Below are 71,303 nucleotides of genomic sequence, written 5' to 3' on the forward strand. Positions count from 1 at the left end.
GTTCAGAAAGGACAGGCGGGGCAGAAAAGATTGGGGAGTTGCATTGTATGTAAGAGAGCAGTATGACTGCTCAGAGCTCCAGTATGAAACTGCAGAAAAACCTGAGAGTCTCTGGATTAAGTTTAGAAGTGTGAGCAACAAGGATGATGTGGTGGGAGTCTGCTATAGACCACCACACCAGGGGGATGAGGTGGACGAGGCTTTCTTCCAGCAACTAACAGAAGTTACTAGATCACAGGCCCTGGTTCTCATGGGGGACTTCAATCACCACGATATCAGCTGGGAGAGCAATACAGCAGTGCACAGACAATCTAGGAAGCTTTTGGAAAGTGTAGGGGACAATTTCCTGGCTTAAGTGCTGGAGGAACCAACTAGGGGCAGAGTTCTTCTTGACCTGCTGCTTACAAACAGGGAAGAATTAGTAGGGGAAGCGAAAGTGGATGGGAACCTGGGAGGCAGTGACCGTGAGATGGTGGAGTTCAGGATCCTGACACAAGGAAGAAAGGAGAGCAGCAGAATACGGACCCTGGACTTCAGAAAAGCAGACTTTGACTCCCTCAGGGAACTGATGGGCAGGATCCCCTGGGAGAAGGGAAGGAGGAGGATCCAGGGAACTACAGGCCAGTCAGCCTCACCTCAGTCCCTGGAAAAATCATGGAGCAGGTCCTCAAGGAATCAATTTTGAAGCACTTAGAGGAGAGGAAAGTGATCAGGAACAGTCAGCATGGATTCACCAAGGGCAAGTCATGCCTGACTAACCTAATTGGCGTCTATGACGAGATAACTGGCTCTGTGGATGAGGGAAAAGCAGTGGATGTGTTATTTCTGGACTTTAGCAAAGCTTTTGATACAGTCTCCCACAGTATTCTTGCCAGCAAGTTAAAGAAGTATGGGCTGGATGAATGGACTAGAAGGTGGATAGAAAGCTGGCTAGATCACCAGGCTCAACAGGTAGTGATCAATGGCTCCATGTCTAGTTGGCAACTGGTATCAAGCGGAGTGCCCCAGGGTTGGTCCTGAGGCTGGTTTTGTTCAATATCTTCATTAACAATCTGGAGGATGGCATGGATTGCACTCTCAGCAAGTTTGCAGATGACACTAAACTGCAAGGAGTGGTAGATACGCTGGAAGGTAGGAATAAGATACAGAGGGACCTAGATAAATTAGAGGATTGGGCCAAAAGAAATCTGATGAGATTCAACAAGGACAAGTGTAGAGTCCTGCACTTAGGAAGGAAGAATCCCATGCACTGCTGCAGAATAGGGACTGAGCGGCTAGGCAGCAGTTCTGCAGAAAAGGACCTAGCGGTTACAGTGGACGAGAAGCTGGATATGAGTCAACAGTGTGCCCTTGTTGCCAAGAAGGCTAATGGCATTTTGGGCTGTATAAGTAGGAGCATTGCCAGTAGATCGAGGGAGGTGATCAGTCCCCTCTATTCAGCATTGGTGAGGCCTCATCTGGAATACTGTGTCCAGTTTTGGGCCCCACACTACAAAAAGGATGTGGAAAAATTGGAAAGAGTCCAGCGGAGGGCAACAAAAATGATTAGGGGGCTGGGACACATGACTTATGAAGAGAGGCTGAGGGAACTGGGATTATTTAGTCTGTGGAAGAGAAGAATGAGGGGGGGTGATTTGATAGCTGCTTTCAACTACCTGAAAGGGGGTTCCAAAGAGGATGGACCTAGACTGTTCTCAGTGGTAGCAGATGACAGAACAAGGAGTAATGGTCTCAAGTTGCAATGGGGGAGGTTTCGGTTGGATATTAGGAAAAACTTTTTCACTAGGAGAGTGGTGAAGCACTGGAATGGTGTAGCCCATAGGATTATTTTGCTAGCTATTATATACTACTAATCCAGCCAGCAGTATCAATTCATATGTTTCTTTTTCTGAAATTAATCCATTTTATTCTTATATTTTATCAGTATTAATTCCTTGGAATTTAGGATGTGTTGAGGCATGTTGTCAAGGCTCCTTCCCCACTCTGAACTTTAGGGTACAGATGTGGGGGCCTGGAAGAAAACTTCTAAGCTTAACTACCAGCTTAGATCTGGTCCGCTGCCACCACTCCCAATGTGCTAATTCCCTTCCCTGGGTAGCCTTGAGAGACTCTTCACCAATTCCCTGGTGAATACAGATCCAAACCCCTTGGATCTTAAAACAAGGAGAAATTAACCATCCCCCCTCCTTTCTCCCACCAACTCCTGGTGGACCAAGATCCAACCCCCTTGGATCTAAAACCAAGGAAAAATCAATCAGGTTCTTAAAAAGAAGGCTTTTAATTAAAGAAAAAGGTAAAAATCATCTCTGTAAAATCAGGATGGAAAATAACTTTACAGGGTAATCAAACTTAAAGAGCCCAGAGGAATCCCCTCTAGCCTTAGGTTCAAAGTTACAGCAAACAGAGGTAAACACCCTAGCAAAAGGTACATTTACAAGTTGAGAAAACAAAGATAAAACTATCACGCCTTGCCTGGCTGTACTTACAAGTTTGAAATATGAGAGACTTGTTCAGAAAGATTTGGAGAGCATGAATTGATGTCTGGTCCCTCTTAGTCCCAAGAGCGAACTCTCCCCAAAACAAAGAGCACAAACAAAAGCCTTCCCCCCATAAAGATTTGAAAGTATCTTGTCCCCTTATTGGTCCTTTGGGTCAGGTGTCAGCCAGGTTACCTGAGCTTCTTAACCCTTTACAGGTAAAAGGATTTTGGAGTCTCTGGCCAGGAGGGATTTTATACTATTGTACACAGGAGGGCTGTTACCCTTCCCTTTATAGTTATGACACATGTGTTTCCTAATAATAAGTTTTGCTGAAATGCAAGAAGCCTACCAGCCTGTCAGGTCTGGTAAGATCTGCTCTATAGCAAAAAGTATAATCAGTTATGAATACATCAGCATAAAAGCTGGCAACCTTTGGCACAGATAAGAATGGTCCCTGAACTTTGGGGAACCAAAGGGAGGAACTATCTACATCATATCACAGGTTTTTCCGGCATCTACAACCGGTTGGTAACCTCAGGGTACACCACCACTTGGAGGTCACCAAGAGAGCCTAGGTTGGTAGTTTTGGAGTGAGATAATCCTTATTAATGTACTTAGAAAGTAAATGTCATAATCCACTAACCTATAGGAGAAGGGTACCCATAAATTTCTTAGGGTATGGAAATAAGATTTGAGTATAGTAGGTTGGGCCTGAATTACATATGTCAGGATCCTATAAAATACCTTGTAAGAGAGCTCTTCTAGGCTCTTCTAAGTTCTAGGCTCTTCTAACTCCTGAAGCTTCAGTTTCTTGGAGTGCTTTTTCCAGTTCTCCTATACTCTAGAAACTATCTTTTCATCTATCTATCTATTCTATCTTCTATCACGCTATCAGCTCAGCTTGTGCAGTATAGTATAACTACTCAAAATTCCTAACCATTGGGGAAGCCAGCACCATTGCGTAATCAGGCATGCCAGGAGTGAGGCTGGTCCTTCACCCCCTATTACTGATATGCTAGGTTAAGGTACTCATAATAGAAATGTTACCACCAGGAGTTTGGGAATTCTTTTACTGTTTTGCAGTTATAAGTTTCATTGCATTTCTTATTTTTATGTTAATTTCAATAAATTAATAAATAAATAAATTTATCAATTTGGTATTGTCCTCAGTGTACGTGTTCTTGCCAAGCACCCCGAGAGTCCTCTCCCGATATAGAACTCTCTGAGTTCTTGAACTCTGTAGTCTGAATTGATAAGAACCTATAAATTTTCTGGTCAGATGCGATCAGTGGCGAGCCATAACAACTAACCCATCAAATTCAGGTCAACAACAGGTCACCTAGGGAGGTGGTGGAATCTCCTTCCTTAGAGGTTTTTAAGGTCAGGCTTGACAAAGCCCTGGCTGGGATGATTTAGTTGGGAATTGGTCCTGCTTTGAGCAGGGGGTTGGACTAGATGACCTCCTGAGGTCCCTTCCAACCTGAGATTCTATGATTCTATGATTCTATGGCATGATCGGAGAGGTACTCCAATCTTCAGAGGCCAAAAAAAAAAAAAAAAAAAGAATGAAGGGAGTGGAGAGAGAGCCTCAAGGAAAAATTTAAAATAGAAAGGCAGGACAGAAAGGAGAGTGAGGAGTGAATTGTAAAGGGCCAGGAGCGGATGATAAAAGTGATGGAGGAACAAACAGAGATGTTGAAGTCCCTAATCACACTCCAAGCTGAACACATGCTTGCCCGCCCCATTCCCCACAGCTGATACAGAACTGCTTTCCATGCACTCCCCAAACTCCTCCCACACATTCCTTGCAACTTCCTCCCTTCGGTACCCCAGTCACTCCACCCCTTCAGACAGCTTCCAAAATGATAGCTGGATTTACACACAGCTATGAGAGCCTACACTGCCCTGCACTCTTATCTCCCTTCCCACCAAGCCTTTTGTGTGTGTTGTTAATAGGTATTTAATAAAAACCAAAAACTCTCTGAAAGATAACCAATCTTTATTTGTCTCCTGCACTTGGTGGTTGCGGGTGGTAGTAACACATAGTGGTGGTTTGATCATTTGCTGATTACAAATCCTGGTCAGGAATCAATCACAATTTTCATGCAAGGTGGTAAGCTAACAAAGCGTGGCAGAGTGCTGTATAAAAATACACATTTCTGGTGCTTATTATCAAAATGTTACCCCAAAGCCTCCCTGATTCAAATGGCCCCCATTGTGTCCCTCAAATAGCCCTGGTATCTGGCTGCTCAAATTCAGCAGCCAGCCGATCCACCTATGAGCTCCACCCCAGGGTAAACTTTTCATCCAAGCCTCACAAATATTATGGAGCATGCAGCAGGCTCCTATGATCATTGGAATGTTTTCCTCATTTAGGTCTAACCTGCCAAAAGGCAGCGCCAGCGCACTTTTAATCTGCCAAAAGCACATTCAATGGTCATTCTGCACCTACTCAGCCTATTGTTGAAGCACTCCTTGCTGCTGTCCACATTTCCCGTGTAAGTCTTCATGAGCCCAGGGAGTAAGGGTTATGCTGGGTCTTTTAATATCACCCACTGGAACCTTCTGGTCTGGAAAGAAAGTCCCTGATTGAAGCTTTCTGTACAGGCCTGTGTTCCTGAAGATGCGTGTCATCCACCTTCCCAGATCACCCTGCACTGATGTCAGTGAAATACCCACAGTGATCCACAAATGCCTGCAATACCATAGAGAAGTACCCCTTTTATTGATGTACGCCATCGCAAGATGGTCCTGGGCCAAAATTGGAGTATGCGTGTCATCTATTGCCCCTCCGCAGTTAGGGAATCCCATTGCTGCAAAGCCATTCACTATTTCCAAGAGTCACAGTCCTTCGTAGCAGGATGCAATTAATGGCCCTGCACACTTGCATTAACGCAGCCTCAACTGTTCACTTCCTGACTCCAAACTGACTCACGACTGACCAGTAGCAGTCCAGCGGCACCAGCTTCCATGCAGTGATCGCCATGCCCTGAGGCACAAAGAGGGAAAGTGACTTGCCCATGGTCCCACAGGGCATTTGTGGCACAACGAGGAGTTGCACTCAGGTGTCCTGAACCCCAGTTTAATGCCATAAATAAACACCATAATGGGAGGAGCTGTTTGATTGTCCTTCCTACACTGCAGTTTGTTGTTACTTCTCTAGGTGTAGAAGGCCTCATAAACTGAATCAGGCCATCAGCTTTTGAATCAAACATTACTTTTCCCTGAGTCACAAAATGAGCCATGCCCTGTTAGAACAACTGGGAACCAGACCCTTCCCCTTCCTCTGGGTCACAGTCAAAGACTCAGCAGTACTTTCTTCCTCCAGCCTCCTTTGTTGCGTCTGAGTACAAGTCAGCATGTCTGGGGACAACACAGGGACGATGACTCTTTCCAAAGGGGCTATACAGACTTGCCCGGAAAGATGCACAAATGTCTTTTTCCAAGGTTTCTTTCTGTTAGTGAGTGGAACCAGTTCTGGTCTAAATCACATTGCACCTTCCCAAACTGGCTTCTCTGCCAAGCCATGTGCTTAGAAAATTCCTCTGTGCAGAGCTGGGTGAAGGTCCTCGGACCAGGCTAGTTACATTTATTGTTGCGATTTGTGAGATCTCTGGGCTGTGGCCCTTCCCTGGGTGCCTTGTTTTAGCTGCTCCTTGCCACTTGCTTAGTGGCTGGGGAATGGGACTCTGGCTGCCTCTGGTTTAGGCCATGAGTAGTTATTCCCTAATTTCTTCATTCTGGGGTTTTCTTACAAGCAACTGGTGCCAGAAGACAGGACACTGGACAAATAGATCTCAGCTCTGATCCAGTCTGGCTATTCCTGAGTTTCCCCAGTGAAGTGAAATCTGTCCCTGCTTATTCATTCTGGAGTTTCCTCTAAAGCAGTTGGTGCCAGAGACAGGAAACTGGGCTAGCTGAGCCTCATCACTGACAGAATCAGGCTCTTCCTAGTTTCTAACATGCAGTGAAATCTGCCCCAGCTCTATCAGCACCTCGGAATGTAACATCCTCTCCATAGACCCTGAGCTCCTGCTGGCCCTGGATCTCCTCGTTTGTATTGGTGAGGAGCACTAAGGACTAGGTCACTTTCTGGTCCCAGAGCAAATCCTAGCTGTCTGAGTGAGCCAGCCGGCGACTTGCCCCAGTGTATGAAACAGCACTGAAGTGTAGGCCAGGAAATGGTCTCCAGCACACTAAGGGTCTGATCCAAAGCCCAGTGGAGTCAATAGGAGTCTTTACTGGGCGCTGGCTCGGACTGTAACTGTTCTGTGTCAGAGACCATGACTCAGAGCAGAGACTCTGGCATGGCCTTGTACAGCACCAACCGCTGGGCAACCGGGCAACCCCCAGCCAGCTCCAGGGTGAAAGACAGCAGGATGGGCACAGCCAGAGAGTGGGTGTAAATCATTAGACCAATGAGCATCCTCTGACCCCTAGAATGGGGAGCTACAGTGCAGATAGCTCAGCAGGAAAATGCAGGGGAGAACAGAGCTCAGTTCTCTATGTGGGTTTGACTGTAGGGCTCACACCCAAAAAGCCATTACACAAGTTACTATGGAAATAACAAAATCAAACGGGTCAGGAGTGAGGAGGGTTGGCAGAGTGGGAAATGGGGAGAGGCAAGGCTGGAATAGCAGTAGGAACTACAGATCAGGAATGAGGGGCGCTGGCAGAAGGTACATCTCTCTCCCGGTGGTGGACTCTGAGTCATTCACTCCATCAAATAGAAAAAAATCACTCAAATGCTCTTATATTCCTTTATTCTACTGGGGGTAAGATTACAGGACAGAGGGTGAGTGTGGGGTGAGGGTCACTAGACCGATACGCGGTGTTGAGGCTCTGGAGAAACAGAGACTCTCCAGGGTCAGTGTTCCATGGCAGTGTCCTAGGGATGGCGCTGTGTTCATGCTACCGAGGCCAGGGCCACCTGGTTGTTGGCCCTGTCGAAGACAACGTAGTACTGGCGGATGAAGACGTCTCCGAGGATCCAGAGCTCTCCAGAGGAGGTGGGGACGTCGATGCTTTGAAAGCCGGAGGTACAAGAGCCTGACTCCTGCACAGGGGAAAAAAGGACATGGTAATTATTGGGCTGGAACTTCAGTGAGTTATCATCCTTAGGGCCTGCAGGTGTCTGTGCCTGTACCATCTCGGGCTGGAATCTCAGAGCTCCCACACTAAAGAGCATTAGGCTGGGTGGGACTTTGATGGGAGACCTCTATAGGCTGCAGGGAGTGGCATAGGTGAGTTGGGCCCCAATTTTTGGTGCTACTTAGATGCCTAACTCCCAGTGAGCTACTTTTGTGGATCTGGGCCTCAGAACAGCCCCAATGCCTAAGCCTGAGCCTAAGGGGTGCAGTCTGTCAACTGGGAAGAGAAGCAAGGTCCTGACCACTTCTGTTCATGACACATCCCTTGGGGAGGCAAAGCATGCTCTCTCCAGGCTCCTGGCCAGATTCCAAAGGGAGCAATTACATTCTGCCACCAGAAATCCTGCTGTGATTATAAGTGGATTTGGGCTTCCCCACTGCCTGCTACCAGCTGGTGTTGCTGTGTGCTGTTAAAGCAGCTTGCCTGTTCCTCCCCAGAGCGGAGCAAACTTTTATCACGGGGGAGGAAAACTCCTTCCTGATGCTAAGATGCCCATGCCCTGGAGCGCAAGGCAGTGATCTCTCTTGATCTAACCTCCTAGCTGGGGTAGCTGCTCATATAATTCTCTCCTAGCCCAGTAAAGCTCCTACCCTGGTGATTTCCTGCAGTGGCGAGTTCTACAGGCTGCCTCTCTGCTCTTCCGGTATGTGATTTTCACTCTGGGCCTGCCTTGATCATGGCCGTCCCTCCCCTTGGATTCCTTTGGGGGAAGAGCTCTCTGCCACCCCACTCTCATACTGGGGACAGACTCTGAGCTGCGTCTCAATGAAGATTCTGCAGGCTCATGCCAGTTGTGCAGGGGCCAGTTGCCAGCACACTCAGTGCAATGGCCTCAGGCACAAGCCCTCGCTAAGGAGCCCCAAGGCGGCTTTCTGAGCAGAACATTCACATCAATGATGTAGGCACTGGCGGGCACAGGGAACTTGATGCCGTTGATGGTGAAGATGATGTTGGGCAGGCTGCTCATGGCACTGCAGCTGATCTGCAGGGAGGAAGGCAACACATGGAGGAAAGGTTAGACACGTCTCGGGCAGTAGGTTCCCCAATGAGAGAGTATCAGAGGGGTAGCCGTGTTAGTCTGAATCTGTAAAAAGCAACAGGACCCTCTGTTGCCAATGAGAGAGATGGAGCGTCACATCCGTGTGTAGCAGACACCTCTAGAAGTATCTGTCCCTTCTCCCTGCCCTTACCGTGCCATTGCTGGCACCGATGTAAGAGTCAATGTTGGAGATGCCAGTAGAGGGCCCAGCCAGCAGAGAAGTACCAGTGTCAATGATAGCCTGGCAGCTATTCGAGCAAGCGATTGTCTCTCCATCGATGGTGATGCTAGAAGAGAGAGTCAGTCAGGGGAACATAGAATCATAGGACTGGAAGGACCTCGAGAGATCATCTAGTCCTGCACTCATGGCAGGAATAAGTATTATCTAGACCATCCCTGACAGGTGTTTGTCTATCCTGCTCTTAAAAATCTCCAATGATGGAGATTCCACAACCTCCCTAGGCAATTTATTCCAATGGGTAACCACCCTGACTGTTAGGAAGTTTTTCTTAATGTCCAACCTAAGCCTCCCTTGCTGCAATTTAAGCCCATTGCTCCTTGTCCTATCCTCAGCGGTAAAGAAAAAAAAATTCTTCCTCCTCCTTGTAACAACCTTTTACATACTTGAAAACTGTTGTTATATCCCCTCTCAGTCTTCTCTTTGCCAGACTAAACCACTCAATTTTTTTCAATTTTCCCTTATAGGTCATGTTTTCTAGACCTTTAATCATTTTTGTTGCTCTTCTCTGGAAGTTCTCCAATTTGTGCACATCTTTTCTCAAATGTGGCACCCAAAACTGGACACAATGCTCCAGTTGAGGCCTAATCAGCATGGAGTAGAGTGGAAGAATTACTTCTCGTGTCTTGCCTACAACCCTCCTGCTAATACATCCCAGAATGATATTTGCTTTTTTGCAACAGTGTTACCCTGTTGACTTATGATCCACTATGACCCCCAGATCCCTTTCCTCAGTACTCCTTCCTAAGCAGTCATTTCCCATTTTGTATGTGTGCAACTGATTGTTCCTTCCTAAGTGGAGTGCTTTGCATTTGTCCTTATTGAATTTCATCCTATTTACTTCAGACCATTTCTCCAGATCATTTTGAATTTTAATCCTATCATCCAAAGCACTTGCAACCCCTCCCAGCTTGGTATCATCTGCAAACTTTATAAGTGTACTCTCTATGCCATTATCTAAATCATTGATGAAGATATTGAAAAGAACCGGACCCAGAGCTGATCCCAGTGGGACGGGACCCCACTCGTTATACCCTTCCAGCTTGACAGTGAACCACTGGAAAACCATTCCCAGACAGTAGTTATCAACCAGTTATGCACCCACCTAATAGTAGTTCCATCTAGGTGGTATTTCCCTAGTTTGTTTATCCCCAGGAACACTCCCGATCTCTTTCCCACTCAGCCCACGAGCCAGCAGTGAGAGGCCTGCAGGGTGGAGCTGCCTCACCACCCGCTTGCTACAACTGCCAAGAATTTTCCCCTGATGTTTCAGCCTAGACCTCTCCTTCCTTGGATATTTCCTGTCGATCCTCATCCTACAACCTTCTGGGACTGTGACTGATCTACCCTGGGGGTCACAAACAGATGTCAAGGGGTCGTGACCACCCTGCCCTTTACTTTATTGCTAAGCAGAGCTGGCCAGATGAGGGTTCTTGGTGTGGATGAGGTGGGGAACGACTGCTCTAACCTCCTCGCTGGTGAGCCCCTTTCCTATAGCTCCAAGGAAGGTGTGATTCCTACTCCTTTGTCTCTCATCTTGTCTAGACTCTGCAAGCTCTCGCACGCATCTTCTTTTGCCTGTCTTCTCAAGGTGGCACGATGAAGGGGAAGGGCCATGGGGTGGGTGATACCTGTCCATGGTGATTTCCCAGTAAGTCTCAGCAGAGAGAGGGATCCAGTTGAGGCTCCCAGAGTGGTAAGATGAGTCGATGCCACCAAACATCACGAAGCTCCCACTCTGCTCATCACTGGAGACGGGAGAGTCAAGGAAGATCCATGAATGGTCGGCTAAGGAGACAATAGCAAATGCTCCATCTGTTAGAGAAGGACCACAGCTGGGCAGTGCTGGGGTAGAGTCAGAGCTGGGCACATCCAGTTGGATGAGAGGAACACCTCTGCCCCTACTTTGCTAAATGTCTCTTGCTAGATCTCAAAAGCTAAGCAGGGCTGGGCCTGCCCTAAAACTGGATGGGAGACTGCCAAGGAAAGGCTCAGGTGTTTAAGGCAGTGTTGTCAGTCACTCAGTAGGTGCTGCTCTTCCCTTGGAGTCAGTACTGAGCAGACGGTTCAGTCTGCTGCTGGAAGATGCTGAGTGAGGGAACCATGTGGGTGATGTATAAGGGGGAATTCTTCCCCCAGGAGTCAGTCTAATATTGATGACCTACCTTGGCACTGGGCAGTGCTTGACAAGGCCCTGATGCTTTTATCTCAGCATTAGAGATACTAGTGTTCATTTCTGCTCCCAAAAATGTACATCACCAGCACAGAACGGCTGCTGCTTTCCACCCCGAGGTGGCTGCTTTTGGGACTTCTGGAGCTAACATCACAGGGATCACTCATTGTGAAAGGCGCTATAAGAACGTGAATCTCACTGCAACAAATGAGCCATTTCCAGCCCTGACTTACGAGCTCAGGTAGACGGAGAAGAGGTTCTGTCACACCAAACCTTCATTCATCATGTTGTCAAAGACAGGTGTGGCTCCAGAAGAGGAGATATTGGGGAAGGCCAGACCTAGGATCCCATCATAGGGGACGTAGTAAAAGGTGGAGCCAGGCTCGGTTTCACTCAGACCAAAGATCTGTTTGGTGTCCGCAATGCCTCCAACCTTGGGGGAGGAATGGGGATAATCAGACACAACCTACACTGTGGGAGAAGCTGCCAAGTCTATCACAGGGTCCTTATGGCCTGGGGAGTTCTCAGAGGCTGCCAAGCCCTGCACTGTGGTCTCGCCCCACCTGCCCCATATGAGAATAGTCTGTGATTGGCCTCATCACCAATTCTCTTCCCTTTCTTTATCTCCCTCTCCCAGTTCACAGCGAGTGGCTTTCCTGCTTTAGCTTCCCAGATGCGTCCTGTCCTTCTAACTCCTAATCTTTCACCATGTCTGATCCAGGGGCTTTGATCCTTTCTTGTAATTTACCTGGACGTTGTCATAGCCCAGGATTCCGGTCATGCTGCCACTGCCATACTGGATGGAGAGCTCTGGCTGGTGGCCTCGTAGGTGGAGGAGTCTGATGGGTTGAATTTGTTGTGATTTGGTGCAAGTATAGACGAGTCAGATGGTCACAGACTGACACTTGTAACTCTCCCCATGCGTTGTATGGAGAGCCTGGGTGACTAGTGAGACTGAATTCCTTGGTGGGGTCAGGGTGCCTAAGAGTCACACATTGCAGTACTCAGCATTGCCACACCTAAGTGCCTTTGTGGAGCTAAATTCTGGTCTTATTAGGGCCCATTCCCCCTCGGACACTGTGCAGAACATGGAGGGACAATGGAGGGAGACCTGCTGCTCTCTGGCTTCCGGGATGGATAAAAATCGATGATTTTTTAAAAATCTGATTTTTTAAAAAAATAAGCCTTTTCAAAATTAACCTTGAAATTATGATAACATATGGTAAGGCCTAAACTTACTAAATCGTTTAATTTAAATACAACAGTTACTGTTAAGCAGTGCATGTTTCCTGGCTTTAAAGAAAGTCAACAGAACTGGAGGATTTCACTGACTCAGTTCCTGGAACTAGAGTTTCTTCCAGTGCTAAATGAGTTTTTGACAGCAGTAGCCTCTTCTGCAAGTTCAGAGAGAATACTTTCTTCAAATCAGTTTATTAACTAGCTCAGTTCACGGACTAGTTCATTCCAACTTAAGAAACCGATTGGGAGTTGAAAAAGTGGGAACACTTGTTTTCCTCTTCCAATCTCTGAATAAAAGCTTGGTGCTAGAGGGTGAGCTCTACAAGTTTTAAAATCTTGAAGGACATTCTGGTCAGAAACAATAGTTCAATTCACTGACTACATATAACACTTCCTTTGTTTCATAAATCTATTAGTTTTAAATGCAAAACATTGTTTTGATAAATTTTTCTTTCTTGTATATACAGCCCATTTAAAGAAGTTTTATTCAACTTTTTTTTTAAAAAAGCTGGATTTTACATTTTAAATTTAATTCCAATTTCTAGCCAAATTGAGTTTGACACAAATCAAAAATTAATCATTATGTAGTAAATAAGAAATTCCTCCTTCATTTTCTAAAATAACTAAAAAACGTATAAATTATGAAACTGAATAAATGTATGTAAAGCTATGTTAATAGCTTAAATAAATGCGTATTGACTTAATCTATACCCCTGATTTGCAACCTGTTTATAGTGGTTACAAACCAGTGAGAATCAACTTCCTTTAGAAAAATAACTAAAAAGTACAAATGCAAAGCAAGATTAAAATCAATTATTTCAATCAAGGTTTCCTCCTTGCTGATTTAAATCTCTTTGATTTCAATCAATCTGTCCTGCTGATGTATCAAGGCAAGAGGCGTTGCAGGTGACTTACTGCAGGCTTCGCTGGAGCAGTACACGGAGGGCACCCACAGGTTGGAGGAACCGGTGTCGAACACGACAGTGAAATCCTGGGCTGGGGTGCCAATGGAGATGGTTCCATAATAATCGACCTGTCAAAGCAGGACAAAAAATTACATAAAGAGAGGAAACCATTGCCATTCAAGGATTAGATCATCAGCTAGAGTAAACCAGCGTATTCTTCCAGATGATTTAAACCAACTGAAGGTCTGGGCTACAGTGTCCTTGCTAAAGGCTCAGCCTGAACTGTGTTTCTTTGCCATCACTTTGTCCAGCATGGCTCCTAGCACCTGCTGGCAACCAATAGCAACAGGTGATCTGATGCACATACTTATTTAGCCTCAGACCCTTGAATCTCAGGATATGTCTACACTACGAAATTAGGTCGAATTTATAGAAGCCGGTTTTATAGAAATCGGTTGTATACAGCCAATTGTGTGTGTCCCCACATAAAATGCTTTAAGTGCATTAAGTCGGTGGACCGCGTCCACAGTACCGAGGCTAGCATCGACTTCCGGAGCATTGCACTATGGGTAGCTATCCCACAGTTCCCGCAGTCTCCGCCGCCCATTGGAATTCTGGGTTGAGATTCTGTTTGCCTAAATGATTCAAAACAGTGTCGCGGGGGGTTCTGGGTACATGTCATCAGGCCCCTCCCCCTCCATCAGAGCAACGGCAGACAATTGATTCGTGCCTTTTTACCTGGGTTACCTGTGCAGACAACATACCACGCCAAGCATAGAGCCCGCTCAGCTCAGCTCAGCTCACCGTCACCATATGTCATCTGGGTGCCGGCAGACGTGGTACTGCATTGCTACACAGCAGCAGCTGCTAATTGCCTTTTGGTAGTAGACAGTGCAGTATGACTGGTAGCCTTCATCAGCAATCTGGGTGCTGGCAGACGTGGGGCTGCATTGCTACACAGCAGCAGCCCCTTGCCTTTTGCCAGTAGATGGTGTATTACGACTGGTTCGATCAGATGATGGCTGAAACTCCGTATGTCCCCCAGTCATATTCTGTTGCCTTCCCAATGATGATGGCGGCGGCTATCAGTCGTAGTACACTATTTTCTGCCAAGCACCCAGTATTTTCTGCCAAGCACCCAGAAGATGCCGAGGGCTATCAGTCATGCTGTACCGTCATCTGCCAGCTTAAGATGTAAAAAATAGATTTGTTCTGTATTCATTTGCTTCCCCCTCCCTCCGTGAAATCAACAGCCTGCTAAACCCAGGGTTTTGAGTTCAATCTTTGGGGGGGGCATTCTGTGTGACAGTTGTTTGTGTTTCTCCTTGATGCACAGCCACCTTTGTTGATTTTAATTCCCTGTACCTGTATGCCATGTCGTCACTCGCCCCTCCCTCCCTCTGTCAGACAATAGTTTCGTGCTTTTTTTCAGACCAGACGCCATAGCACTGGGATCATGGAGCCCGCTCAGATCACCGCGGCAATTATGAGCACTATGAACACCACGCGCATTGTCCTGGAGTATATGCAGAGCCAGGACATGCCAAAGCAAAACCAGGACCAGCTGATGAGGCGATTGCAGCGCGGCGACGAGAGTGATGAGGAAATTGACATGGACATAGACCTCACAGAAGGTACAGGCCCTAGCAATGTGCAAATCATGGTGTTACTGGGGCAGGTTCATGCCATGGAACGCCGATTCTGGGCCTGGGAAACAAGCACAGACTGGTGGGACCGCATCGTGTTGCAGGTCTGGGATGATTCCCAGTGGCTGCGAAACTTTCGCATGCGTAAGGGCACTTTCATGGAACTTTGTGACTTGCTTTCCCCTGCCCTGAAGCGCCAGAATACCAGGATGAGAGCAGCCCTCACAGTTGAGAAGCGAGTGGCGATAGCCCTGTAGAAGCTTGCAACGCCAGACAGCTACCGGTCAGTCAGGAATCAATTTGGAGTGGGCAAATCTACTGTGGGGGCTGCTGTGATCCAAGTTGCCAGGGCAATCAAAGACCTGGTGATATCAAGGGTAGTGACTCTGGGAAACGTGCAGACCATAGTGGATGGCTTTGCTGCAATGGGATTCCCAAACTGTGGTGGGGCAATAGATGGAACCCATATCCCTATCTTGTCACCGGAGCACCAAGCCACCGAGTACATAAACCGCAAGGGGTACTTTTCAATGTGCTGCAAACCCTGGTGGATCACAAGGGACGTTTCACCAACATCAACGTGGGATGGCCGGGAAAGGTACATGATGCTCGCGTCTTCAGGCACTCTGGTCTGTTTCGAAAGCTGGAGGAAGGGACTTTCTTCCCAGACCACAAAATAACCATTGGGGATGTTGAAATGCCTATCAAAAACAACAAGGAGTCTGGTGGCATCTTAAAGACTAACAGATTTATTTGGGCATAAGCTTTCGTGAGTAAAAACCTCACTTCTTCGGATGCATCCGAAGAAGTGAGGTTTTTACTCACGAAAGCTTATGCCCAAATAAATCTGTTAGTCTTTAAGGTGCCACCAGACTCCTTGTTGTTTTTGTAGATACAGACTAACACGGCTATCCCCTGATACTTGAAATGCCTATCGTGATCCTTGGGGACCCAGCCTACCCCTTAATGCCATGGCTCATGAAGCCGTACACAGGCAGCCTGGACAGTAGTCAGGACCTGTTCAACTACAGGTTGAGCAAGTGCCGAATGGTGGTGGAATGTGCATTTGGACGTTTAAAAGCGCGCTGGCGCAGCTTACTGACTCGCTCAGACCTCAGCAAAAAGAATATGCCCATTGTTACTGCTGCTTGCTGTGCGCTCCACAATATCTGTGAGAGTAAGGGGGAGACATTTATGGCAGGGTGGGAGGTTGAGGCAAATCGCCTGGCCACTGATTAGGCGCAGCCAGACACCAGGGCGGTTAGAAGAGCACAGCATGGCACGGTGCGCATCAGAGAAGCTTTGAAAACGAGTTTTGTGACTGGCCAGGCTACGGTGTGAAACTTCTGTTTGTTTCTCCTTGATGAACCCTCCGCCTCGCCCACCCGGTTCACTCTACTTCCCTGTAAACCAACCACCCTCCCCTGCCCTCCCCTCTTCGAGCACCACTTGCAGAGGCAATAAAGTCATTGTTACTTCACATTCATGCATTCTTTATTAATTCATCACACAACTAGGGGGATAATTGCCACGGTAGCCCGGGATGGGTGGGGGAGGAGGGAAGGAAAAGGACACACTGCAGTTTAAAACTTTAACGCTTATTGAAGGCCAGCCTTCTGATGCTCGGGCAATCATCTGGGGTGGAGTGACTGGGTGGCCGGAGGCCCCCCCACCGCATTCTTGGGCATCTGGGTGAGGAGGCTATGGAACTTGGGGAGGAGGGCTGTTGGTTACACAGGGGCTGTAGCGGTGGTCTCTGCTCCTGCTGCCTTTCCTGCAGCTCAACCATACGCTGGAGCATATCAGTTTGATGCTCCAGCAGCCGGAGCATCGACTCTTGCCTTCTGTCTGCAAGCTGACGCCACCTATCATCTTCAGCCCGCCACTTGCTCTGTTCATCCCGCAATTCAGCCCGCCACCTCTCCTCTCGTTCATATTGTGCTTTTCTGTAGTCTGACATTGACTGCCTCCGTGCATTCTGCTGTACTCTGTCAGTGTGGGAGGACATCTGGAGATCTGAGAACATATCATCCCGAGTCCACCGTTTTCTCCTTCTAATCTTCGCTAGCCTCTGTGAAGGAGAAACATTTGCAGCTGGTGGAGGAGAAGGGAGAGGTGGTTAAAAAAGACACATTTTAGAGAACAATGGGTACACTCTGTCATGTTAAATTTTGCTGTTCACATTACACAGCACATGTGCTTTCGTTACAAAGTCGCATTTTTCCTCTTATATTGAGGGCCTGCCGGTTTGGTGTGAGAGATCACTCACGCAGTGCCAGGCAACAGATTTCAGCTTGCAGGCAGCCATGGTAAGCCACAGTCTTTTGGCTTTTTTAACCTTCTTAACATGTGGGAATGGTTTCAAACAGTAGCGCCCTCATTTCCCATACTAAGCACCCCTTGGGTTGGCCATTTAAAATGGGTTTGCAATGTAAAAGGAGGGGCTGCGGTTTCCGGGTTAACATGCAGCACAAACCCAACTACCCCCCCCCCATACACCCAATTCTCTGGGATGATCACTTCACTCTTCCCCCCTACCGCGTGGCTAACAGCGGGGAACATTTCTGTTCAGCTGAGCAGGAACGGGCACCTCTGAATGTTCCCTTAATAAAATCACCCCATTTCAACCAGGTGACTGTGAATGATATCACTCTCCTGAGGATAACAAAGAGAGATAAGGAATGGATGTTGTCTGCATGCCAGCAAACACCGGGACCATATGCTGCCATGCTTTGTCATGCAATGATTCCAGACTTCGTGCTACTGGCCTGGCGTGGTAAAGTGTCCTACCATGGCAGATGGGATAAGGCAGCCCTCCCCAGAAACCTTTTTGCAAAGGCTTTGGGAGTACATGAAGGAGACCTTTCTGGAGATGTCCCTGGAGGATTTCCGCTCCATCCCCATACACGTTAACAGACTTTTCCAGTAGCTGTACTGGCCGCAATTGCCAGGGCAAATTAATCATTAATCATTAAACATGCTTGCTTTTAAACCATGTGTAATATTTACAAAGGTACACTCACCAGAGGTCCCCTGTGTGCCCTCAGGGTCTGGGAGCATGCCTTGAGTGAGTTCGGGGGTTACTGGTTCCAGGTCCAGGGTGATAAACATATCCTGGCTGTTGGGGAAACCGGTTTCTCCGCTTCCTTGCTGCTGTGAGCTATCTACATTATCTTCATCCTCATCTTCCTCGTACCCCGAACCCACTTCCCTGTTGCGTGTTTCTCCATTGACGGAGTCATAGCACACAGTTGGGGTAGTGGTGGCTGCACCCCCTAGGATTGCATGCAGCTCCGCGTAGAAGCGGCATGTCTGCGGCTCTACCCCGGACCTTCCGTTTGCCTCTCTGGCTTTGTGGTAGGCTTGCCTTAGCTCCTGAATTTTTCATGTGGCACTGTTGTGCGTCCCTGTTATGGCCTCTGTCCTTCATGGCCTTTGAGACCTTTTCTAATATTTTGTCATTTCGTTTACTGCTACGGAGTTCAGCTAGCACTGATTCATCTCCCCATATGGCGAGCAGATCCCGTACCTCCCGTTCGGTCCATGCTGGAGCTCTTTTGCGATCCTGGGACTCCATCATGGTTACCTGTGCTGATGAGCTCTGCGTGGTCTCCTGTGCTCTCCTCGCTGGGCAAACAGGAAATGAAATTCAAAAGTTCGCAGGGCTTTTCCTGTCTACCTGGTCAGTGCATCTGAGTTGAGAGTGCTGTCCAGAGTGGTCACAATGAAGCACTGTGGGATAGCTCCTGGAGGCCAATAACGTCGAATTCCGTCCACACTACCCCAATTCCGACCCACAAAGGCCGATTTTAGTGCTAATCCCCTCATCGGAGGTGGAGTAAAGAAACCAGTTTAAAGGGCACTTTAAGTCTAAAAAAAGGGCTTCGTCGTGTGAACGTGTCCAGGCTTAATTCGAATTAATGCTGCTAAATTCGACCTAAACTCGTAGTGTAGACCAGGCCTCAGTGGGAGGGTGTGCTGGGAAGGAGGAAGCCAGCAGACTCTGGGAGCACTATTCCAAATGCTCTTCTTAATGCCATCCAATCATAGCTGGAGGCTGGGTGGCCCTGCACTGGGGCTGGAGAGGGTTCTTGGCTGCAGCAAGGTATGTGCTTGGTTGGAAGCACATGGGTAAGGGAGTGGGGTTGGGGTCCTTTTGGGAGGAGGGCGAGATCAGCTGTTGGCAGAGGAGTGGGAAGCTTTGATGAGGCGAGGGAGGCTACAAGACCTGCTCTCCTGCCATACTCACATCCATGTAGTTTGTTAGGGGCTCGCTGGCAGCCTTGTTGGCCAGGCTGGGGAAATGCTTGGAGGCCAGGTTGTAAGGGTGTTTCTTCAGGAAATCCTCCAGCAAGCCATGTTCCTTAAGGTTCTGCCTCATGGATTTCCCCTTCTTCAGGGAGACCCTAATCAACAAGGGTAGGGAGAAAGACTAATCAATAACAAATAAACAATAGACAAGCTGCTTTGAGCAGGGGGTTGGACTAGATGACCTCCTGAAGTTCCTTCCACCCCTGATATTCTATGATTCTAAGCCTTGTGTTCAGAGCATAAAGTGCAATCCAGCTTTTACATTGCACTGAGACCCCTTAGTACACCTGGGATTATCAAAGGAGTGTAAAGGAGTTGAGTGCTCAGTGCACTGAAAGTCAATGGGAGTTGGGCAATAATTCCTGTAGGACCCTTGGAAAATCCCCAGCCCATGTATACTAGCAGAGAGATGCCTCAACGTGCTGGGAGATGTACTAATACATAGAAAGAGACAGTCCCTGCCCTGTGTAGAGGTTACTGTCGCTCCTTTGATGCCTTCAGATGATCCACCCTCCAATTTTCTGTAGGCGTTCCACAGTGCTCTGCCATTCATCCCCTTCTATTCTCCTTTTACCCCTTATCTCTGTGTAATCTCATCTGCAAGCACAAATTCCACTTCAACCTCTATGCTTATGACTCACGGATCTGCCGCCGTCCGCTAGACCTGTTTCCTCGTGTCCAAACTGAAATCTCGACCTTCTAGTCCTGGCTTGATGGGAGTAATTGGACATGGGGCAGGCCTCATTTTTTGGGAGGAAGGATTATGAAGGTAAATAGATCAGCAGGCTGAACACAGAATGTCTGTGCTAACCGGGACAGGTAAGTGGGTGGTAAGCCAAGAGACAGAATGGCTGAACTAGCCAATATAAGGCAGGGAACGTCAAGGGAATCATTTACAAAGGACAGGGTAACAATGGACAAGATAAGCTGGGAACATAAAGATGAGTAAGTCGCACATGGTGTGGATACAGCATGTTGTACAGGGATTGATTCCTACAAAGTAACCAAGCTAATCCCAAAATGTGTGATACAACGTATAGTAAATGCAATGAATGTGATGTGTAAATTTATGTAAAAGAAGAAGGTTTCTCCTTCAAATCTCTCCTTAAAAACTCTCCTTTTGTCATGTCCTTTGTGGATAGGGGAGAAGCGGTGGATGGTAGATACCTAGACTTTAGTAAGGCATTTGATAGGGTCTCGCATGATATTCTTATCGATAAACTAGGCAAATACAACTTAGATGGGGCTACTATAAGGTGGGTGCATAACTGGCTGGATAACCATACTCAAAGAGTTGTTATTAATGGTTCCCAATCCTGCTGGAAAGGTATAACAAGTGGGGTTCCGCAGGGGTCTGTTTTGGGACCGCCTCTGTTCAATATCTTCATCAACAACTTAGATATTGGCATAGAAAGTACGCTTATTAAGTTTGCAGATGATACCAAACTGGGAGGGATTGCAACTGCTTTGGAGGATAGGGTCATAATTCAAAATGATCTGGACAAATTGGAGAAATGGTAAACAGGATGAAGTTTAACAAAGACAAATGCAAAGTGCTCCACTTAGGAAGGAACAATCAGTTTCACACGTACAGAATGGGAAGAGACTGTCTAGGAAGGACTATGGCAGAAAGGGATCTAGGGGTTATAGTGGATCACAAGCTAAATATGAGTCAACAGTGTGATGCTGTTGCAAAAAAAGCAAATATGATTCTAGGATGCATTAACAGGTATGTTGTGAGCAAGACACGAGAAGTCATTCTTCCGCTCTACTCTGCGCTGGTTAGGCCTCAACTGGAGTATTGTGTCCAGTTCTGGGCACCGCATTTCAAGAAAGATGTGGAGAAATTGGAGAGGGTCCAGAGAAGAGCAACAAGAATGATTAAAGGTCTTGAGGACATGACCTATGAAGGAAGGCTGAAAGAATTGGGTTTGTTTAGTTTGGAAAAGAGAAGACTGAGAGGGGACATGATAGCAGTTTTCAGGTATCTAAAAGGGTGTCATAAGGAAGAGGGAGAAAACTTGTTCACCTTAGCCTCTAAAGATAGAACAAGAAGCAATGGGCTTAAACTGCAGCAAGGGAGGTTTAGGTTGGACATTAGGAAAAAGTTCCTAACTGTCAGGGTGGTTAAACACTGGAATAAATTGCCTAGGGAGGTTGTGGAATCTCCATCTCTGGAGATATTTAAGAATAGGTTAGATAAATGTCTATCAGGAATGGTATAGACAGTATTTGGTCCTGCCATGAGGGAGGGGCACTGGACTCGATGACCTCTCAAGGTCCCTTCCAGTCCTAGAATCTATGAATCTATGTGCCTATAAATGGGAACATGCCAAATTCATGGCCATGAAATATGTGTCATGGACCATGAAATCTGGTCTCCCCCATGAAATCTGGCTATTGTAGGTGGATCACGGTATTGCCACCCTTACTTCTGCATTGCCTTCAGAGCTGGGTGGCCATAGAATGGCAGCTGCTGGCCAGGCGTCCAGCTCTGAAGACCAGCAGCAGCACAGATGAGGGTGGCATGCTATGGGGAGGTCATCAATTTTGGGGGGAGCAGGTCCATGGTCATACCCCCTGCTCCCCCACACACACACACAGCCAGACCAAGGCCCCTTTAACACCTGAGCGCTGGTCCCATAACCAGGGAGCAGCAGGGCTGAGGGCACCCCAGCTGGGGGTTCCTACCACATGCTAGGCTCCAGCTGCTAGTCCCAGCTGGGCTGGGGAGGGACGAGACTTTCTCTTCCTCTACATAGTCTGCTCCCGGGGCCAGGTCAGACCCAATTCTGGGAAATTCCCCCGCTGCAGGAAGCTCTACAGCTCCTGGTTGGGAATCCAGCTCTGAAGGCAGCGCAGAAGTGAGGGTGCATGGTATGGTATTACCATCCTCACTTCTGTGCTGCAGCTGCTGGCGGCGGAGCTGTCTTCAGAGCTGGGCTCCTGGCCAGCAACCACTGTTCTTCATCCACCCAGCTCTGAAGGCAGCACTGCTGCCAGCAGCAGCACAGAAGTAAGGGTAGCAATGCCATTGCCCCCCCACACACACACCCCTTTGGGCCAGGACACCCATGGTTACAACACTGAAATTTCAGATTTAAATATTTGAATCCATGAAATTTAAGATTTTTAAATCTTATAACCATGAAATTTACCAAAATGGACAGTGAATTTGGTAGTGCCCTACCTATACATGAAATCATAAAAACAGTTTGGCTGCTGGTGTGCAGAAACTACTGTCCATCAGCTGACTTCTACTCCCCTCTCAGTCTGTCTGTATCTATCTGTTGTCTCTTTTCTCATACTGAGGTTGCTATCTACTTGGGGAAGGGACAGTCTTCCAGTGCCTAGCACAATGGAGTTCTGGTCCATGACTTGTGGGTCCATTTCAAATACAGAGAACTGATCCGCAGAGAGAGACTCTTTTCAGAGTAGCAGCCGTGTTAGTCTGTATCCGTAAAAAGAACAGGAGTACTTGTGGCACCTTAGAGACTAACAAATTTATTTGAGCATAAGCTACAGCCCACTTCATTGGATGCATAGAATGGAACATATAATAAGAGTACATATATACATACAGAGAAGATGCCATACCAGCTCTAAAAGGCTAATTAATTAAGATGACCTATTGTCAGCAGGAAAAAAACTTTTGTAGTGATAATCAAGATGGTCAATTACAGACAGTTGACAAGAGATGTAAGGATAGTTATCATAAGGAAATAGAGTCTGTGGTAGAGCCAGGCATTAACCCAGATCTCTCAAGTGCCACTCCAGTGCCTTAACCACAAGACCTTCCTTCCTCATTCCTCTGCTACAACACAAAGCTAAGGGGATGTACCCAGCTGCTGCCTATACATGAATGGAGAGTAGAGAAAAGAATGAGAGAGATGCAGACACTCCCCTTGATAATCACACATTGCTATGTAGAAAGCCAAGTTCAGCAGCCCAAAGTGGTGTGTTCCCCCAATACTCACTTTGTCACCCAGCACTGAAAGAGCACCACCAAACTCAGGAGCAGAAGCCACTTCATGATGTTTTCTGACACGCAAGCCAATGGTGATGAGTGGTGAATGTAGAGAAATGCCTGGGTGCTGCTTCTTATAAAACACAGCACCCAGAGATTTTCTAATCGCGTTAATAACCCTGATAAGAAATGTAAACCTTCCTGTTAAGATCTTCCAAAATGTCCTTAAACTAAATTTTGGAGAACACTCAAAGTCCATAGATTTCCACCTTCACTTCGCTGTGACCTGAAAATGGGGCATCATCTAGAGGGAAGGTGTGAGAGTTCAGGGACGTCTAAGCTTTGAAAAGCAATGCCTCTGGGTTGTTTTAAAGAACAAGGCGGGAGGCGCAGAAGCATTTGAATGGGATATGGAGACATTCACGGCTCGGTCATTGATTCCAATCTAGCCCTGTGCTGGGAGAGTGGGTACCTCAATGGGATTGGAGTCTTCCACATCTTGGGCACCACTTGCAATACAGCCATAGAATCACAGAAGTGTATGACTGGAAGGGAACTCAATAGGTCATCTAGTCCAGTCCCCTGCACTTGAGGCAGCCATGCAGTGGGGAATTGGTTTCTTTATGGGAATTGGGGTATGGAGCTTTACACCTCTAGGTCATTGGTAAGGATACGATTCTGTCACAGAGATCACAGATTCTGTGACTTCTTCCAGGATCTCCATGACAGGACTTCCAGGACAGGGCTAGAGCCACTGTCAGCCCAAGGGCCACTGGAGCAACGGCCCCAGGGCAGACGCAGCGGCTGGGGCTGGAGCAGTAGTGGTTAGCCCCTGCTGCAGATTTTTTCTTTATTGCTCATGACCTGTTCCTGACTTTTACTAAAAATTCCCCTGACAGAATCTTAACCTTAGTCATTGGTATGAATTTGAACCCATGTCAGCACCAAGAGCTGAAGGTAGCAAACTGGGAATTAGGATGTACAGCATTACACAGTCTGAGCAACTGGAGTGATATGGAGCCTTTCACCTCTAGGGTGCTCGTTCCCTCTTACTCGGTTCAGAAGCAAAACTCTTTGTCTCCTGACTGCTCTTGGGTGAAATATGTTGGTGGTCTCCATCAAGCTCCTAGAGGGACAATTGAGGGTAGGGAAGGATGGGGTGTGATGACTTGATTGGGAATGAGTGGATGGAGCGATGGTGGATGAGTGTGCCATGACTACCTTCAACGTGTCTGAGGGCAAATGGTAAGTTGTGGTCGGGAATGACAGGCTAAGGCATTGATGGGCTATGGTGGCCCCTGCTGAAGGGCCAGAAGCAGGTGTCCAACCCTCCTTGGGTACAGGGTAAGGTCACCATGCCTTGACCTTAGGGGGAGAGAAAAGGAGGAAATCCCAGATGGCCCCAAACCTGGAGACTGATTCCATGGCCCAGGAGCAAATTGTGGGTTCAAGTCCCAATGGCCTGGAAGGGGGAGAGGTCTCACTTCATAGCCCTGGTAATTCAGCCATCCTGTCCCTCTCTCAGGAGACTATCCACTGGACTTGGGTGCCAGGCCATGCGTCAGGAGCAGCCACTCTACCTGAAATAAGAATGAGAATCCCATCAGATTAGACAATAACGTTAATTTTCCATTTAGCGCTACCAGGCTCCTGACAAGCAAACACATCATGAGCCACATTCCCCCACCCACTAACCAGGCCCTAATAATCATAAACCTGCTGGGAACCTGTATAGTGGTGTTTCTGGCTTAAAATAAACATCCTTTCAAAAGCATCACAACCTAGGGGACTAGCCGTCTGACAAGTTTGGGAATGGAAGATGGAGCTGTTTGCTTCTCATTGTGCCTCAATCCAATCTGGCCACAAACTGGGGAACTGGTTGGTTCAGGAGAATTAGGATTAGCATACAAAGCCTTCCACTTCTGGGGCCCTAGGTCCAGTCTGAGTCCAAGTCAAGTGATGGATGTTTGGTAGCCCCATGTCCGATGAGTGGGAAGGGGGTGGGTCTCAGTCCCAGACCCTGGTGGGACAGGTGCCCACATTACCAGACAAATTAATCATAAGGGGCACTAATTGGGCCCCTTTATCTCAGTAGACAAGCCAGAGATCAAATGGGTCATAGAAACCAATCCTCTTTCTTTTCTCCCACTTTAGAGGTAACCCTTCTAGGTCAGGGCTGGAACAGTTATTGGACTTCGGGATAGAGGTCTTTGCTGTCCTGGGACCTTCAATTCACAGTAAGAGATCTATGCCTGATCCCCCTTCCCTTCATCTCCCTGCCTGGGAGATGTCATGTGCTCCATATTGCCTCCCACTGGTGGCCCAGTTAATGCTGACAGTCTAGAAATCATGGAGATTCTATTCCCGTGACTCAATGCCTTGATCTAAATATTTGATGAATATGCATGAGCTCTCCTACAGAAACAGCAGAAAATGTCTTGATTACAAGAATTTAAACCTGACAAAGCTCCAGCATGGAACAAGTTTTAGGAACACAAGAATTGCCATGCTCCTAACTGGCTCTGGTTTGGTGCCCAGGTAGCTCTGGGAGCTTCCAGAGCCTCTGCCTCTGTTTGTTCCTTCTCCTGGTCCGGGTGGAGGGCTGTGTGGTCTTCAGGAAACACTCAGGCCCCAGGGGGTTGTCAGGGTTCCCTGCCCACTCTGAACTCTGGGGTACAGATGTGGGGACCCACATGAAAGACCCCCTAATCTTATATTCTACCAGCTTAGGTTAAAACTTCCCCAAGGTACAATTCCTTTCCTTGTCCTTGGATGGTATTGCTGCCACCACCAAGTGATTTACACAGAAATTCAGGAAATGGGTCACTTGGAATCCCTGTTCCCCCAAAATATTCCCCCAAGCCTCTTCACCCCCTTTCCTAGGGAGGCTTGAGAATAATATACCAACCAATTGGTTACAATGTGAGCACAGACCAAACCCCTTTGTTTTTAGGACACTGAAATCAGGTTCTTAAAAGAAGAATTTTATGTATAAAAAAAGTAAAAGAATCACACCTGCAAAATCAGGATGGAAGGTAACTTTACCGGGTAATAAAAAGATTTAAAACACAGAGGCTCAGCTTCAAAAGTTACAAAAAAAAACCCAGGAATAAAACTCCCTCTTAGCATAGGGAAAATTCACAAGCTAAAACAAAAGATAATCTAACACATTTCCTTGCCCTTATTTACAATTTTTGTAATCTTAGATGCTCATTTCAGGTATGTTTTCAGGAGATGTTTTTCCTGCCCGGTCTCTCTCTCCGTCCAGAGAGGGAACAAACAAAGAGAGCCCAAATAAAACCTCGCCCTCCCCAGATTTGAAAGTATTTTCTTTCTCCATTGGTCCTTCTGGTCAGGTGCCAACTAGGTTAATTGAACTGATTAACCCCTTACAGGTAAGGCAATTCAGTAAAGCTGCCCTGTGTATATTTATGACATGCCCCCAAATCAGAGATGGTGCTGGACAGCCTATTCCACACTGGCTGTGATTTCTTCCTGGAACTCTAGGAGGAAACAGAGTTAATAAGACACATGCACCTCTAGACATACCACTGATTATATAAAAACTAACAATATTTTTCACATTTCAAGGACAATTTTAATCAGCTGATTCTGGGAAGCTTTCACAGGAGAGTGCATCAGCCACTCTGTTAGAAGCCCCTGAAATGTGTTGTATTTCAAAATCAAAATCTTGGAGAGCTAAACTCCACTGAGGAAGTTTTTTGTTATTTTCCTTGACGGTATGAAGCCACTTCAGTGCAGCATGGATGGTTTGCAGGTGGAAACGCCATCCCCAAACATATAGGTATGGCTTTTCCAGATTATACACAATGGCGTAACATTTCTTTTCGGTGATTGACCAGTGGCTTTCCCTCTCAGACAGTTTTTTGCTGAGAAACACGACAGGATGGAATTCTTGATCCGGTCCTTCCTGCATTAAGACTGCTCCCACCCCACGCTCGGACGCATCTGTGGTTACTAGGAAAGGTTTGTCAAAGTCTGGGGCCCTTAGCACAGGGTCAGACATGAGTGTCACTTTAAGCTGGTTAAAGGCCTTCTGACACTCTTCAGTCCACTGAACTGCATTTGGCTATTTCTTTTTGGTTAGGTCTGTCAGTGGGGCAGCGGTTTGGCTGTAGTGCAATACAAATTGCCTGTAATATCCGGCCAAGCCTAAGAAGGATTGAACCTGTTTCTTTGACTTTGGGACAGGCCACTTTTGAATAGCATTCACTTTGGCCTGTAGGGGGTTGATAGTTCCTTGACCCACCTGGTGTCCAAGGTACATTACTCTGTTTAGGTCTATTTGACACTTTTTAGCCTTAACAGTTAGTCCTGCCTCCCTTATGCGCTCAAAGACTTTCCGTAGATGCTCCAGGTGTTCTGCCCATGAATCAGAAAATATGACCCCATTGTCAAGATAGGCGACTGCAGATTCTTCCAATCCCGCTAGGAGACTATCTACAAGTTTCTGGAAGGTGGCAGGTGCATTTCGCAGCCCAAAAGGGAGCACATTAAATTCATACATCCCCTTGTGGGGGATGAAGGCTGACCTTTCCTTGGCAGATTCATCTAGCAGTACTTGCCAGTACCCCTTGGTTAAGTCTAAGGTAGAGATGAATTGGGCATGTCCCAATTTCTCCAATAGCTCATCTGTGCGTAGCATTGGATAGTTGTCTGGGCGAGTTATAGCATTTAGCTTACAGTAGTCCACACAAAAGCATATTTCCTCATCTGGTTTGGGAACTAGAACCACTAGTACTGACACTGGTACTGACAGCTCCCGCTGAACTTGATAATACCGTAGGGACTGGGAATATGCTGTCCAGGCCCCTCTGTACGTTACTTGCTACAGGGTCTCACCCTGAGCCATACCTCTGGCAATCACACTGCACATTTTGTGTGAGACTGGAAAGCTGTTGTTGTTTAAAACAAAAAGATTCTTGAAAGCTCTTGCAAAGTGTTGGAATCCATTGCATTTCATGCATCTTTTTCTCACATGCCGGGCATTATCTTGGAGTTGTACACACTGTGGCAACCAACACAAGCCACATGCTCTTTTTGCAGAACTCTGACTTGAAAGTCTCCATGCCTTTGTGCCTCGGGTCTCTTTTATTGCAGTATTTTGGATTCTCTACCATGTCCACAGTGCCAAAGCACAGCCCACCCTCCATAATCTTCCTTCCGGACTGGGTGACTTCCATTGCTTGACAAGTTCTAACAGATTTGTCAACAGTTAATTATGGCTCTTCCAGTAGCCTCTGAGATTTTTGTTCCAGATCCCAGTCACAATCTGGACTCTTATCAGGAACTCAGTTTTAGCCCCCGCAAAATTAAAAGTTCAGCTCTTCATCCTCAAATCAGTCACAAATTCTTGCAGGCCGCAAGGAATTCTGCTATGGAAATAGCACAATTGGTTATGATCAGCCAACTTTCTGTAGAAGAAACTATATTATATACTAGCAGGGGGTGCTGCAGGTCAGGATTGAGGGGCATCAGAAGAGCTGTGGATGTGTCAGACCTGAGGGCTGGAACCGCAAGGTGGCCTATGGCTCAGGACTGAGGCGCTTTGGCAGAACTGGGTGTCTATTTCATATCCCAGAGCTATAATAATGAGGTCAAGATTGAGAGGCCTTGGCAGAACTGGATGGAGACCCAAGACTGGAAAAGCAGGAGGTGCTATATGACAGGATTTATCCCCACTGCTTTAGGATGCTATGAGGTGCCTGTATTGTCTCTCTGGTGTCAGATGTCTCAAAACAAACCTCCTTTCTCTAAATCTGAGATCTATTTCAACTCTTTGTTGAAAAACCTGGAGCAGGGAATGGAAAATACCTGCCCATTTGCAAAACTAACATCAGATGCCAGGACCTCACTGTGGGGCATCAGGGGACATCGGATAAGCTGATTTTCAGGACCAGTTCTGCTCTTTTAAACTTGTATGAACTGATAAGATTTCATACACAATGTGGCAAAGTTAGGCCTGCCCAGTTCCAGGCCCCTTTGTTAGGGTTGTCACTGGCCTACGGTGACTTTACTCCCAGTCACATGGAAACCTCATCCTTCCCCTGGTGTTTGCTTGTCCCCACAGGGTTAGGAGCGGATAGTGCTAAATGGAAAGTTAAATGCTATTTTTTAATCGCATGGGATTCTCATTCTGATGTCAGGCAGAGCACCTACATATTTCACCCAAGAGCTGTCAGGTGACAAAGCCTTTCACTACAGAACTGGGTAAACTGGAACCAGCACCATACAAGTAACAGGCTCTGGAGCCCACTCCCCTGAGTCAGCCAGTTGCTCAGATTCATGCTGCACATCCTATTTCCAGTCCACTAACTGCAGCACCAGTTCCCCATTACATGGCTGTATTGCAACTGGGGCCCAAGGTGTGGAAAGCTCCATTCCCATGATGGTACCCTCTCTCCCAACAGGGGTCCAGACAGATAGGAACAATGACTGAGAGGTAAATGTCTTCGTATCCCATTCCAGTTCTTCGGTGCCGCCTGTATTGTTCTTTGGAACAACCCAGAGGCATTTCTTTTCAAACTTAGCCACAAAATGTCCTCTAACTCTCATCTGTTCCTTGTGAAGGATGCCCCCATTTTCAGGTTACAGCCACGTGAAGATGGAAATCTATGAACTTGGAGTGTTCTCCAATCTACTCATAGAAGTCGATGTTTCTGTGGTTGGTTTAAGGCTGTGCCTGCACAGCCTCTTCTCCACACAAGCCCAGGAGAACCAATATCTCCTGTTTACTCCTGGCAGGAGATTTTCTGGAGCATGAAGCCAGCATGGTCAGCTGGGCAGTTGTGGTCAACAATAGAGATCTACTAGGAATGCTTGTGAAGCTGGGGGCGGGGAGGCCTTCCGTTCTATGTGACCCCTAGGCAGTGAAATTTACAATGGTGTGGGACAGCTGCTGGAGGACAGTTAGGGTTGAGGTAAGTAACACAGTGTCTACAGTCACATTGTGTCGACCTAAGAACATTGACCGTGGCGCTACACTGCTTGGGGAGGTGGTGTCAGCATAACAGGGCACTTACATTGGTGGGAGACAAATTTAAGTGTAGCCACATGCATAACTAGGTCAATGTCAGCTGCCATGCTTCGACCTAACTCTGTTCTATGGGCCAGGCCTCTGACAGTAAAAGCAACTGTTTTGGAAACACGTGTCACTCTCACTTAAAGAAAAAGGACTCGGGGCTTATCTACGCTGGGAAGTTCCTTTGTGTTAAGGGAGGGCATAAATGTAAGTGGAATAGCTGTTCCTGATTAACTCTCTGTGATAGCCTTAATCACGTTCTGCAGCAACTCATCCTGTGCACTAGTTCTGGGCAATCACAGTTCTCATACCACGGAGACGAGACTGGGATTTTTTAAATCAGATTGGCATATATAAAATCAAACTCTGGACTTTGCTCCACTGCACTCTGATCCAATGCTCTAGAGAACATGTCCACAACCATGAAATCTCTCCCAGGTTTGTATTCGATTTGCAAATCATACAATTGTCAATTCAAAAATTATCTATGTTCTCACGGGGGGTATCTGCCAGACCCCTTTCGGCAATCAGTGGTTTATAGTCAGTTTCAGCTCACACTTGCCCTCTTATATATATATCACAACAAGAAATTCTTTACTAACAGGGATTAAAGTCAAAGTCGCCTCCTCTGTTTGAGCATATTGACATTCAGGTTTTGTTAGCGCTTGCTACACAAGCTACTGATCTCCACTTCACCAGCTGCTGTAAGAGAAACCATTGAAAGATACAATTTCCCTCACCCTCAGGATGCTGCCCTCCCTGCTGCCTGCCCTGGTCATGGAGGCAGTTCCTGCCATCAGCTAGGGGATGCTCTGCATGGAGTCAGTGAGTTATTATTTGTACTGGAGTAATGCCAGAGGCTGCAATCAAAATCCCATTGTGCTAGGCACTATACATTACATGTAGTGAGAGGCAGCATCTGCTCTGAAGAGCTTCCAAGCTGAACAGACAAAGGGAGGATCATTAGTCCCATTGTACAGATGGAGAACTGCGGGACAAAGAAGGAAAGTGACTTGCCCAAGATCCCACAGGGCATTTGTGGCACAGCCAGGAATTGAACTGAGGCATCCTGAGCCTCAGGCTAATGCCGTAAACATAAGCCATAATAGGAGGAGCCGTTAGATTGTGCGTCTTACACTGCAGCTTGTTGTTACTCCTCTAGGTGTAGAAGGCCTCATAAACCGAATCAGACCGTCAGCTTTTGAATCAAACATTACTATTCCCTGTGTGACCAAGCTGTCAGAACAGCTGTGGATCAGACCCTTCCACTTCCTCCATGTCACAGTCATAGAGACTCAGCTGTACTGTTGCGACGGATTAAAATTAAAATTTAATTATGCTAATTGCAATTATATTGTGTGCATTTAGCTATTATAAATTAATGAAATAAATACACTATATAGTTAAGGGTTAATTAAAATAATTTTAAATGTGAGGTTAAAACTAGCTCTAGGCTTGCAGTTTTTGCTAATTAAAATTTTTAAAAAATTAAAACAAAAAAAGTAAATAAAAACCTTAAATTTAAGCACCTTTAATATGAGAGCTCATTATAATTAAAATGGTTAATCAATAGTTTATTTAAATTTAAAAAGGCAATGCTCCAATAGGAGTCCCTATAACCTGTGTGTTTTATAAAATTAATTATAAAAAAACTAAATAATAAAATATACTGTAAAACTGTTGTCTAAAGCTATCCTAAAAAACTTTTTCCTAACACCTTGCTCCCCAGCTGTTAAGGCTGGCTGAGCAGGTAGGGAAAACCCTGAGTGCTCCGCTACTGCCACCACCACTTGCCTCCCTGTAGGGAGGCCCTGTACTTACGGCACCCACAGTATTAAATAGAGTGTTACAAAAAATTCAGGAAGCTGGGTTTATTAAAAAAAATGCAAAAAGCCCAGTTGTGTTCCCAACAAGTAAATTATTTTGAAGTGACTTGGGACAGGAAGGGTGCTCCCCTAATCAACAAAAAGAAGAGCTGATTTTTAAATTACCAGCTCCCACAGATGTCACAGCTCTTAAATCCTTTTTGGGAATGGTTAATTTTCCCCAAAATGTTATTAAGGGGTTTTCAAAAAAGGCAGCCCCGCTGCATAAGTTGTTAAAGAAGGGGGTGAAGGGGCCCTTTGCAGCAGGAAGCCATAATCCAGTTAATGCAGGCCTTAGTTCAGGCTCCAGTTTTAGCATATTCCCAGGTGGGACAGCCATTTGTGCTACAACTGGCAACTACAAAAATGGAATGGGGAGGGTACTAAGTCAGAACCATGGAACAGGGCTCCATCCTATGGCTTATGCCCTTAAATAAAGTAGAAAGAGGGTTTACTCCTAATTAAAAAAAAACCTTAGGGCAACCAAAAAAGGCATAGCCCCTATATCAACAAAAAAAAAAACCCTAAACAAATAGATGTAATCACCCTTCAAAGCAGGACCCCAATCTAGCAGTGACCGTGGCAAAAAAAAAATACAGAAAATGGACAGTGTGGCAGCATAAATCCAAATTAAAACTAGCCACTAAAACAAAACAAACAAAAGTAGTTTGGATGGTACCCACAGCATTAAAAACAGAAATAATTTCCCTAGCCCATGAGAGGGGGCATTTGAGAGTAAAAAAAATCTTTAGCTAAATTGCAAGCACCTGGCTGGTGCCAAATATAAGCAGCACTATAAAATAGTTTGTAAATAACTGTCTGTCCTGTACAGCCAATAATGTTAATTCTAATATAATCAAAAGGCCTCTAAAACACCAGAGAATAGAGGGGCCTTGGGCTCATTTACAATTTAATTACATTGGCCCATTAGCAAGAAAAGCCAGGGGTAGTCAATATTGTTTAGTAATTGTTAATCTGTTTACAAAATGGAGTAAACCAATCCTCACCCAAAACTACACAGCCCAAACAACAGCCCGTGTTCTGATTGAGCCGATAATAACCAGGTGGGGTATTCAAAAAAATACTGATTTGGACCAAGGGCCCCATTTCATCAAGAATATTACTAAAAGGCTTTGTCAAGCCATTCGAATTAAGCAGAAATTGCATATAGCAGGACACCTCCAAGTTCAGGCCAGTTAGAACGGGCTAGCCGCACTCTTAAAACAGCTTTTAACAAAATAGTAAACCAGCAGGGTAAGGATTGGGATCAGCGACTACCATTTATTCTTATGGTCATAATGGACTCTGTGGTCTCTCATGGAGTTATCCCATTCAAGACAACAACTGGAAAAAGACATGTGCCTTTTAGAACAATGGTGGGTAGGTGGCGCATCGCTAATAAACTGTAACCCCGGGTCCTTACAGACCAGTGGATGCAACAGCTGTTAAAAGTTGTTGCTAGTACGCATAGGCAGGTAGCTGTGGCCCTAGCAGCCAATGACTAGTGGTGTTCCCCAAGGGTCAGTCCTCGGACCAATCCTATTCAACTTATTCATAAATGATCTGGAGAAAGGGGTAAACAGTGAGGTGGCAAAGTTTGCAGATGATACTAAACTGCTAAAGATTGTTAAGTCCAAAGCAGACTGTGAAGAACTTCAAAAAGATCTCACAAAACTAAGTGATTGGGCAACAAAATGGCAAATGAAATTTAATGTGGATAAATGTAAAGTAATGCACATTGGAAAAAATAACCCCAACTATACATACAATATGATGGGGGCTAATTTAGCTACAACAAGTCAGGAAAAAGATCTTGGAGTCATCGTGGATAGTTCTCTGAAAATGTCCACGCAGTGTGCAGAGGCGGTCAAAAAAGCAAACAGGATGTTAGGAATCATTAAAAAGGGGATAGAGAATAAGACTGAGAATATATTATTGCCCTTATATAAATCGATGGTACACCCACATCTCGAATACTGTGTACAGATGTGGTCTCCTCATCTCAAAAAAGATATACTGGCACTAGAAAAGGTTCAGAAAAGGGCAACTAAAATGATTAAGGATTTGGAACAGGTCCCATATGAGGAGAGATTAAAGAGGCTAGGACTCTTCAGCTTGGAAAAGAGGAGACTAAGGGGGAATATGATAGAGGTATATAAAATCATGAGTGATGTGGAGAAAGTGGATAAGGAAAAGTTATTTACTTATTCCCATAATACAAGAACTAGGGGTCATCAAATGAAATTAATAGGCAGCAGGTTTAAAACAAATAAAAGGAAGTTCTTCTTCACGCAGCACACAGTCAACTTGTGGAACTCCTTACCTGAGAAGGTTGTGAAGGCTAGGACTATAACAGAGTTTAAAAGAGAACTGGATAAATTCATGGTGGTTAAGTCCATTAATGGCTATTAGCCAGGACAGGTAAGGAATGGTGTCCCTAGCCTCTGTCTGTCAGAGGATGGAGATGGATGGCAGGAGAGAGATCACTTGATCATTGCCTGTTAGGTTCACTCCCTCTGGGGCACCTGGCATTGGCCACTGTCGGTAGACAGGATACTGGGCTAGATGGTCCTTTGGTCTGACCCGGTACGGCCTTTCTTATGTTCTTATGTTCTTATGTTCAAAAAATGAATAAAAGATGGGTCCAATCCTAAACCCCATCAAAGAGAAACAATTCACTCGAATGCTCTTATATTCCTTTATTCTACTGGGGGTAAGATTACAGGACAGAGGGTGAGTGTGGGGTGGGATCACTAGACCGATACGCGGTGTTGGGGCTCTAGAGAAACGGAGACTCTCCAGGGTCAGTGTTCCATGGGAGTGTCCCGGGGACGGCGCTGTGTTCATGCCACAGAGGCCAGGGCCACCTGGTTGTTCGCCCTGTCGAAGACAACGTAGTACTGGCGGATGAAGACGTCTCCGAGGATCCAGAGCCCTCCGACTTCGATGCTTTGAAAGCCGGAGGTACAAGATCCTGACTCCTGCACCAGGGGAAAAGGGGACATGGTAATTATTGGGCTGGAACTTCAATGAGTTATCATCCTTAGGGCCTGCTGGTGCCTGTTACCATCTTGGGCTGGGATCTCAGAGCTCTCAAACCAAGTAGCATTAGGCTGGGCAGGGCTTCGATAGGAGAACTCTGTGGGCTGCAGGGAGTGACATTGGTGAGTTCGGCCCCAATTTTTGGTGCTTCTTAGATGCCTAACTCCCAGTGAGCTACCTTTGTGGATGTGGGCCTCAGAACAGCCCCAGTGCCTAAGCCTGAGCCTAAGGGTTGCAGTCTGTCAACTGGGAAGAGAAGCAAGGTCCTGACCACTTCTGTTCATGACACATCCCTTGGGGAGGCAAAGCATGCTCTCTCCAGACTCCTGGCCAGATTCCAAAGGGAGCAATTACATTCTGCCACCAGAAATCCTGCTGTGATTATAAGTGGATTTGGGCTTCCCCACTGCCTGTCCCACCTACCAGCTGGTGTTGCTGTGTGCTGTTAAAGCAGCTTACCTGTTCCTCCCCAGAGGAGAGCAAACTCTTATAATGGGGAAGGAAAATCCTTCCTGATGCCCAGGTACTCATGCCCTGGAGCATGAGGCAGTGATCTCTCTTGATCTAACCTCCTAGCTTGGGTAGCTGCTCATTTAATTCTCTCCTAGCCCTGTAAGGCCCCTGCCCTGGTGATCTCCTATGGTGGCCAGCTCTACAGGCTGCCTCTCTGCTCTTCCGGTATGTCACTTTCACTCTGGGTCTGCCTTGATCTTGAACGTCCCTCCCACTGAACCTCTTTGGGGGAAGAGCTCTCTGCCGCCCCACTCTCATACTGGGGACAGACTCTGAGCTGCGTCTCAGTGATGCTCCTGCAGGCTCATGCCGGCTGTGCAGGGGCCAGTTGCCAGCACACTCAGTGCAATGGCCTCAGGCACAAGCCCTGGCTAAGAGACCCCGAGGCGGCTTTCTGAGTAGGACACTCACATCAATGATGTAGGCACTGGCGGGCACAGGGAACTCGATGCCATTGATGGTGAAGACGATGTTGGGCAGGCTGCTCATGTCACTGCAGCTGATCTGCAGGGAGGAAGGCAACACACGGAGGAAAGGTTAGACACGTCTCAGGCAGTAGGTTCCCCAATGAGAGAGATGGAGCATCGCATCCGTGTGTAGCAGACACCTCTAGAAATATCTGTCCCTTCTCCCTGCCCTTACCGTGCCATCACTGGCACCGATGTAGGAGTTGATGTTGGAGATGCCAGTAGGGGGCCCAGCCAGCAGAGAAGTGCCAGTGTCAATGATAGCCTGGCAGCCACCAGAGCAAGCGATGGTCTCTCCGTTCATGGTGACGCTGCAAGAGAGAAAGAGTCAGGGGAACATCCCTATGGACACTTTCGATCTCATTCCCACTCAGCCCACGAGCCAGCAGTGAGGGGCCTGTAGGGTGATTCTTGCTGACTGCCAAAAACTTTCCCCTGATGTTTCAGCCTCGACCTCTCCTTCCTTGACTATTGCCCATCGCTCCTCATCCTACAACCTTCTGGGACTGTGACCGATCTAGCCTGGGGGTCACAAACAGATGTCAAGGGATCATGACCACCCCGCCCTTTACTTTATTGCTAAACAGAGGAGAGAGGGGTCCTAGCAAAGGGGACGAGAGGGTGGTGGTGCTGCCCTTACCCTGCCCCCCTACTAGTGGCAGACACAGGTCATCTCTGGGTCCTGGTACGGGCGAGGTGGAGAACCACTCATCTAACTGCCTCACTGGTGAGCCCCTTTCCTATAACTCTGCCTTGTCTCTCATCTTCTCTAGACTCTAAGTTGAGCTTCCCCCAACTCCCACATCATCTCCATTTGCATGTCTTTTCAAAGTAACAAGTTAAAGGGAAAGGGCCAAGGGGTGGGTGATACCTGTCCATGGTGATTTCCCAGTAAGTCTCAGAGGAGAGAGGGATCCAGTTGAGGCTCCCAGAGTAGTAAGATGAGTCGATGCCGCCGAACATCACAAAGCTCCCAGTCTGGCCATTGCTGGAGAATGGAGAGTGAAGGAGGATGTATGAATGGTCGGCTAACAAGACAATAGCAAATGCTCCAGCTGTTAGGGAAGGACCACAGCTGGGGAGAGCTGGGGTACAGTCAGAGCTGGGCACATCAGCATCTAGTAGCAGAGATAGGACAGACTGGTTGGATGAGAGGAGCACCTCACTCCCTGCTTTGATATCACTTTGGGCTTTCTCTTCCTAGATCTCAAAAGCTAAGCACATTTGGGCCTGACCAATATGTGGATGGGAGACCACGAAGCAAAGGCCCAGGTGTTTGAGGCAGTGGTGTCAGTGACTCAGTAGGTGCTGCTCTTCCCTCAGAGTCAGTACCAAGCAGATGGTTCAGCCTGGTGCTAGAAGGTGTTGAGCCAGGGTATCATCTGGGTGACATGTTAGGGGGAACTCTTCTCCCAGGAGTCAGGTTAATACCAATGCCCTAGTGTTTATTTCTGCTCCCACTAGCATAGAACAGTGGGCATGTTCCATCCCAGAGGTGGCTGCTTTGGGGGAATTCTGATGCAAACGTTGCAGGGATCACTCATTGTGAGAGGCGCTATAGGAACATGAATCTCACTGCAACAGATGGGCTGTTTCCAGCCCTGACTTACGAGCTCAGGTAGACGGAGAAGAGGTCCTGGGACACCAAACCCTCATTCATCATGTTGTCAAAGACGGGGGTGGCATCAGAAGAGGCGATACTGGGGAAGGCCAGACCCAGGATCCCGTCAAAGGGGGCGTAGTAAAAGGTGGAGCCAGGCTCGGTTTCACTCAAACCAAAGATCTGTTTGGTGTCCACAATGCCTCCAACCTTGGGAGAGGGATGGGGATAATCAGACACACCCTACACCCTGGGAGAAGCTGGCAAGTCGACCACAGGGTCCTGATGGCCTGGGGAGTTCTCAGAGGCTGGCGTGCCCTGCACTGTGGTCTCTCCCCTATATGAGAATATTCTGTGAATGGTCTCATTGCCTCTTTTTCTATCCTCCCTCTCCCAGTTCATACCCATATTCTGCTTTAGCTTCCCAGATGCGTTCTGTCCTTCTAACTCCAAATCTTTCACCATGTCTGCTCCAGGGGCTTTGATCCTTTCTTGTGATTTACCTGGACAGTGTCATAGGCCAGGATTCCGGTCATGCTGCCGGTGCCATACTGGATGGAGAGGTTCTGGCTGGTGGCCTGGTAGGTGGAGGAGTCTGATGGGTTGAATTTGTTGTGGTTTGCTACAAGTACAGAAGAGTCAGAAAGTCACAGACTGACACTTGTAACTCTCCCCATGCATTATATGGAGAGCCTGGGTGCCTAGTGAGACTGTGAATTCCTTGGTGGGATGAGGGTGCCTAAGAGTCACACATTGCAGTACTCAGCATTGCCACACTTAAGTGCCTTTGTGGATCTAGCTTCCTGTTTTACTAGGGCCCATTCCACCTTTGACACTGTGTAGTATGTGGAGGGACAATGAAGGGAGACCTGCTGCATTCTGACTTCCTGGATGAATAAAAATCAATGATGAAAAATAAAATCTGATTTTCTAAAATGTCAGTATATTTTTTTTAAATAAACCTATTTAAAATTAACTTTGAAATTATGACAACATATGGTAAGGCTTAAACTTACTATAATCTACTAAAATCATTTAAATTAAATACAAAGATTATTATTAAGCAGTGCATGTTTCTGGCTTTAAAGAAAGTCAACAGAACAGGAAGATTTCACTGACTCAGCACCTAGAACCAGAGTTTCCTTTGTTTCAGTGCTAAATGAGCTTTTTTGGCAGCAGTAGTCTCTTCTGCAGGTGCAGAGAGAATACTTTTTTCATGTCAGTTTATTAACTAGTTCAGTTCACCGACTAGTTCATTCCAACTTAAGTAACCGATTGGGAGTTAAAAAAGTGGGAACACTTGTTTTCCTCTTCCAATCTCTGAATAAAAGCTAGGTGCGAGAGGATGAGCTCTACAAGTTTTAAAATCTTGTAGGACCCGCTGGTCAGAAACAATAGTTCAATTCACTGACTACATATAACACTTCCTTTGTTTCATAAATCAATTAGTTTTAAATGCAAAACATTTGATAAATTTTTCTTTCTTGTATATACAGCCCATTGAAAGGTGTTTTAACTAATTTTTTTAAAAGCTGGATTTTGAATTTTAAAGTGAATTTTCCAATTTCCATCCAAACTGAGTCTGATACAAACCAAAAATGAATCATAATATAGTAAATAAGAAACGCCTCCTTCACCATTTTCTAAAATAACTAAAAAGTGAACAAAGTAAGAATTTGAATAAATGTATATAAAGCTATGTTAATTGCTTAAATAAATGTGTATTGACATAGTGTATCCCCCTGATTTGCTAAAGGAAGTAGCAAATATAATGTAAATATATAGTTGCAAGTCAACCTGTTTATAGTGATTACAAACCAGTGAGAATCAACTTCCTTTAGAAAAATCATTAAAATCAATTATTTCAATTCAGGTTCCTCCTTTCTAATGTAAATCCCTATAATTTCAATCAATCCGCCCAGCTGGAATGTCAAGGCAAGAGGCGTTGCAGGTGACTTACTGCAGGCTGTGCTGGAGCAGTACACGGAGGGCACCCACAGGTTGGAGGAACCGGTGTCGAAAATGACAGTGAAATCCTGAGCAGGCGTGCCAATTGAGATGGTTCCATAATAATCAACCTGTCAAAGCAGGACAAAAAATAATGGAAAAAGAGGGAACCCTTGCCATCCAAGGGCTAGATCATCGCCTGGAGTAAACCGGCGTAGCTCCACCAGCTGAGAGTCTGGGCCACAGTGTCCTTGCTAAAGGCCCAGCCTGAGCTGGTGTTTCTCTGCCATCACTTTCCCCAGCATGGCTCCTAGCAACTCCTGGCATCCAATAGTCACAGGTGATCAAATGCACACAATTATTTAGCCTCAGATCCCTGAATCTCAGTGTGTGGAAGAGCATGATTGGAAGAGGGCAACCAGCAGACCCTGGGAGTGCTATTCCCAATGCTCTTCTTAATGCCATCCAATGACAGTTGGGGGCTGGGTGGCCCAGCACAGGTTCTTGGCTGAAGCAAGATGGGAGCTTGGTTGGAAACACATGAGTGGGGGAGTGGGTTGGAGCACTTTTGGGAGGAGGGCGAGATCAGCTGTTGGCAGAGGAGTGGGAAGCTTTGTTAAGGAGAGGGAGGCTACAAGACCTGCTCTCCTGCCATACTCACGTCCATGTAGTTTGTGAGTGGCTCACTTGCAAACTCGTTGGACAGGCTGGGGAAATACTTGGAGGCCAGGTTGTAAGGATGTTTCTTCAGGAAATCCTCCAGCAAGCCATGTTCCTTAAGGTTCTGCCTCAAGGATTTCCCCTTCTTCAGGGAGACCCTAATCAACAAGGGTAGAGAGATTTCAGAGTAGCAGCCGTGTTAGTCTGTATCCGCAAAAAGAACAGGAGTACTTGTGGCACCTTAGAGACTATCAAATTTATTAGAACATAAGCTTTCATGGGCTACAGCCCACTTCTTCGGATGCATAGAGAGAGAGACCGATCAATAGGAAATAAACAATAGACAAGCCTTGTGTTCAGAGCCTAAAGTGCAATCCAGCTTTTACATTGCACTGAGACCCCTTAGTACACCTAGGATTATGAAAGGAGTGCAAAAGAGTTGGGTGCCCAGTGCACTGAAAGTCAATGAGAGTTGGGCACATAATTCCTGTAGGACTCTCGGAAAATCCAAGCCTATATGTACTAGAAGAGAGATGGCTCAACGTTCTGGGAGCTGGACTAATACATGGAAAGAGACAGTTCCTGCCCTGTAGAGGTTACTGTTGAAATAGACAAAATGGACAAAGGAAGTATGATCCGCCACCTTGATTCCGTCAATCATGCTGTTCTGCTTGAAATCACGTTCTCCCTTAACTTCCATGTCTCTCCTCTCATGGTTCTCCTCCTACATCTGTAATCACTCCTTTGATGCCTTCAGAGGATCTGCCCTCCAACTTTCTGTGGGAGTTCCACAGGGCTCTGTCCTTGGTCCCCTTCTATTCTCCTTCTACCCCTTATCTCTGTGTAATCTCATCCGCAAACACAAATTCCACTACAACCTCTATACTGATGACTCACAGATCTGCTTCCCTCCTCCAGACCTGTCTCCTTCTGTCCAAAGTGAAATCTCGACCTTCCAGGCCTGGCTTGATGGGAGTAATTGAACATGGGAGAGGCCTCATTTTTTAGGAGGCAGGATTAGTAAGGTACTGTGAATAGATCAGCAGGCTGAACACAGAATGTCTATGCTAACCAGGACAGATGAGTGCATGGGAAGCCAAGAGACAGAATGGCTGAACTAGCCAAGATAAGGCAGAGAACATCAAGGGAATCATTTACAAAGGACAGGATAACTGTGGACGAGATAAGATGGGAACATAAAGATGAGTAAGTCACACATGGCATGGATAGAGCATGCTGTACAGGGATTGGTTCCTACAAAGAAAGCCAATCCCAAAACATGTGAAACAACTTTTCTGTAAAAAAACAACAAGGAGTCTGGTGGCACCTTAAAGACTAACAGATTTATTTGGGCATAAGCTTTCATGGTTAAAAACCTCACTTCTTCAGTTGCATCTGAAGAAGTGAGGTTTTTACCCACAAAAGCTTATGCCCAAAATCTGTTAGTCTTTAAGGTGCCACCAGACTCCTTGTTGTTTTTGTAGATACAGACTAACACGGCTACCCCCTAATACTTGAAACTTTTCTCTAGCTCCTCACATCCAGTCTATGTCTAAATCTTGCCAAATCTTCTTGCAAAAACTCTCTGAGATGCAGCCTTTCCTAGCCCTTCACACAGCTATAGCTCTCGTCCCAGCTCTTCTCCTTTCATGTTTCAATTGCTGCAACTTTCTTCTCCCTGGCCTTGACAAATGCCATTTTGCCCCATTCATGTCCATTCAGAACATTGCTGCAAAGATAATCTTCCTAGCAAGTCACTTTGAACATGACACTCCTCTCTTTGGGTCCATCCGGTGGCTCCCCCTGCTCTATGATATCAGACATAAGCTGCTTGTCTTCACTTCCAAGGCTCTTCGCATTCAGTCCCACCCTACCTCTCATCCCTCATTGGCTATCAAGCTATCGATGCCCACCTTCCATTGGCCCATGATGCCAGCCTCTACTGCCAACTTGGTACATTTTCAATCACACACCTTCGTGCTTTCTCCCACCTGCCCCCTATGGTTGGGAGGTCCTCCCCATAAACATCTGCAAAGCTACCTCACTGTCCTCCTTCAAATCCCTCCTTAGAAACTCTCCTTTGTCGTCGTGCCTATAAAAAAAACATAACAACAGTTTGGCTGCTGGTGTGCAGAGACCACTATCCATCAAACTGACTGATTGTACTCCCCTCTCAGTCTGTCTGCATGTCTCTGTTGTCTCTTATGTCTTACTGAGGTAGTTATCTACTTAGGGAAGGGACAGTCTTCCAGTGTCTAGCGCAATGGAGTTCTGGTCCATGACTTATGGGTCGTAGATGCTGTGATAATACAAATAATAAACACTAATATTATCACAGAGAACTGATCCCCACAGAGAGACTCTGTCACTTGCCCATGGTCACAGAGGGAGTCTGTGGTAGAGCCAGGCATTAACCCAGATCTCTCAAGTGCCACTCCAGTGCCTTAACCACAAGACCTTCCTTCCTCATTCCTCTGCTACAACACAAAGCTAAGAGGTTGTTCCCAGCTGCTGCCTATACATGAATGGAGAGTAGAGAAAAGAATGAGAGCGGTGCAGACACTCCCCTTGATAATCACACATTGCTATGTAGAAAGCCAAGTTCAGCAGCCCAAAGTGGTCTGTTCCCCCAATACTCACTTTGTCACCCTGCACTGAGAGATCGCCACCAAACTCAGGAGCAGAAGCCACTTCATGATGTTTTCTGACACACAAGCCAGTGGTGATGAGTGGTGAATGTAGAGAAATGCCTGGGTGCTGCTTCTTATAAACACACAGCCCAGAGCTTTCCTTATCGCATTAATAACCCTGATAAGAAATGTAAACCTTCCCGATAAGATCTTCCAAAATATCCTTAAACAAAATTTTGGAGAACACTCAAAGTCCATAGATTTCCACCTTCACTTCGCTGTGACCTGAAAATGGGGCATCATCTAGAGGGAAGGTGTGAGAGTTCAGGGACGTCTAAGCTTTGAAAAGCAATGCCTCTGGGTTGTTTTAAAGAACAAGGCGGGAGGCGCAGAGGAATTTGAATGGGATATGGAGACATTCACGGCTCGGTCATTGATTCCAATCTAGCCCTGTGCTGGGAGAGTGGGTACCTCAATGGGATTGGAGTCTTCCACATCTTGGGCACCACTTGCAATACAGCCATAGAATCACAGAAGTGTATGACTGGAAGGGAACTCAATAGGTCATCTAGTCCAGTCCCCTGCACTCGAGGCAGCCATGCAGTGGGGAATTGGTTTCTTTATGGGAATTGGGGTATGGAGCTTTACACCTCTAGGTCATTGGTAAGGATACGATTCTGTCACAGAGATCACAGATTCCGTGACTTCTTCCAGTGCAGGGCTGGAGCAGCTGTCAGCCCTGGGCCATCAGACCAGCAGCCTCAGGGCTGAAGCAGCAAATGGGGTTGGCTCAGCCCCCTTGGGGCTGGAGCAGCTGTGGTCAGCCTCTGCCACAGGAGCAGCAGCGGGGCTGAAGGAGCTGCTGGAGGTCAGCGCCTGGCAGCACTCTCACTGTTAGACATCCACCCTCACCCCCCGGTTCCTACCCTCCCTGCCCCCGGCAGGGCTAAGATTCATACCAATGACTGAGGCTTTGTCTACACTGGCAAGTGAAAGACAAAACTTTTGGCATTTGTTAGAGGGCTTTCCCTTCCCCCCCTTCCCTGGTTCTTGTAATGCAGACGGAAAGCAGAAGACCAGAAGTTCGAAGTGCAGGCAGTGCGATGTTTATTGGGGTTAGTTCCAAGCAAACATATTCCAAAGCCCTTCACACCAGTCGGGCTTATCTCTATATGCCGATAGAGTTTTCCCCTTCCCCTCCTCCAACTACAGTTCTATACGCCAATGGAGCCCCTTCTTCTTCTAACCCCTAGCTCCGCACACCAATGGAGCTCCCTCTTCCCAGTGTTCTGTTTCCAGCTCTGATGCTGCAGAGCATTTAGCCTGTGTCCCCCTTCCCAGCTCTGATGCTGAAAAGCCTTGTCTGTGTCCCTGTTCCTCATTCTCTATTCCCACTCCCCCAGTCTCCCATTCCCCTATTACCATTATCATTCCCCTTCCCACTCCCATTCCCCATTCCCACTCCCACTCCTTCTTCTTAGCAGGCCCAAATATACCTGCAGTGCACGCCCCTAGTCACACCCCTTATAACTTATGGTCATGTTCTGTTCTGGAGGGTCGTGAGTTGGGGTCTTCATCCCACCCCTTTTGTACCCCATGGGAGGGGTAAGGAGTGAGGTTGTGCTCCGGTCAGGGGCAGGCATTTCTCTGGTCTTTTAGTGTTTTACCTCCCCCCGTAATCCTCCCTTGCCCCTCCTGACTGGTTGCCTGACCTTGCTTTGAGATAAGGGGTTGAGGTACTCGTCAAATGTGCGATCATATATTGCACTCCCACCATACCCTGTAACACTTTTAGCTCCATCCCTTTGTCTCATTGTACTAAAAGTCCCATCTGGTTGTGGGAAATGCAAGACACAGCATCTTTGTCCTTTGTTCTTCATACATATTAGTAAGGATGTAAGAGTATTAAACATCAAACCCAAAATTCTATCTCGGGCTAACAAACAGGCTTATAAGCTAACAGCATCCAGAGGTGTTAAAAAAACACACACACACGAAAGACAAAAGTTTTGCCGACGACAAGTGCCGGTGTGAACAGTGCTTTGTCTGTAGGAGCGCTCTCCTGCCAACAATGCTAACACCACTTGTTGGGCTGGAAGTTTTTTGTTGGCAGGAGACCTCTCCCCTGCTGACAAACAGTGGCTACACTGCACACCTTTTAGTGGCACGGCTGTAGTGGCACAGCCGTGTCGCTAAAAACTGCACAATGTAGACATAGCCTAAGGTTAAGATTCTCTTACGGGTATTTTTAGTAAAAGTCAGGGACAGGTTGTGGGCTTCTGTGAATTTTTGTTTATTGCCAATGGAGGCCCCTGTTGACGGGCGAGAAGCAGATGTCCAGCCCTCCTTGGGAACAGGGTAAGGTCACCATGACTTAGACCTTAGGGGGAGAGAAAAGGAGAAAATCCCAGATGGCCCCAAACCTGGAGACTGATTCCCTGGCCCAGGAGCAAATTATGGGTTCAAGTTCCAGTGGGTTGGATGTGGGAGAGGTCTCACTTCTTAGTCCTGGTACTTCAGCCATCCTGTTCCTCTCAGAAGACTATCCATTGGACTTGGGTACCAGGCCATGCACCAGGAGCAGCCACTCTACCTGAAATAAGAATGAGAATCCCATCAGATTAGACAATAACGTTAATTTTCCATTTAGCGCTACCAGGCTCCTGACAAGCAAACACATCATGAGCCACATTCCCCCACCCACTAATACTAACTAGGGCTTAATAATCATAAATATGTATGAGGAGTTCCTGGCTCGAAATAAAGACTCTTTTAAGAAGCATGACAACCAAGGGGACTTGCCATCTGGCAAGTTCAAGAATGGAAGATGGAGCCATTTGCTTTTCATTGTGCCTCAGTCCAATCTGGCCACAAGCTGGGGAACAACTGGCTCAGGAACATTAGGATTAGCATACAGAGGCTTCCACTTCTAGGCCCCTAGGTACAGTCTGAGTCCAAGTCAAGGGATGGATGTTTGGTGGCCCCATGTCAGATGAGTGGGAAGGGGATGGGTCTCAGTCCCAGACCCTGGTGGGACAGGTGCCCACATTGCCAGATAAATTAATCATAAGGGGCACTAATTGGGCCCCTTTATCTCAGTATACAAGTCAGAGATCATAGAAACCAATCCTTTTTCTCCCATCTTTAGATGTAACCCTTCCAGGTCAGGGCTGGAACAGTTATTGGACTTGGGGATAGAGGTCTTCTCTGTCCTGGGACCTTCAATTCACAATAAGAGATCTATCCCTGATCCCCCTTCCCTTCAGCTTCCTGTCTGGGTGAAGCTGTGTGTACCATATCGCCTCCCACTGGCAGCCCTGTTAAGGCTGAAGGTCTAGAAATCATGGAGATTCTATTCCAGTGACTCAATGAATATGCATGAGCTCATCTACGGAAACAGCAGAAAATGTCTCGATTACAAGAATTTAAACCTGACAAAGCTCCAGCGTGGAACAAGTTTTAGGAACACAAGAATTGCCATGCTCCTGGCTGGCTCTGGTTTGGTGCCAGGTAGCTCTGAGAGCTTCTAGAGCCTCTGCCTCTGTTTGTTCCCTCTCCTGGTCTGGGTAGAGGACTGTGTGGTCTTCAGGAAACACTGTGTCCCAAGGGGCTTGAAAGAGCCCCTCTTCACTCAGTCACTGAGTTGCACCTGCCCCTGCTTCACAGGGCATGGGTTTCTGCAGCGCCCCTCCCCCAGACTTCTTGTGTCTGGGAAGCTGAATGTTCTGAAAGGTACAATTCCCAATATCCAGCCACAACGTAATAACAACACTTAACAACCAACATGTATATAACTCGCTCCTCCAAACACTCATAACCATCCTATTAACGAACCTTGCTAATAATGATCAGTTAATCTCTCAGGTGCCCTGTGCTGGTCTCCCTGCCAGATCAGCACTATTGTTGTCAGAAGGCTGTGAGTCCATTTTGTTCTGGAGATGGCATGTTTTGGGGCTTGGTTGTCTTGACCTGTTACCTAACTGAGACCCTCTCAGGCCAAATGTCTGACTTTACAACCCTCCTCCCTCTATTCTGGATGTGGAGAAGGTGTCACCTATCCCTCATCAGCATGAGTCCATCTGAGGTGATAGCCTCATACAACTGCAGGGCAGTCTCACTTAATACCACCACTGTTGGTGACCATTGATTTCCATCACAGATGTGCGCTGCATCATATTCACAATTTGGTCGACGCTCCCGGGATCCCAAATCATCTGGCTTTTTTTTATTTGTTTTCTCTGTCTCTCTTTATTCTTCTGCAAATCCCCAGTTCCTCGAACAGCAGCTTCTGTCATCGCAGGTGTTCTACTTGTCAGTATTCTGTTAAACCACATGTCTGCAGGTGACAAACGATGTTTCATTGGTACCATCCTGTAACTGAACTGTGCTAAGCCTAGCTCAGAGTGTGACTCCAGAGCACTTTTCAGTAGCCATTTTATTATTTTAACACCATTTTCCACCAACCCACTGGTTTGGAGATAATGGGGATTTAGCAGTTACATGTCTAAACCCAAACTTCACTGCAAACTGCTCAAACCCATGCCCACTAAACTGCTGCCCATTGTCAGACTATACTATGTCAGGTATAACATGGCTAGCAAAAACAGATATGCACAATCACCTGTTCAGCTATAGTATCTTCCAGTAAGGCTATCTCAAGAAAGTGAGAATAGTCTAGAATGAAGACACATAGCTTTTTTCCAGCCAATGTAAACAAATCTCTGCCTACTTTGCTCCAGGGGGCCAATTATTCCTGTGCCTCCAACATTGGCCCTTTTGCTAGACTTGGCCTGTACTTTTGGCATATACGACAAGCCTTGATGGCTTCCTCAATGTTGCTGTTCATTTGAGCCCAGTGTAAAACATTTCCAGCACTTCACTTAGATTTCTCAATTCCTAAATCACCGTCATTTCTCCTTCATAACACATTTTACTGTAGCATCTTATGAAGCACCATCCTGACTCCTTTAAACATAGTCCCATCTGGTACTGACAGCTCCCTCTGAACTCAAAAATAGGGACTGGGAATATGCTGTCCAGGCCACTCTGTGCGTTACTTGCTACAGGGTCTCACCCTGAGGAGTAGGTCTCGCAATCACAGTCAACATTTTGTCTTAGACTGGAAAGCTGTTGGGTTTTTTTTTAAATGGTCCTTGAAAGTTCTTGCAAAATGATGGAATCCATTGCATTTCTTGCATCTTTTTCCCACATGCCGGGCATTATCTTGGAGCTGTACACACTGTGGTAACCAACACAAGCCATGTGCTCTTTTTGCAGAACTCTGACTTGGAAGTCTCCATACCTTTCTGCCTCAGGTCTCTTTTCTTGCAGTATTTTGGATTCTCCACCATGTCCACAGTGCCAGAGCACAGCCCACCCTCCATAAACTTCCTTCTGGACTGGGTGACTTCCATTGCTTGACAAATTCTAACAGATTTGTCACAGGTTAATTATGGATCTTCCAGTAATTTCTGACATTTTTGTTCCAGATCCCAGTCACAATCTGAGATTCAGTTTTAGCCTCCCCAAACTTACAAATTCAGCTCTTCATCCTCAAATCAGTCACAAATTCTTGCAGGCTGCAAGGAATTCTGCAATGGGAATAGCACAATTGGTTATGATCAGCCAACTTTCTGTAGAAGAGACTATATTATAGACTAGCACAGGGAGCTGCAGGTCAGGACTGAGGGGCATCAGAAGAGCTGTGTATGTGTCAGGCCAAAGGCTGGAATAGCAGGGCAGCCTGCAGCTCATGAGTGAGGCGCTTTAGCAGCGCTGTGGGTGTGTTTCATACCCCAGGGCTATAATAACCAGGTCAAATTTGAGAGGCATTCGCAGAGCTGCATGGAAACCCAAGACTAGAAGAGCAGTGGGTGCTATCGGGCAGTATTAATCCCTACTGCTTCAGGGTGCTACAAGGTGCCTGTATGGTCTCTCTGGTGTCAGATGTCTCAAATCAAACCTCCCTTCTCTAAATCTGACATCTATTTCACCTCTTTGTTGAAAAACCTGGAGCAGGGAATGGAAAATACCTGCCCATTTGCGAGACTAACACCAGATGCCAGGACTTCACTGTGGGGCATCAGGGGACATCGGATAAGCTGATTTTAAGGACCAGTTCCGCTCAGATAAACTTGTTCAAACTGATAAGTTTTCATACACAGAGTAGCAAGGTTAGCCCTACCCTTTTCCAGGCCCCTTTGTTAGGGTTTTCACTGGCCTAAGGCGACTTTACTCCCAGTCATGTGGAAACCTCATCCTTCCCCTGGTGTTTGCTTGTCCCCACAGGGTTAGGAGCGGATAGTGCTAAATGGAAAGTTAAATGCTGTTGTCTAATCTCATGGGATTCTCATTGTGATTTCAGGCAGAGCAGCTGCTCCTGGCATGTGGGCACATGGCCTGGTGCCCAAGTCCATGGATGGCCTCGTGCCTGGAATAGGAAGGCTGCAGTGTCAGAGCTAAGCAGCGAGGCCTCTCCACACATCCCAACCATGGAGATTTGAACCCATGATCTGCTCCCGGTGCAGGTAATCACTTGCCAGTTTGGGGACCATCCAAGATCTCCTTTTCTCTCCCCCTAAATCCTATGTCATGGTGAACTTACCCTCTACCCAACCATGGCTGGACATCTCTTCCCTCTTCTCCTCCACTGGTGGCCTCCATAGCCCACCAATGCCTTAGTCCTATCATTTCCAACCACAACTTACCATTTGCCCTCAGACTTGTTGAGGGCAGTCACATCACATTCATAGAATCATAGAAGATTAGGGTTGGAAGAGACCTCAGGAGGTCATCTAGTCCAACCCCTGCTCAAAGCAGGCCCAACCCCAACTAAATCACCCCAGGGTAACCCATTCCAGTGCTTCACCACCCTCCTAGTGAAAGTTTTTCCTAATATCCAACCTAGACTCCCCCCAGTGGGGGGGAGGGATAGCTCAGTGGTTTGAGCATTGGCCTGCTAAACCTAGGATTGTGAGTTTAATCCTTGAGGGGGCCATTTAGGGAACTGGGGTAAAAAAATCTGTCTGGGGATTGGTCCTGCTTTGAGCTGGGGGTTGGACTAGATGATCTCCTGAGGTCACTTCCAACCCTGATATTCTATGATTCACTGCAACTCAAGACCGTTGCTCCTTGTTCTGTCATCTGCCACCACTGAGAACAGCTTAGCTCCATCCTCTTTAGAACCCCCCTTCAGGTAATTGAAGGCTGCTATCAAATCCCCCCTCACTCTTCTCTTCTGCAGACTATATAAACCCAGCTCCCTCAGCATCTCCTCATAAGTCATGTGCCCCAGCCCCCTAATCATTTTCGTTGCCCTCCACTGGACTCTCTCCAATTTGTCCACATCCTTTCTGTGGTGAGGGGCCAAAACTGGACACAATACCCCATATGTGGCCTCACCAGTACCGAATAGAGGGGAATAATCACTTCCCTCGATCTACTGGCAATGCTCCTGCTAATGCAGCCCAATATGCCATTAGCTTTCTTGGCAACAAGGGCACACTGCTGACTCATATCCAGCTTCTCATCCACTGTAGTCCCCAGGTCTTTTTCTGCAGAACTGCCACTTAGCCATTCGGTCCCAGCCTGTAGCAGTGCATGAGATTCTTTCGTCCTAAGTGCAGGACTCTGCACTTGTCCTTGTTGAACCTCGTTAGATTTCTTTTGGCCCAATCCTCACTCTGAACCCTATCCCTACCCTCAAGCGTATCTACCTCTCCCCCCAGTTTAGTGTAATCTGTGAACTTGCTGAGGGTGCAATCCATCCCATCATCCAAATAATTAATTAAGATGTTGAACAAAACCGGCCCCAGGACCGACCCTTGGGGCAATCCACTTGATACCGGCTGCCAACTAGACATCGAGTCATTCATCTACCCACACCCAAACCAAGTCCTCACACCTGATCCTTCCCTTCCCTGACATGTCCCACTAGGAAATGCATGAAGACCATCAGCATATTTCATCCACAAACTTTCAGGTGACAAAGATTTTTTCTACTGAACTGGGTGAGCTGGACCAGTGCCATAGAGGTGAACGGCTCCATATCCTCTGAGTCAACCAGTTACTCAGACCGTTGCGTGCCATGCATCCTATTTCCCTGTCCACTAACTTCAGCTCCTTGCACTGACCTGGGCTCAGATTCATACCAATGAGCTAGAGGTGTAAAGCTTCATATTCCAGTTCCCATAGAGGAACCAGTTCCCACTACATGGCTGTATTGCAACTGGGCCCAAACTGGAACCAGTGACCTAGAGGTGTATAGTTCCATATCCCATTCCAATTCCTCTGTGCCTCCTGTTTGCTCTTTAAAACAACCCAGCATCATCTCTTTTCCTTAGCCAGGAAACCTCCCCTAACTCTCACCCCTTCCCTCTAGAGGATGCCCCCATTTTCAGGTCACAGCCAAGTGAAGGTGGAAATCTGTGAACTTGAAGTGTTCTCCAAACCTTTCTTTCAAGGACATCTTGGACAATCTTATCAGGAAGGTTTGCATTCTTATCAGGGTTACTAATGGGCTAGGAAAGGCTCTGCACTATGTGCATATAAGGAGCAGCATCCCGCGTTGCACTGCATTTAGCAGCCACACTTTCCTTTCCCCACCAGTTTGGGTGTACAGGGACATCATGAAGTGGTTTCTGCTCCTGAGTCTGGTGGCGCTTTCTCAGTGCCGGGTGACAAAGTGAGTACTGGGGGGGGAACAAGAAACATTGGGATCCTGAGCTTGGCTTTCTACAGAGCAATATTCCCTTAGCAGCAGCAGCAGCAGCTCCTACATTTCTCTCCTCAATACTTCATTCTTTAATAGGCAGCTGGTGGGAACTACCCCTTGGCTGTAAGGCACAGTAGAGGTATGAGGAAGGATGGGCTTGTGGTTACAACACTGGAACAGGACTTGGAAAATCTAGGTTCATTCCCGGCTCTACCACAGACAGCCTGTGTGACCTAGTGACTGAGTCTCTTTGTGCCTCAGTTCTCTGGATAAAAATGAACATATGTCCTTTGTCCATCTTGTCTATTTCATCAGTAAGCTCTATAGGACAGGGGGACTGTTTTATACAATGTATTAGTACAGCTCCCAGCATACTAGGCCCTCTCAGTGCTACTTACACATGGGCCAGCAGTTTCCAAACGTCCTACGGGAATTATATGCCCAACTCACACTGACTTTTTGTGCACTGGTCACCCAACTCACCTATACCCTGTGTTAATCCCAGCTATAAAAAGGGGTCTCTGTGCAATGTAAAAAACGGATTGCACAGTATTCCCTGAATACAAGGCTTGTCTATTGTTTATTTGTTATTGATCGGCCTGTCTCCCTACCCTTGTTGATTAGGGTCTCCCTGAAGAAAGGGAAATCCCTGAGGCAGAATCTCAAGGAACATGGCTTGCTGGAGGATTTCCTGAGGAAATACCCTTACAACGTGGCCTCCAAGTATTTCCCCAGCCTGGCCAACGAGGCTTCCAGCGAGCCCCTAACAAACTACATGGACGTGAGTATGGCAGGAGAGCAGGTCTTGTAGCCTTCCTCTCCTCATCAAAGCTTCCCACTCCTCTGTCAACCAGGGCTGCCCGGGGGTGGGGGGGAAGTGGGGCAATTTGCCCCAGTCCCCAGGCCCCACAGGGGCCCCCACGAGAATGTCAGAGGCTCCGCCCATCCCCCAGCGCCTCAATGGCTTGGACGGGACCTGAGCTCCTCCCGCTCAGAGCTGCGTGGTAAGGGGGCAGGGCTGCGAGCTCCAACCAAGCGGTGGGAGCTCAGGTCCCGCTGGAGCCACGCCGCTGCAGCGCTGTCCAGGGCCGCTCCTGGATGCAGCGCACTGAGGCTCCGAGAGAGGGGAGAGGGGAGAGGTGGGGGTAAGCAGCATGGTAAGCCCTCTGAGCTGGGCACCCCCCCGACCCCATACCCCCGCAGCCCTGAGCCCCAGCTCTGAGCCCAGCCCCTATGAGCCAGGCACCCCCCAACCCCATCCCCCCCACAGCCCTGACCCCTAGCTCCGAGCCTAGCCCCTCTGAGCCGGGCACCCCCCTGGCCCCATCCCCCCACAGCCCTTACCCCTAGCTCCGAGCCCAGCCCCTCTGAGCCGGGCACCCCCCAACTCCATCCCCCCACAGTCCTGACCCCCAGCTCTGAGCCCAGCCCCTCTGAGCCGGGCACCCCCCAACCCAGAGCCCAGCTCCCCACCGAGCCCTGGGCAACAGCAGCACCACCCCCAGGTAGCGACAGCCCATTGGCACCAACCATCACCATCACCCAGCGACAGCCCATTATGTAATTGCAAATGTACACATACCATTAAAGCATTTAGTGGTTTTTAAATAATGTATTTTGTGTATTTTCAAATGATTAAAAATTATTTTTTGAATGTATTTCACTGGTTATTTTTTACATTTCCAAATACATGTTACTATAGTATTGCAACTTTTTTTATGGACGGGGCCCCCAAAATTGCTTTGCCCCAGTCCCCCTGAATCCTTTGGGCGGCCCTGCTGCCAACAGCTGATCTTGCCCTCCTCCCAAAAGGCCTCAACCCACTCCCCCACTGACGTGCTTCCAACCAAGCACATACCTTGCTGCTGCCAAGAACCCTCCCCAGCCCCCGTGCTGGGCCATCCAGCCCCCAGCTGTGATTGGATGGAATTAAGAAGAGCACTGGGAATAGAACTCCCAGGTCTGCTGGCTCCCCCCTTCCCAACACCTTGAGATTGATGGGAACTGGGGATAAATAACTCTGTGCATCAGATGCCAGCAAGTCCTAGGAGCCATGCTTGGCAAAGTGATGGCAGAGAAACAGCAACTCAGGCTGAGCCGTTAGCAAGGACACCGTAACCCAGACCCTCAGCTGGTGTAAATCAGCTGGTGGAACTATGCCGGTTTACGCCAGCTGAGGATCTAGCCCTTGGATGGCAATGGTTCCCTCTCTTTACATCATTCTTTGTCCTGCTTTGGCAGATCGAGTACTTTGGAACCATTTCCATTGGCACCCCAGCCCAGGATTTCTCTGTCCTCTTTGACACTGGCTCCTCCAATCTCTGGGTGCCCTCCGTGTACTGCTCCAGCCCAGCCTGCAGTAAGTCACCTGCAACGCCTCTTGCCTTAACACGCCATCTGGGTGGTTTGATATTTAAGTCAACAATGAGGAAACTTTGATTGAAATCACGGATTTCAATCTTGCTTTGCATTTGTACTTTTTAGTTATTTTCCTGAAGGAAGTTGTTTTTTGTTGGTACCCATTAAAACATGTTGATTTGCAACTAATTATAGCTTTTACACTAAATTTGGTACTTAACATACATTTATTCAGATTTTTAATTTGTACATTTTCTAATTATGAGAAAATGGTGAAGGATGCATTTTTCATTTTGCTAGCTGACTAATGTTGTTACTTGATGTATGTATTCACCTTTACATGGTAATTGGAAATTGATTAAAAATGAAAAAAAAAAAGCTTTTAAAAATTATTAGTAAAATAAAACTACCTTAAATGTCCAGGATAGCTAAGAAAAAAGTTTATTAAAACAATTTATATTTAAAGCTAACAATGTATTTAAAAAAGGAAGTGTTATCGATAAGGCCATTGTGGAGAAACAAAATGAATTCTTTGCATCGGTCTTCGCGGCTGAGGATGTGAGGGAGATTCCCAAACCTGAGCCATCCTTTTGAGGTGACAGATCTGAGGAACTGTCCCAGATTGAAGTATCATTAGAGGAGGTTTTGGAACAAATTGATAAATTAAACAGCAATAAGTCACCAGGACTAGATGTTATTCACCCAAGAGCTCTGAAGGAACTCAAATGTGAAATTGCAGAACTACTAACTATAGTCTGTCACCTATCATTTAAATCAGTTTCTGTACCAGATGACTGGAGGATAGCTAATTTTGCGCCAATTTTTAAAAAGTGCTTCAGAGGTGATCCCGGCAATTGCAGGCCTGTAAGCCTGACTTCAGTTCCGGGCAAACTGGTTGAAACTATAATAAAGAACAATATTGTCAGACATATAGATGAACATAATTTGTTGAGGAAGAGTCAACATGGTTTTAGTAAAGGAAAATCATGCCTCACCAATCTATTAGAATTGTTTGAGGGGGTCAACAAGCATGTGAACCAAGGGGATCCAGTGGATATAGTGTACTTAGATTTTCAGAAAGCCTTTGTTAAGGTCCCTCACCAAAGGCTCTTACACAAAGTAAGCTGCCATGGGATAAGAGGGAAGGTGCTTTCATGGATTGGTAACTGGTTAAAAGATAGGAAACAAAAGGTAGGAATAAATGGTCAGTTTTCAGAATGGAGAGACATAAAAAGTGGTGTCTCCCACGGGTCTGTTCTGGGACCAGTCCTATTCAACATATTCATAAATGATCTGGAAAAAGGGGTAAACAGTGAGGTGGCAAAATTTGCAGATAATACAAAATTACTAAAGATAGTTAAGACCCAGGCAGACTGCGAAGAGCTACAAAAGGATCTCTTAAAACTGGGTGACTGGGCAACAAAATGGCAGATGAAATTTAATGTTGATAAATGCAAAGTAATGCACATTAGAAATCATAATCCCAACTATACATATAAAATAATGGGGTATAAATTAACTGTTACGACTCAAGAAAGAGATCTTGGAGTTACTGTGGATAGTTCTCTGAGAACATCCACTCAATGTGCAGCGGCAGTCCAAAAAGCAAACAGAATGCTGGGAATAATTAAGAAAAGGATAGATAATAGGACAGAAAATATCATGTTGCCACTATATAAATCCATGGTACGCCCACATCTTGAATATTGTGTGCAGATGTGGTCGCCCCATCTCAAAAAAGATATATTGGAATTGGAAAAGATTCAGAAAAGGGCAACAAAAATGATTAGGGGTATGGAACGGCTTCCATATGAGGAGAAATTAATAAGACTGGGACTTTTCAGCTTGAAAAAGAGATGGCTAAGGGGAGATATGATTGAGGTCTATAAAATCGTGACTGGTGTAGAGAAAGTAGATAAATAAGTATTGTTTACTACTTCTCACAACACAAGAACTAGGGGTCACCAAATGAAATTAATAGGCAGCAGGTTTAAAACAAACAAAAGGAAGTATTTCTTCACCCAACACACAGTCAACCTGTGGAACTCCTTTCCAGAGGATGTTGTGAAGGCCAAGACCATAACAGGGTTCAAAAAAGAACTAGATAAATTCATGGAGGATAGGTCCATCAATGGCTATTAGTCAGGATAGACAGGAATGGTGTCCCTAGGCTCTGTTTGCCAGAAGCTGGGAACGAGCGACAGGGGATGGATCACTTGATGATTGCCTGTTCTGTTCATTCCCTCTGGGGCACTGGCACTGGCCACTGTCGGAATACAGGATACTGGGCTAGATGGACCCTTGGTCTGACCCAGTAGGGCCATTCTTATGTTCTTGTGTTCTTATCTGTAGTCAGTGAATTGAACTGATTGTTTCTGGTCACCATGTCCTTCCAAAATTTTAGAACTACTAGATTTCATCCTCTCACACTTACTTTTTGTTCAGAGATTGGAAAAGGAAAACAAGCTGTCTTGCCTTTATAACCCCCAATCAATTTCTTAAGTTAGAATGAACTAGTCAGTGAACTGAACTAGCTGAATGAACTGACATGAAGAAAATATTCTCTGTGCACCTGCAGAAGAGACTACTGCTGTGAAAAGCTGGTTTAGCACTTCAACAAAGTCTAGTTCCAGCTGCTGAGCCAGTGAAATCCACCAATTTAGTGGTCTATCTTTAAAACTTCAGCAACAAATATGCATTACTTAATAGTAATCTTTTATTTAATTTAACTGATTTTAATAGATTTTAGTAAATTTAGACTTGCACATATGTTGTGATAATTTAAACTTGATTTTTAAATGATTATTTTTAAAAAGAAAAACATATTTACATTTTTTAAAATCATACTTTTTTTAATTAAAAAAATCATCAGTTTCCAGCTACCGTGGAAGCCAGAGATGAATAGGTTTCCTTCAATTGTCTGTGGATTGTCCAATTGTACAGTGTCAGAGGAGGGGAATGGTTTCTAGGAAGCCCAGGAGCTAGATCCACAAAGGGACCTAGGCATTGCAATGCTGAGCACTGCAGTGCGTAACTCTTAATCACCCTCCCCCAACCAGAGAATTCACAGCCTCACCAGTCTCCCATACAACACATGGGGAGAGTTACAAGTGTCGGTGTGTGACCATCTGACCCTTCTGTACTTGCAGCAAACCACAACCGCTTCAACCCATCAGACTCCTCCACCTACAAGGCCACCAGTGAGAACGTCTCCATCCAGTATGGCACCGGCAGCATGACCGGAATCCTGGGCTATGACACTGTCCAGGTAAATCACAAGAAAGGATCAAAGCCCCTGGAGCAGAGAAGGGAAATGATTAGGAGTTAGAAGGACAGGATGCATCTGCAAAGCTAAAGCAGGAACTCCATTGGCTGTGAACTGGGAGACAGGAATAGAGAAAGGGAAGAGAAGAGACAATGAAGCCAATCGTGGACTATTCTCATATAGGGGAGAGAGCACAGTTCAGGGCATGGTAACCGCTGAGAACTGGCACGCTGTAAAGACCCTCTGGTAGACTTGGCAGCTTCTCCCAGGGTGTAGGGTGTGTCTGATTGTCCCCATCCCTCCTCTAAGGTTGGCGGCATTGTGGACACCAATCAGATCTTTGGCCTGAGTGAGACCGAGCCTGGCTCCTTCCTCTACTACTCCCCCTTTGATGGGATCCTGGGTCTGGCCTTCCCCAGTATCGCCTCTTCTGGAGCCACCCCCGTCTTTGACAACATGATGAATGAGGGTTTGGTGTCCCAGGACCTCTTCTCTGTCTACCTGAGCTCGTAAGTCAGGGCTGGAAACAACCCATCTGCTGCAGTGAGATTCAGCACCTCTCACATTGAGTGAGCCCTGCGATATTTGCATCAGAATTCCCAAAACACAGAGATCTCTGGGGTGCAACATGGCAGCCATTCTATGCTGGTGATGTACATTCTGGGAGCAGAAGTGAACATTGGCATCTTTAATGATTACATTAAAGCATCGGGGACCTGCCTACACCCATTGCAGATCATCAGTATTAGACTGACTCCTAGGGGAGAAAATGCCCCATGTCACCCACATGACTCAGCACCTTCCAGCACCAGACTGCACCATCTGCTCAGTACTGACTCAGAGGGAAGAGCAGCATCTACTGAGTCCCTGACACCACTGCCTCAAACATCTGGGCCTTTCCTTGGAGGTCTCCCATCCAGTTTTAGGGCAGGCCCAGCCCTGTTTAGCTTTTGAGACCTGGCAAGAGACAATTATCAAAGTAGGGTCAGAGGTGCCCCTCTCATTCAACCGGCCTGCCCTTTCTCCGCTACTAGACACTGATGTGCCCAACTCTGATTGTATCCCAGCACTGCCCACCTGTGGCCCATTCTCTAACAGGGAAGGGTTCAAAAAGGAACTAGATAAGTTCATGGAGGATAGGTCCAACAATGGCTAATAGCCATTGATGGGCAGGGATGCTGTTCCTAGCCTCTGTTTGCCAGAAGCTGGGAATGGGCGACAGGGGACGGATCACTTGTTGATTCAGTTCTGTTCATTCCCTCTGGGGCACCTGATATTGGCCACTGTCGGAAGACAGGATACTGGGCTAGATGGACCTTTGGTGTGACCCATTCTGGCTGTTCTTATGTTCAGACAGAGCGTTTCCTATTGACTCATCAGCCAACCATTCATGCATCTGCCTTGACTCTCCTCTCTCCCTTCTCTAGGGACGACCAGAGCGGGAGCTTCGTGATGTTCGGTGGAATCGACTCATCTTACTACTCTGGGAACCTCAACTGGATCCCTCTCTCTGCTGAGACTTACTGGCAAATCACCATGGACAGGTATCTCCCACCACTTGGCCCTTCCCCTTCATCAGGCCACCTTGAGGAGACGGGCAAAAGGAGAAGCATGCGGGAGCCTGGGGAAGCTCAAATTTCAGAGTCTAGACAAGATGAGAGACCCGGGAGTCAGAATCACACCTTCCTTGGAGCGATAGGAAAGGGACTCACCAGCAAGGAGATTAGAGCAGTGTTCTCCACCTCGTCCACACCAGGAACCCTCATCTGGCCAGCTCTGCTTAGCAATAAAGGAAAGGGCTTGGTGGTCACGACTCCTTGACATCGGCTTGTGACCCCCAGGCTGGATCGGTCACAGTCCCAGAAGGTTGTAGGACGAGGAGCGACGGGCAATAGCCAAGGAAGGTTGAGGCTGAAACATCAGGGGAAAGTTCTTGGCAGTCGTAGCAAGGGGGCGGTGGGTCAGCTCCACCCTGCAGGCCTCTCACTGCTGGCTTGTGGGCTGAGTGGGAATGAGATTGGGAGTGTTTCTAGGGACGTCCCCCCTGACTCTCTCTCTTCCAGCATTACTATGAACGGAGAGACCATCGCTTGCTCTGGTGGCTGCCAGGCTATCATTGACACTGGCACTTCTCTGCTGGCTGGGCCTTCTACTGGCATCTCCAACATCGAGTCCTACATTGGCGCCAGCGATGGCACGGTAAGGGCAGGGAGAAGGGACAGATACTTCTAGAGGTGTCTGCTACGGAGAGCCTCATAGCCAAGACGTGTCTAACCTTTCCTCCATATGTTGCCTTCCTCCCTGCAGATCAGCTGCAGTGCCATGAGCAGCCTGCCCAACATCGTCTTCACCATCAACGGCATCGAGTTCCCTGTGCCCGCCAGTGCCTACATCACTGATGTGAGTGTCCTGCTCAGAAAGCCGCCTTGGAGCCTCTTAGCGAGGGCTTGTGCCTGAGGCCATTGTACTTTGCATGCTGGCAACATTCCCCTGCACAGCTGGTATACGGCTGCAGGTGTATCACTGAGATGCAGCTCAGGGTCTGTCACCAGTATTAGAGTGGGGCAGCAGAGAGCTCTTCCCACAAACAGATCCAGGGGAAGGAACGGTCTAGATCAAGGCAGGCCCATAGTGAAAGTGACATATCGGAAGAGCAGCAAGGCAGCCTGTAGAGCTGGCCACCGTAGGAGATCACTAGGAAAGATGCCTTACTGGGCTAGGAGAGAATTAAATGAGCAGCTAGGAGGTTAGATCAAGAGAGATTACTGCCTTGTGCTGCAGGGCATGGGCTTCTGGGCATCAGGAAGGAGTTTTCCTTCTCTGTGATAAAGGTTTGCTTGCCTCTGGGGAGGAACAGGCAAGCTGCTTTAACGGCACACAGCAACACCAGCTGGTAGCTGGGGAGAGACAGTGGGGAAGCCCAAATCCACTTATAATCACAGCAGGATTTCTGGTAGCTCCCTTTGGTATCTGGCCAGGAGTTTGGAGAGAGCATGCTTTGCCTCCCCAAGGGATGTGTCATGAACAGAAGTGGTCAGGACCTTGCTTCTCTTCCCAGTTGACAGGCTGCATCCCTTAGCCTCAGGCTGAAGCACTGGGGCTGTACTGAGGCCCAGATCCACAAAGGTAGCTCACTGGGAGTTATGCCCCTAAATACCTGTGAGCATCCAGGCCTCACTCACCAACCCCACTGCTTGCATCCCCAAGCTGTTCCTTAAAGTCTCCAAGCCAAGGCCTGACCCAGCCTAATGCGCCTTAGTTTGGGAGCAGTGGTGAGATCCCATCCCAAGATGGTGCAGGTGCAGGCATGTGCACTCCCTGCTGGACAGTAACTCAAGGGGACATTGAAGTTTCAGCCCAATAACCCATGTCCCATTCTCCTCCGGTGCAGAACTCAGGCTCTTGCTCTCCCGGCTTTGAAGACATCGACGTTCCCACCTCCTCTGGAGAGCTCTGGATCCTCGGAGACATCTTCATCCGCCAGTACTACGTTGTCTTCGACAGGTCCAACAACCAGGTGGGCCTGGCCCCCATGGCATGAACACAGCGCCGTCCCCGGGACACTGTCATGGAACACTGACCCGGAGAGTCTACGTTTCTCTAGAGCCCCAACACTGCGAATCAATCTAGTGACCCTTACTCCTGCTGAGACTTTAATGGACACAAGCTATTCCTCACCCCAAACTCACCCTCTCGTCTCTAATCTTACCAACAGTAAAATAAAGGACTATAAGAGCATTGGAGTGAATTGTTTCTCTCTGATGGGCGGAGTGACCCACATTCCACTGAAGAGGAGGGGGGTAGGGAATATTATCATATCTTCTGCTGAGGCCGCCAATCCCGACCTGCAGCTTCCTGATATGCCAGCCCTGAGCTCCCTCCACACTCAGTTCTGCCAATTCCCCTTCAACCTGACCCACAGCCTCTTGCTTTTCCAGCCCTGGCTCCCCACACACAGCTCTGCTGATGCCCCCTTACCCTGACCTGCAGCCCCCCACTGCAATTTCACTCTTGTCCCACCTCATCCCCTGCTATGCTAATGCCCCTCACTCCTGACCTGTTTGTTTTGTTACTTCCAACAGTATCTCATGATATGGGCTTGGGAGCTGTCCATAAACTACATAACACAGCCATTTGGGGGGAGGGGCTGTGATGGGTTCCCCTCGGGGTGCCACCTGGAACTGGGGTACCACTGAGCCCTTTGACTCACCAGCCTGGGCTCCCTCTCACACTGTGCTGTGACAAGCTGCGACCCACTCCCAGTCCTACACTTCCACCAGCATTCACACAGGCAGGGACACACCCAGCTGCAGTTACATGCAGGCTCTCTGACCCATCACTACATGGAACTGTACAGCATAAGCTCATAGAGTTCACCCATAGAGTTCTCAATGTGGAGAGGAAATGCAACAGCCCTGCCCTTTCAGCTAAGGTTCCCAGGCACTTCATTCCAAACGTACTGGTTTAGATTAAAGCATAAAATAAGTTTATTAATTACAAAAAGACAGATTTTAAGTGATTATAAGTGATAGCAAACACATCAAAGAAGATTACAGAGTAAATAAACAAAAACACAAACTAAGCCTAAAATACTAGAAAGATAGGATATGAATTAGCAAATTCTCACCCTGGCTGATGATACAAGCAGGCTGGCAGATTCTCAAGGTACAAGCTGCACTTGCTTTGCAGCTTTGAATCACCAGGTTTTTCATACACAGGCTAGAAATCCCTTTAGCCTGGGTCCAGCACTTCCCCCAGTTCAGTCTTTATTCCTCAGGTGTTACCAGGAGACCTCTTGTGTGGGGAGTGAAGAACAATCAATGATGTCACTCCCTGCCTTATATAGCTTTAGCATATGGCGAGAACCCTTTGTCCCAAACTCAGTTCCCAGCCCAGTTTGTGCAAAAACACTGGCATCCAAGATGGAGTTCCGTGTCATGTGGCCTGGTCACATGCCCTTGCAGTGTCATAGCAGCCATTGCTTACAGGCTGGCTAAAACATCCACAGGAAGGTTAAGCTATTCCACAGCCCATGGTCTTTGTTGATGAGCCATTAGCACCATCTGGCTTCTTCATTGTTGTACCTAAAAGGCTGGCTGTGGATGTTTTCCAGAGTAAGCCCATTTGAAATACTGATCCCTAGTCAATAGTCATAGCTTCAGATACAAAAATGATACATGCATACAAGTAGGATAATCATATTCAGCAAAGACAGGATACTGGGCTAGATGGACCCTTGGTCTGACCCAGTAGGGCCATTCTTATGTTCTTAGTCCCATGGGTCCTGACCAGATGGTTTGGTGGAGGGGAACGTTCCCCTGTTTGGGCTTTGTCATCCTCTGTGTATTGTGTCAGGGTGCTTGGAGCTTTGGCCAGGTGGTGAGCTGGTCCTTAGGGAGAGCAGGTGACAAGGCCTCGTTGGAGATGGACTTGGTCCTTATTCCCAAATCAAACTAGCTTATTAGTTCATACAGAGCCAGGGCTGGGAGAGGGTCCCAACAATGACTAGGAGGGAGTGGACAGCTCAGGCCCATGTCACAAAGCTCAGTAGAATGGCTCCTGCCAAGTGGCCCATAATGGAAGAGCATTAGCCGAGACACAAACTATTAGCACAAGAACTGCCTGCCTTAAGTGGCAAAGCACGGAATATTCCCATCACCCCGGCCTTCCAGCAGTTAGTGCTGCCCTAGCCGTGGCACATGGCTCCAGGAAATGTCAGGTTGTGACCTTCTGACTCTTCTGTACTCGCAGCGAACCACAGACGTTTTAACCCTAAGAAGTCCTCCACCTACCAGGCCACCAGTCAGAGCATCTCTATCCAATATGGCACCGGCAGCATGACTGGATTCCTGGCCTACGACACTGTCCAGGTAAATCACAAGAAAGGATCAAAGCCTCTGGGGAAAGATTAGGAGTTAAGGACAGGACAGAGCTGGGAAGCTAAACCAGCAACTACACTGGGTGTGAATGGGGAGAAGGGTGTTGAAAGAAAGAGAAGACAGAGGATGCAGTCAAAGAAAGAGGGCAGGTGACACAAAGCAAGCCAGAGATCATCTGCATTAGGCCGTCATGCCCACTTAGATTCTCTTTGCGTGCTTACAAGCATCGTGTATCCTGTACACTGCCTCGTGAAGTGGTAAGGGTGCATGTGCACCCCTGCCCCCTAGTGGATGGAAACAGAGCTGCTCTGCTGTGTCATAGTCCTATCGTATCAATGACTATAGGAGGTTCAGCTTTACTGGTCAGGGGGGCTTTTGGAACAGAAGGATTTCGGTTCTCCGCCTGCTGTCGGCATGAAGTGTGAAGTGACCGTTGTATCCCGAATAGGAACCACTGTTAAATCCTAGTCGGCGAAAGGGTTTTCCCGGGATTGTTGATACACATAATACCCAGTCAGCCTATTCCAGATACCAGGGCCTCATTCAGATCTCACTATTAGATGATGTGTGTTCATTTCTCATGAGTTTAACTTCTAGTTTTTAATTGCATAGTTTTAATAGCAATAATATTAACAGTATGCTGTTTTAATAGCATTACGGCATATTTGTATAATGATTTGTTTGCAAGATTGCGTTGGAATATGATCTACCGGCATGCATAACCCATTAGTTTGAAATCAATAAATACCCACTCTTAAAAGACTGACCACTGGCCAGTGGTGGGCTCACTGGAGAGCAAACACCTGAATAGCCCTTCAGCCCTAGAGAACGCCCTTTGGTCCACCTCCCTCCAAACTGGCTTCCATCCCCCTCCATCCAGCCCCCCAGCCCACGTGGGGGTGGTGTGCACCTTAACTTGATAGTTCCAAGGTTTCAGAGGCTTACATTTCTGTTACCTCAGAACCTGGCTCACATAGGGCAGGGGGAACAGAGAGGCGTTGAGCCCCCAGAGAGGCAGGGCCCTAAAATCCTGGTTTACATGGAGTGTGCTCAGACCACCCTAGAAGGGCTGGGTTCCCCAGATCCTGGCTCTCATGGGGGGTATGAAGATGGGCTTAGACCCAAGGGACCAGGCCCCCCCCCAGATCCCATCACACATGGTGGCACAGAAAGGGGCTCAGGCACTGAGAGTGGCAAGGATCCCCCAGGTCTCAGCACACACCTGGGGGCAATGAAAGAGGCTCAGACCCCCCAGGAGAGACAAGCCCCAGGTAGCAAATGTGAAAAATTGGGGCAGGGGTGGGGGATAATATGTGCCTATATAAGACAAAGCCCTGAATATCGAGACTGTCCTTTTAAAATCAGGACAACTGGTCACCCTACAAGCCCCATAGATCGCAGCACACATATAAGAGGAGAGAATGTGAGGCTGACAGGCCCCCTTCCCCTAATCCCCAGCTTCCCCTGCCACATCCCTCATGCATGCCCCCTCCCAGTATCCTACTTCTCATCTTCCCCTTACTATAGTTCCACCCCACCCCGCAACCTGTTCCCTCTTCCCTCCCCCACCCATCCCCACAGTCCCCATCCCCTCACCACAGCCCCAAACTCTTCTCTCCTAGTCCCCCCAACCCCTCTCCTCTCCCTGCACTCTCCCAACCCCAGCTGCCCAGCACGACACTGTGAGCGTTCACACGTGCAATTGCTTTTCTTTTCAAAACCAGTCTGAGCCCCTTCAAATTATCTGCTGTACTCAGATTGCATTTCCCAACAGTAAAAACCACCTCAGCAGAGGAGGAGGATAGCCACACCATGCCTGCAAGTCAGTCTCAGATCTCTGCCAAGGGTAAAGGTACAATCCCTGGCTGTGGCTCCACCTCTGTGGCCACACAGCATGTCCCCTTGAGCCACCAAAGTCACCTGAAACCAGGCTGGCTGGAAAGCTCTGTGTGGTGCATGAGTGTTTACTACACAATACCCCAGCCAGCAAAGCTCTGCCTTTCATAATGCTTTCATAATTGCTTCCCCAAAGGGGCAGCGGGTGCCAGGAAGTTGGTGAGATAAATATCAAGGGACTAAGCTCACTTTGGGGAGGCTGAAAGCTGTGGTTTAAGCACCAGGTCTGGTTTGTTTGTTTTTTTAAACCACATTGGTGGAATCTATTGACTTTATGAAACACTAGTTTGGGGAGGAGGGGAAGGCTATAGCTCAGGAAACTCTCTCGAGTGACCTCAGATTTGGTTTACTATGTCTACCCCAAGTCACAGCAAATTTCAAGAAATCTGAGTAACAGGGCCGGCTCTAGGATTTTTGCCGCCCAAGGCAAAAACAATTTTGGCTGCCCCCCCCCCCCGTTTTTTAATTACCCCACCCCCGGTCCCGCCTCAACTCCACCCCTTCCCTGCCTCCTCCCCCCAGGCTCTCAAGCCTAGGAGGGAGGGGGAGAAGTGGCGCCCGCGCCGCGGCCACTCGGAGTCTCCCCCTCCCTCCCAGGTTTGAGAGCCTGGGAGGGAGGGGGAGACCCCGAGCGGCCGTGGCGCGCGAAACAGCTGATTCGCGCGCCACTGCTCCCCCTCCCTCCCAGGCTTGTGAGCCTGGGAGGGAGGGCGAGTAGCGGCGCGCGAGCGGCAGCAGCAGCAGAGGTGAGCTAGGGTGGCCGGGGCACATTTTTAGGGGCGGCATTCTGGCGCTGGCCATGCCGCCCCTAAAAATGTGCCGCCCCAAGCACCAGCTTGTTTTGCTGGTGCCTAGAGCCGGCCCTGCTGAGTAAACATGCGGATGTTAGAACTCTTGGAATAGTCAGCCTAGAAACAGAAATGTCATCTTAACCTAAACCATGCACTGTGAATACCCATTTGGGGGAAGGCAGAGTGCAGGGAACGGCAGCCTCTGGCAGAATGCAGACCCATAAGGTCCCTGGGGTAGGGCTGGGCAGCTTTTCCCAGGTGCAGCCTCTACAGATATGTTTGTGGAAGATTGTCATTTAGAGATGCTCCCTCATAAGGGACAGTATTATGAATATAGAAATTTAAAGATGTACCCTGGAAGCTGGGGTGGAGAACACAGTGTCACTATGTACAGCAGTTCACCCCAGCAGCTCCCTAGTTGTTTTATTTCTTTCTCATTCACTACTTTGTTGTTTAATGAACCCCAAGTTCATTACATGGTGTCAGAAGTGCTGCGTGAGAAGGAGACGGCAGTCATTTCAAAGTCAATTCCTGTGTTTGAAACTAAAGCAGAGGCAAGGGGAGCACGTGGCAGAGCAAACAGAGAACAAAGGCTTTTGTATGTATTTGGTGAGCACAATAGTAGCTTGACTAGCTTAAGGAGTGTTGCAACCTCTATCCAGTCTGCAATTGTCAGGCAATGTTGCAGAGAACTGAGAAAAAAATTGAGATATAGATTTGAATTGTATTTAGCAGCGATGGGGCAGAGGAGAAAAATGATAAAGTGAATTTATCAGTCTTTTTGCATGTTGTTGAGGAGGAAGCATTGGGATATTTATAACAACTTTAAGTTCGAAGAAGGTGAAAGCATGAAGTTAAGTAAAATACTGACTAAATTTGGGGAACACTGCATGCCAAAAAGGAATGAGACCTTTGAGAGACAAAAAATCGATCATACCATAGACCAATATGTCACATAATTAAGGTAACTCAGTAAAACCTGCAACTTTGGTGAATTGACTGGTCAGAGATAGAATCATTTGTGGCATTAAAGACAATGTGTTAAGAAAGAGACTGCTCTGTGAAGGAGACTTAACTTTAGAAAAAGCTCTCCAGATATGCAGGGCAGCAGAAACTGTGAAAGCACAAGCCAGAGAGCTTAATCCACCAGAGGGAGTTATCCATGTACTAAGTACAAACAAATATAGCCAGAATAGGTCAAATCAAAGAGTGGAACCACTCGCTATGAAAACTACTGCAAGGGGGAAGGCTGGGTACAGACGATCATGTGGAAGATGTGGATCACAGCATGGCCCCAAACACTGTGTTGTCTTTGGGAAACTCATAAATGTGAGGGAAATAATCATTCTGCAAAATGCTGCAGATCTCAAATGCAGAAAAGTCAAGTGCATTCAGTTGAAGACAACCTGGTTGGGGAGTTTTTCATAGATGCACTGGGATCTAGCAAGCGTGCTGAGAGGGACTGGATACTACCTGTGACAGTGAATGGAAATTATTCCACTGAAACTGGACACAGGAGCTCAGGTTAATATTCTGTCTGAACAAGATTATGAGAGACTAAAAATAAGACCAAAACTGGGATCAACAAAAATAAAAGTAACTGGTTATTCTGGAACAATTATACCATTGAAGGGGAGGTGCATTGCTAGCATCAACCATAAAAACACCATGTGCAGCTCCTGTTCATTGAAGTGCCAAAGAAGGTGACACCAATTTTAGGCCTGGCTCCGTGTGAAAAACTCAGTCTGGTAAACCAGGTGTTCTCACTAAACGATCATACTGAATCTGGTTATGAGGCACTCTTTTCGGAATAGCATGATCTGTTTCAAGGGTTGAGTTGCTTGCAGGGTGAACATATAATCCGGATAAACAACAGGTCTCTCCAGTTATCCATCCATTTCATAAACAAACTAGAGAAATACAACCTAGATGGAGCTACTATAAAGTGGGTGCAAAACTGGTTGGAAAACCGTTCCCAGAGAGTAGTTATCAATGGTTCACAGTCATGCTGAAAGGGCATCTCGAGTGGGGACCCGTAGGGATCAGTTCTGGGTCCGGTTCTGTTCAATATCTTCATCAATGATTTAGATAATGGCATAGAGAGTACACTTATAAAGTTTGCGGCTGATACCAAGCTGGGAGGGGTTGCAAGTGCTTTGGAGGATAGGATTAAAATTCAAAATGATCTGGACAAACTGGAGAAATGGTCTGAAGTAAACAGTATGAAATTCAATAAGGACAAATGCAAAGTACTCCATTTAGGAAAGAACAATCAGTTGCACACATACAAAATGGGAAATGACTGCCTAGTACTGCGGAAAGGGATCTGGGGGTCATAGTGGACCACAAGCTAAATATGAGTCAACAGTGTAACACTGCTGCAAAAAAAGTGAACACCATTCTGGGATGTATAAGTATGAGAAGTAATTCTTCCGCTCTACTCCGCACTGATTAGGCCTCAACTGAAGTATTGTGTCTAGTTTTGGGCACCACATTTCAGGAAAGATGTGAACAAATTGGAGAAAGTCCAGAGAAGAGCAACAAAAATGATTAAAGGTCTAGAAAACATGACCTATAAGGGAAGATTGAAAAAATTGGGTTTGTTTATTCTGGAAGACTGAGAGGGGACATGATAACAGTTTTCAAGTACATAAAAGGTTGTTATGAGGAGGGAGAAGAATTGTTCTTCGTAAACTCTGAGCAGGGGTGGCTCCAGGCACCAGCGCACCAAGCACGTACCTGGGGCGGCAAGCCACGGGGGGCGGCCTGCCAGTTGCTGTGAGGGCGGCAGTCAGGGAGCCTTCGGCGGAATGCCTGCGGGAGGGCCGCCAGTCCCGTGGCTTCGGCGGCAATTCGGCGACAGCTATGACAAAGCTGCGGGACCAGTGGACCTCCCGCAGGCACGCCGCCAAAAGCCACCTGCCTGCCGTGCTTGGGACGGCAAAAAACATAGAGCCGCCCCTGCCTCTGAGGATAGGACAAGAAGCAATGGGCTTAAACTGCAGCAAGGGAGGTTTAGGTTGGACATGAGGAAAAACTTCCTAACTGTCAGGTTAGTTAAGCACTGGCATAAATTGCCTAGGGAGGTTGTGGAATCTCCATCATTGGAGATTTTTAAGAGCAGGTTAGACAAATACCTGTCAGAAATGGTCTAGATAATACTTAGTCCTGCCATGAGTGCAGGGGACTGGAGTAGATGACCTCTCAAGGTGCCTTCCAGTCCTATGATTCTACTTAGAAAGGTGCCATTTGCACTCCATGATAAACTCAAGGCTGAGCTTGCAAGGATGGAAGCAATGCAAGTAATACAAAAATTTAGGTGCCAACAGAATAGGTGAGCTCCCTCGTCATTGTGGAGAAAAGTAACACCCAGCTACACATATGCTTAGAACCAAGAGACCTCAACAAAGCTATAAAAATAACATTTCAAGCTACCAACCAGAGAAGAGATTATGTCTCAATTTGCAAATGCTCAATATTTCAGTAAATTGGATGCATCCTCAGGTTTTTGGTAGCTAAAATTAACTGAAGAAAGCTCAAAATTATGCACATTTAATGCCTCATTTGGAAGATACAGATTCTTACACTTACCCTTTAGTATAGTTTCAGCATCAGAATTATACCACAAAACCACATATACAATCTATGAACATCTTACTCATGTTGACACCCCAATAAAAGAGGAGCATGATTGTAGACTTTAGGAAGTGCTGAATGCAACTAAAGCTGCAAACCTCAAACTAAATAGGGAGACATGTGTTTTAGGGGTTACAGAACTGACTTTTGTTGGGGACATTATTTCCAACAAAGGTGTAAAACCTGATTAGATGAAGATTTCAGCCACTGAAATGATGCCACGTCTGCAGTCAAAGAAAGATGGCCAACAGTTCCTGGGAATGGTTAATTATCTTGGAAAATTCATCCGTAATCTATCTACCAAAGCAGCAACTTAGAGAAAACTCCTAGAGAATAAAATTGAATGGTATTGGGGTGCAGAACAGGAAGCACCACTGGAAGGTTTAAAACAACAACTGATATAAGAGCCAGTGTTGAAGTTCTATGCAGCCGGAAGGCCTATTTAAATCTCAGCAGATGCTTCACAGTCTGGGGTAGGTGCAGTGATTTTATGGAAGCATAAGGATTGTTGGCAATCAGTGGTATATGCATCCAAATCACTGGCTGAGGCAGAAACCAGATATGCACAGATTGAGGAGGAGCTTTTAGGAGTATTGTTGGCCTGTGACAGATTCAATCAGTATATTTGTGGCCAGACAGTGGAAGTTGAAATGGACCTCAAGCCCCTGATAGCGTTATTTAACAAACCGCTAAATGACTGTATCTTAAGGATTCAAAGAATGATGATAAAGATGTAAAAGCATGATGTGGTTGTGGCCTACACACCCGGTAAATTCATGTTCACTGCAGATGCACTTTCCAGAATGGTGACTCCCACTACGAAACCAAAGGAGACCTTAAAGATAGAGATGCAAGCCTATGTAGATATGATTGTAAAGTCAATTCCCATAGTTAACAAAAAACTGCAACAAATTAAGAGGAGAAACGGAGAAAGATGAATGATTGGGGATCTTTAAAGAAGTGATCATTAAAGGTGGCCTGAGGAAATAAGCAGTTGTCCAAGTATAAGAGATTATTGGAACTGCAGATACGAACTTACTGTGATAGATGGGATGATTTTCAAGGGCAGCAAGGTTGTAATTCCAATGAGCCTCCAACAAGAAATGCTACAGAAGATCCACAAGAGTCATTTAGAAATTGAGAAGTGCAAACAACGAGCATGAGAGGTGCTGTATGGGCCACGGATCAATCATGACATTACTAATATCATAGGAAATTGCTTTTCTTGCTTGAAATACAAGCCACGTCAACAGGCAGAGCCACTGAGGTCTCATCCAGTTCCACAAAGGCATTATGAGAAGGTCAGCACTGATTTATGTATCTGGCAATCAAAGGATTATTTAATAGTCACAGATTATTATTCTCTGTATGGAGAAATCTGCACTCTGCACAGCACTAATAGTAAGTCAGCGATAGCCGGCCTGAAGGGAATCTTCTACAGCTATGGAATTCCAGATGAAGTTGTTAGCAATAATGGAAAATAATTTTCCAGCACAGATTTTAGACAATTTGCCAGGGATTGGCATCAAGTCCAAATTACCCCCAATCGAATGGTCTTGTGAAAAGGGCTATATGGACAGCAAAGAACTTTATGAAAAAGACTTCTGACAATGGGGGTGATTTGTATAAAGCTGTATTGGTATACCCAAGTACATCTCTGGAGAATGACTCTTCTCCAGTTCAGCTGTTAGTGGGAAGAAGGCTCAGATCTAATTTACCAATCACTGATAACCTGCTGAAATCTCATGACAATGAAACCATAGGGAATATGAAAGAAAATCAGAAGTGGAAGCAGAAATATTATTTTGAGAAAAGGGCCTGTGATCTCCTGTCTCTTAGCCCAGGTGAGA

At 47.0% G+C, this 71,303-nt stretch overlaps 2 protein-coding genes and 2 pseudogenes across 2 annotated transcripts; 2 read left to right on the forward strand and 2 right to left on the reverse strand.

Moving 5' to 3' along the window:
• Positions 1-7,313: 7,313 nt before the first annotated feature.
• LOC101944547 (pepsin A-like) lies at positions 7,314-23,215 on the reverse strand (annotated as a pseudogene).
• Positions 23,216-34,795: 11,580 nt separating this feature from the next.
• Positions 34,796-42,981, reverse strand: LOC101947751 (pepsin A-like). The gene is made up of 9 exons (XM_065591787.1): positions 42,926-42,981; positions 40,287-40,443; positions 39,639-39,756; positions 38,182-38,300; positions 37,689-37,888; positions 36,950-37,066; positions 36,248-36,389; positions 36,023-36,115; positions 34,796-35,037 (listed from the first exon to the last, which is right to left on the reverse strand). Exons 1-9 carry the CDS (start codon positions 42,979-42,981, stop codon positions 34,900-34,902), a joined length of 1,140 nt encoding a protein of 379 aa, XP_065447859.1. The 3' UTR covers positions 34,796-34,899.
• Positions 42,982-51,542: 8,561 nt separating this feature from the next.
• Positions 51,543-60,994, forward strand: LOC101948941 (pepsin A-like). The gene is made up of 9 exons (XM_065591788.1): positions 51,543-51,598; positions 52,253-52,409; positions 53,870-53,987; positions 57,136-57,254; positions 57,561-57,760; positions 58,679-58,795; positions 59,315-59,456; positions 59,559-59,651; positions 60,643-60,994. Exons 1-9 carry the CDS (start codon positions 51,543-51,545, stop codon positions 60,790-60,792), a joined length of 1,152 nt encoding a protein of 383 aa, XP_065447860.1. The 3' UTR covers positions 60,793-60,994.
• A 1,289-nt stretch (positions 60,995-62,283) lies between these two features.
• LOC101948659 (pepsin A-like) overlaps positions 62,284-71,303 on the forward strand; it is a 21,240-nt pseudogene continuing 12,220 nt past the window's right edge.

Source organism: Chrysemys picta, chromosome 4 (genome assembly GCF_011386835.1).
Source record: "Chrysemys picta bellii isolate R12L10 chromosome 4, ASM1138683v2, whole genome shotgun sequence".
NCBI classification, from domain to species: Eukaryota; Metazoa; Chordata; order Testudines; family Emydidae; genus Chrysemys; species Chrysemys picta.

Bases quoted from the DNA above. Each gene is read 5' to 3' on its own strand.
- LOC101947751 (XM_065591787.1), bottom strand. From the start codon at position 42,981: ATGAAGTGGCTTCTGCTCCTGAGTTTGGTGGCGATCTCTCAGTGCAGG. The intron at 40,444-42,925 runs GTGAGTATTGGG...CTTGTTGATTAG, and splicing joins TCTCAGTGCAGGGTGACAAA to GGTCTCCCTGAAGAAGGGGA. The intron at 36,116-36,247 runs GCAGGGAGAAGG...TCCTCCCTGCAG, and splicing joins CCAGTGATGGCACGGTAAGG to ATCAGCTGCAGTGACATGAG.
- LOC101948941 (XM_065591788.1), top strand. From the start codon at position 51,543: ATGAAGTGGTTTCTGCTCCTGAGTCTGGTGGCGCTTTCTCAGTGCCGG. The intron at 51,599-52,252 runs GTGAGTACTGGG...CTTGTTGATTAG, and splicing joins TCTCAGTGCCGGGTGACAAA to GGTCTCCCTGAAGAAAGGGA. The intron at 57,255-57,560 runs GTAAATCACAAG...CCCTCCTCTAAG, and splicing joins TGGGCTATGACACTGTCCAG to GTTGGCGGCATTGTGGACAC.